Source organism: Chenopodium album, chromosome 15 (genome assembly GCF_948465745.1).
Source record: "Chenopodium album chromosome 15, dcCheAlbu1.1, whole genome shotgun sequence".
Classification (NCBI taxonomy): Eukaryota; Viridiplantae; Streptophyta; class Magnoliopsida; order Caryophyllales; family Amaranthaceae; genus Chenopodium; species Chenopodium album.
In genome coordinates, this window is record NC_137848.1 from 50988479 (window position 1) to 51045455 (window position 56977).

At 33.9% G+C, this 56977-nt stretch overlaps 6 protein-coding genes, 1 non-coding gene and 2 pseudogenes across 8 annotated transcripts; 5 read left to right on the forward strand and 4 right to left on the reverse strand.

Moving 5' to 3' along the window:
• Positions 1-6778: 6778 nt before the first annotated feature.
• Positions 6779-8398, reverse strand: LOC145581379 (3'-5' exonuclease-like). Its single transcript, XM_081638395.1, has 3 exons — positions 8095-8398; positions 7997-8051; positions 6779-6980 (listed from the first exon to the last, which is right to left on the reverse strand). The coding sequence occupies exons 1-3, from the start codon at positions 8396-8398 to the stop codon at positions 6779-6781; spliced, it is 561 nt and encodes a 186-aa protein (XP_081494521.1).
• Positions 8399-9624: 1226 nt separating this feature from the next.
• Positions 9625-14072, reverse strand: LOC145582515 (uncharacterized). Its single transcript, XM_081639500.1, has 6 exons — positions 13874-14072; positions 13702-13794; positions 12382-12475; positions 12211-12296; positions 12022-12079; positions 9625-9972 (listed from the first exon to the last, which is right to left on the reverse strand). Exons 1-6 carry the CDS (start codon positions 14030-14032, stop codon positions 9863-9865), a joined length of 600 nt encoding a protein of 199 aa, XP_081495626.1. The 5' UTR covers positions 14033-14072; the 3' UTR covers positions 9625-9862.
• Positions 14073-15561: 1489 nt separating this feature from the next.
• On the forward strand, positions 15562-19283 carry LOC145583309 (uncharacterized; annotated as a pseudogene). Its single transcript, XR_014100103.1, has 8 exons — positions 15562-15937; positions 16480-16774; positions 16876-16968; positions 17127-17271; positions 17399-17509; positions 17589-17671; positions 17754-17811; positions 19042-19283. The product of XR_014100103.1 is annotated as an uncharacterized LOC145583309 (transcript).
• A 7590-nt stretch (positions 19284-26873) lies between these two features.
• On the forward strand, positions 26874-29930 carry LOC145581380 (uncharacterized). Its single transcript, XM_081638396.1, has 3 exons — positions 26874-27074; positions 27828-28088; positions 29904-29930. The coding sequence occupies exons 1-3, from the start codon at positions 26976-26978 to the stop codon at positions 29928-29930; spliced, it is 387 nt and encodes a 128-aa protein (XP_081494522.1). The 5' UTR covers positions 26874-26975.
• A 279-nt stretch (positions 29931-30209) lies between these two features.
• On the forward strand, positions 30210-31266 carry LOC145583310 (3'-5' exonuclease-like). Its single transcript, XM_081640538.1, has one exon. It carries the CDS (start codon positions 30393-30395, stop codon positions 31110-31112), a length of 720 nt encoding a protein of 239 aa, XP_081496664.1. The 5' UTR covers positions 30210-30392; the 3' UTR covers positions 31113-31266.
• Positions 31267-41611: 10345 nt separating this feature from the next.
• Positions 41612-44835, forward strand: LOC145581381 (acetylajmalan esterase 2-like; annotated as a pseudogene).
• Positions 44836-47619: 2784 nt separating this feature from the next.
• Positions 47620-47699, reverse strand: TRNAL-UAG (transfer RNA leucine (anticodon UAG)). Its single transcript has one exon. It is a non-coding gene; the product is annotated as a tRNA-Leu (tRNA).
• Positions 47700-50383: 2684 nt separating this feature from the next.
• On the forward strand, positions 50384-51007 carry LOC145581382 (3'-5' exonuclease-like). Its single transcript, XM_081638397.1, has one exon. It carries the CDS (start codon positions 50384-50386, stop codon positions 51005-51007), a length of 624 nt encoding a protein of 207 aa, XP_081494523.1.
• Positions 51008-51995: 988 nt separating this feature from the next.
• LOC145582516 (uncharacterized) lies at positions 51996-55513 on the reverse strand. Its single transcript, XM_081639501.1, has 5 exons — positions 55349-55513; positions 53990-54297; positions 53177-53415; positions 52584-52732; positions 51996-52399 (listed from the first exon to the last, which is right to left on the reverse strand). Exons 2-5 carry the CDS (start codon positions 54166-54168, stop codon positions 52163-52165), a joined length of 804 nt encoding a protein of 267 aa, XP_081495627.1. The 5' UTR covers positions 54169-54297; positions 55349-55513; the 3' UTR covers positions 51996-52162.
• Between the last annotated feature and the right edge of the window lie 1464 nt (positions 55514-56977).

Sequence of the window (56977 nt, forward strand, 5' to 3'; positions counted from 1 at the left end):
CGTTTCAGATTTCGGCAAACAGAACTGATGACAATGATTCACATGCGCTCTTATCTTGGCCAAAACTAAGGAATCTGAGTTTTTTAATGCTCGCGCCTTTATGCTTAACCTTTTGGTCTTGAAATCTTCATGAGAATGGTACACCACCTTCTCCAGTTTATCATGACCACATATGTCAAGATTCTCAAAACCCAAACATTCCCTCAAAATGAGCACTTTCATTGATCGAATAGAGAAAATGAGATCCCGAATTGTATCCTCATTTATATAGACATACTGAAGATGCAACTCAATTAACGAGCATAGCTTAACAGCTTTACTATCAGGAGGGCTACTTAACAGGATTGAACCTATTAAATGTAAAACCGTCAATGACCCCATTGTAACTAAAATCTTAGACAAGTCATGAGGTCCTTTTCCTGCAGCAGACATATACATAACTAACTCTTGAATACACATATCAGCAACCAATTCCATCCACATATCAACACGAGTGGCCACAAATTTATCTACAAGGGTAATATCAAGAATAAACTTGTTCACACAAAGATTCTCCTCACGAAATCGAAGCAGTTTCTTATCAATAATAGCTCATGAACTTCAGCCTCTTATCAAAAATCTTGCGTTGCTCATCAACCCATGCTTTTCCGGGTTGGGTAAATATAAATGTTTTCCAAAATACCATTCCCGACAATCAAGGATGGGGAATGTTTCCCAAACATATTGCCACCTCTTGGATATGACACCCATTTGAGCAGCTTGTTTTGTAGAAAGATAAGACAATATATGGTGAAGAATGAAATCAGGTAGTTCTGATATTCGATCAACACAGATTTTTCCCTCATCATCCATATCCCTATTCAAATAGCCAAATAAATCTCTCAATTCTCAAGTTAAGTTACTCAACAACAACAACAACAACAACAAAAACAACAACAACAACAACAAAGCCTTAATCCCAAAATGAGTTGGGAATGGCTAGCTTGAATCGTTATAAGGAATGGTACCATATAAACCAAAATTCAGAACCAATGATTCTGTAATCCAAACCAAAATTTTTGGAGACAACCACATTCCACATAAATTAGTAAATTACTACAACCAGGGGCGAAGCCAGGAATCAAAATATGGGGAGGTCGAGACTTATTAAGTAAATAGTACTCTATTCATACGATTTTCTCATTACACAATATTTTCTTTTGCGGTATTTGCAATATTAATAAATTAGAGTTGACTTTATTTTATTAAGCAACACAATATTATTTCATCAAAATATTCAATATTACAACCATTCAACCAATAAGGACTTGCCTCATTGATTATAGCTAAGAGAAGGTTTGTTTACGATATAAAAATAGTGTGCATGTAGTAACACCCGCGAGAGTCGAACACGTGACCTGTGTATTGCTTAGGCTGAGCGCTCAACCACTAAGCTACCATTGAAAATGCTAAATATATACAAAAAATATTTTTTTTATTCTATAACTTATAGGGGCCAGCCTTCACAATAAATGGATCGCCAGTTGGGCCACGGGGGCCGGGCCTCCACCAGCCCCCCCGGGTGACTACAACAAATTCAGATTAATTAAGAAAAAAAATGCAAATCTACTCCTTAATATTAATACTCTGTACCATTTATCTAATTAACAAAGAATAACACAAATTAGTTTTTCTTGAGCTGAAATTGTAAATTAATAAAGGATTTTTTGACATTTGCTACTACTAAAAGTGGCTGTCTTCAGATTCACTACCAGTTTTAAAAAAAAATTTACTTTACTACCAGACAAAACAGAGTTTGTTAAAAATAACTACCTTATGCCTTACACCGTTATAATTTTCGTCACTAGGGCTGTACCACCGTCTAGCCACCTTGCCACCCACCAGCCTCCCTGCTACCACCAACAACGATCCTTGTCTCACCACCGCACACAACACCTCCCTCCACCGTCACCACCGCAAAATCTTGCAGCAGCACCCACCTTCATCGTCCCACCTTCATCGCCAGGGCAACACCATGCACCGCACCTCCTCCATTAGCACCAGCACCGCAAAACACCACCACGCACAGCGGCATATCCCCCCTTCAGCAGCAGCACCAACACTGTCACCAAATTGCGACCAACCACGAAGCCAACCCCACCCCCTCCCTTTGAAAACCCGATCCCAACCCCTCCCCCCATTGAATTAGGGTTTGAGATTTGCTTAATTGGGGTTTTTGGCTGGGATCGAGGCGGGTTTTCGAGGGGAGGGGTTGTCGGTGGTGGTGGTCTGGGTTTGGGGGTTAGGGTGGTGTCGTGGTGGTGGTGAGGTCTGGGTTCGTGGGTTTTGGGTATAGGGTTGTCGGTGGTGGTGGTGGTCTGGGTTTGGGGGTTTGGGTGGTGTCGTGGTGGCTCGTGGGTGAGGAATAGAGAGGGGGGTGAGGTCGCCGGCGCCGACCGACTCTTTTGGCGTCGGCCGCTGGCGGGGGGGGGGGGGGGGGGACGGGTGGGTGGCAGTTTGGGGAGGGGGTGGCAGTGGGTGGCTGGGTTATTTCTTTTCTTTTTTTAATTTTTTTTTTTAATTTTTTTTTTAAATTAACTTAACGGAAATCCTAACGGATTCCGTTAAGTGGTAGTTATTTTTAACAAACTCTGTTTTGTCTGGTAGTAAAGTAAATTTTTTTTTTAAAACTGATAGTGAATCTGAAGACAGCCACTTTTAGTGGTAGTAAATGTCAAAAAATCCATTAATAAAAAAAATTGAAATAAATTATTACTTTCAATTCTTCGGATTATCAACCGAGAGAGGGGTTAGGGTTTTTTTTATTAAGGGCATGAAATTAAATCAACCAATTAGCAATTAGTTTATAAACAATGTTCATACACAATAATTGAACATGAATAATATTAAATTATTGCTGGAAAGAAAATCAGGGGGAAAAAAAGGAAATATATAAAAATGATTAAACACTTACCAGAATGACTGCAATTAGTGATTGCAATTAGTTGAATGCCAATGAAGGTAGAGATTTAGAGATTAATTATGGAAGTAGACCATTGTAATCAGCTGTAGAAATGGAAATGGAGTTAAATTTTGCTTTTGCTTCTTTGCCAAGCTATGGGTTTTAGTACGTGGGAGTGTGTGACTATGTGAGTATGATTATTTGTCCCTAATATTTTGTCCCATTTAATTTTTCGCGATTTTCATGATGCATTTCAAAATGGTTTTATATTTGTACGTGTTATATTTATAAAAACTAGAATTACTTTGTACTTTCTCCGTCTTCAAAACTTCGATTATTTTAGCCTAATTTTAATTCCAAAATGATCGATCCATTTGCATTAAAATACCCACCAAATAAAATTTTGTTTTTTTCATATATTTTTAATACTTTATCTCTCTACTTTTTTTACAAACCCCATGTACATTTATCTTTCCAATATATTTTTATTTCTTTTTATTTAAGTTTCTTAATAACCGCAAAATCAACCCAAAAGAGTCGAAATTTTGGGGACGGAGGGAGTAATAAAATACCTACTCTGTATAACATTAGACGAATTTAAGACTTCATAGGACTATGCTTAACAGTCACTAGTCTTATATCAATGCCTACTTCCCCCGTTTATTTTAGTTGACTTATTTCATTTATCATGTTTACCAATGCATAATTTAATCATCAACTAGTGAATAGTCCGGACGTTGCTTTGGATTATTACTTTTGTAGTTGTACGTCCAACTGCTAATTTTTTAAAAGGCATTTAATAATTTGTGTGTGTTATTAATACTTATGTAGTATAGTATTAATTTATTAGTGTGTAAGAATAGAGCACAAGTGACAAGTAGTCTAGATGGTTAAACAATGCTCTTTCTTAAAGGTTGAATGTTTGAACTTCCTAATCCATGTTTTTTTTATTTTTTTTTTATTTTAAATTTAGTTGAAACAACATGGAGTATTGTTGATTGCGTGAGTGATGTGGCATATCGAAGAATTGAGTGGGTGACGTGGCATATTAAGGAGTTGAATATGTGACATGGCGTAATGAGGGATCCATGTGACATATAGACATTTTAAGGAACGCTTTTTAATATATTAGTATAGGTAACTTCAAATCCCGATAAGTAAAATTATAGAAATCAGATATTATAATACTCGTAGCATTTTTGTGAGACGATTCTAATAAGGTATTATAACAGTTTTTTTTAGACAATTCTAACAACATATTCATGATAAAATTTGACTAAATTATGTTAGTAAAAACACAATAGAAAAAATTAATTTGTCTTTTATAATGTATTATATGTGTTTTAAAAAGCCGTATGAATTTGGTTCCAAAAAAAAAAAAAAATTAATGAATGATGAAAAAAAGTCAAATGAGTCAATGATTCTAAGACAGATGGAGTATAAAAATATATTATCAGCTAAGATTCATAGCTTTTGCACGTTTTGTTACATTGCTCTTGTAAATAAAATAATTGTTCCATTGCTAATGCGAAGTAAATATATGGATTGATTTTGATATAAAAAAAATTAATTATAAATTAAAGTAATCAATTGGATTCGGGCTATATCCAATGTCAATGAGATAATGTTGAACTACTTACAATCCCACAAATTAACAATTGAAGAGTTCGTTTGGCATCGTTGTGGTTTTCAATTTTTGGTTTTTTGTGTTTAAAATCATATGATTAATGTCACATAATGAATCAAAAATTAGTCAACCTTGTTAAAATCATGGTACTTTTAAAAACTGACAACAGAAAAGTGAAAACACCTTTTTCTTGTTTCCTGTTTTTGGTTTTATGTTTTCAAAAAAACAGAAAACTGAAAACAAAAAACGATGCCAAAAACCTTAGGATTATAAATTGGTTTGATTTTTTCTCCATCTCTAATGTGGGATAATATTTTCACCGACATAATTTCATATAGGTTGTTCATGACATCACAAAACTACACAATATGTTACTCTGCCAAACAAGAACCTTAGTTCATGTTCCTAGATTATTATGGGTAATACACTAATACTCCGTATATGGAGTGTGGCAAAACAAAAAGAGTGTACAAATATGGAGGATGGACCAAGGATTTAAAAATTCAACCTAGTTTAGACACTTGAGAGTAATGAAGAAAGAATAGGAGGCCCTACTCTTAAAGTATCCGTTTTGGAGATCAAACCACCTATCTCAAAATTGAATCTTTTCTTACCACTAGAGCAACACATAATTATTGTATTGTTTCTTACCAAATGTAATACAATTTTGTGCACAATTTACATAACCATAGCCTCCAATAAATCAATCGCGAAACAACATACATATAGTGTCCATAGTCTCCATACTACATATGGTTAATGCAATGAAAACATAAAGTTTCTCAATATAAAAAATAAAGCAAATCAATTAGTACTCTTCATACACGTTTTAAAATTGTTTTATATCCATATCATACATGTCAAATTTATAAAAGCTAGATATATATATATTACTCCGTAATAATATACTTAATCTAAGACTTCATAGGACTATGCATAATAGTCACTAGACTTTATATCAATGCCTACTTTCCCTATTTATTTTACTTGACTTAATTATTTCATTTATCACGTTTGTCAATGCATAATTAAACCATTAATAACTTCAATCCCGATAAGTAAAATTATATAAATTAGATATTATAATACCCGAAGTATTTTTTTGAGACGATTCTAATAAGGTATTATAATAGTATTTTTTGAGGCGATTCCAACAACATATTCATGATAAAATTTGACTTAATTATGTTAGTACAAATAATAGTCAAAACTAATTTATAAATGATGAAAAAAAATCAAGTGTGTCAATGATTCTAAGACAGATATTTTGGTGAAAATAAGTCAAACGTTTAAAAAATATTACCGGGCTACAATTCATAGCTTTTGCAAGTTTTGTTCCATTGCTCTTTTAAATAATATAATTGCTCCATTGCTAATACGTAGTATATGGATTAAATTTGATTTTAAAAATAAAGCAATCAATTGGGTTTGGGCTACACCCAATGTTAATGAGAGAATGTTGAACTACTTACAATCCCACAAATTAAGAATTATAATTGTTAGCTTAGGATTATAAAGTAGTTTGATTTTTTCTCATTCTCCGATATGGGATAATATTTTCACTGACATAATTTCTTGTTGGTTATTCATGATATCTCAAAACTACACATAATGTTACTCTGCCAAACAAAAACCTTAGTTCATGTTCCTAGATTATTATGGGTAATATATGGAGTGTGGCAAAACGAAAAGAGTGTACAAATGTGGAGGATGGACCAAGGATTTAAAAATCCAACCTACGTTAGGCACTTGAGAGTAATAAGGAAAGAATAGGAGACCCTACTCTTAAAGTATCTGTTTTGGAGATTAAACTATTAATCTCAAAATTGAATCTTTTCTTACCACGAGACCAACACATAATTGTATCTTTTCTTACCAAATGTAACATGATTTTGTGCTCAATTTACATAACAATAGCCTCTAATATATCAATTGCGAAACAACATACATATAGTGTCCATAGTCTCCAATTCTCATATACTACATATGGTTAATGCAATGAAAACACAAAGCTTCTCATTATAAAAAAAATAAAGCAAATCAATTAGTACTCTAAATTGGTCTGATTGAGTTACAATTACTCATTTATTTCTTAAATTTGTTCATCAATTAAACACTATGATGCCTAGAAATGTTCTTCATCTACTAATAATCCCAAATCTGTAAAGTGTGATCGACATGATCCAAGCCATAGAAACACACGTACGCACCTAAAAGTGTGCAGCATCGAGTTGTTTGCCAATCTCGAAAGAAAGGAAGGCATCGATAGCAGCATATTGCACCTGTGCAATACTCAAATTTGGCTGACTCCAATCACTCAAAGTAATGTTTCGTTGCTTTACATACACCAAGTCTAGAACATTATATGCCAACGATACCAACCCTGCGTTGCGAAAGCTGGGCTCATCCCACCTACATCAACAAACATATTGGAGTAATTAGTCACATTGATATGGTAAACAAAAGCTTGAATGCAAATTATTTGATGCAATTATGCAAATAATGCCTCTTTAGTCTTTACTATACCGTATGTAAAACAATTTGCAAGCTATACGTCAAATGTGCAATAACATATCTTTAATCGCTTTATATCATACGTGACATAACTAAGTAAATTTAAACCATAATAATTTAATTCAAGTTTTATTTTCAATCATCCAATACAATATAATAATGATTCATGATTTCTCGCTCTCCGCTAATTTGTACTCGTACGGATTATGACAAAGTTGCACTACCATATTAGGAAAAAAAAAAACTCTCAATTTTTCATTTAGTATATGTAATTAATAATCCCTAAGACCCTTTTGAGCAATTATGCTGACTTTTTTCATCTTGGAGGTAAATCAGTAGATAGTTCCATGATTTATTTTTTAAAAGGATAAATGTTGGTCGGAAAAATCACCGTTGACTTTCATTTTCCGGCGTTGATCACGTCACATGTCAATTACATGACTTTTAATTCACCCTTTCCCTCCTTTCTCTTAATTGACACGTGACATGATCAACGCCGGAATATAAATGTCAACGATGACTTTTCGACCAAGGGTAGTGTTTTACAATATTTATCCTTTTATTAGATAGTTTCTTACAACATTTTTTTTATTAGGTAATTTCTCACAAACAAAAGTGTTTTATATGGTAGTTTTTCACAAAATATCCTTTCTTGAATAGCAAGAATATTTTATTAAAGTTATTGTGTAGTAAATATCTTAAGATTCCGAAATCCGACAACGATAAACAATGCTATTACCATATGCTAAAAAAAGACCCACAAAATCACTAATATTCGTTAAAGATTGAAAAAAGATTCATATTTTGAAACAAAAAGAATTTTAATCAAAGAAAAATCATGAAGATAATGTACGTTCCTAGGAAAACTTTAAAGAAAAAGCATAAAAATTTAAAGAAAAGAAGAAAAAATTAACCTGGTAGAAACCAAAGTACGAAGATCAACAGTGTAATTAACGTTCAACTCATAATCTTGATTAAGCTTTAGTACATCATCATCAAATCACATCAATACCAACACCAACAAAAGTGTAATCTTCATTAGTAAGAAAATCGACGAGGGCTCGAGGAATCATAGTAGCGTACTGAAGTTGAAACACAAGGCAGTGATGGCCTACGCATAGTTGGAGTACAGCCACGGGGTTACGAAAGTACCTAGACGTGTTAGGGCGCCACTCGATGTCGAGACCAACTATGAGTTTGTGGAGACGACGTCGATGGATGTATTCGACACGATTGATCCAAGATTCGACAGATTCTGCTGAAGATGTTACTGTTGTTGCGATTGAGTGGTCGCCGAAGTTGACGTTGAAGTACATGTCTTATGTTTATGTTAATTTGAGAGAGAAATTAAAAGAGAGAACAAAGGTTTTTGTAGGAGGGATTTTGTTATTATATAGATAAGAATTATATTGATGATTTGATTTTTTTTTTTGACGGAAAATAGGAATGTTATTGTAATTATATAAAGTATATATATTGATGATTTTGTATTGATGATTTGATCGAATATAGGAATGTTATTGTAATTATGTAAAGTATATATATGTTGTGTTTCTTGAAAAAAAAAAAATTAAAAAATTTATATTGTTTAATACAGTAGGAAGTTGCTTAGTTTAGGAATGTTACTTGTAATAGACTTGTGAAGATAGTCGTAGTCCGTAGGTGCGAAACTGTTTATTACCTAAATCTATATGCTACAAGTGTAGTATGTGTATTTCCTCAAAAAAAAAAAAAAAAAAAAAGGTGTAATACAAGTATTATTTCTCCATCAAAAAAAAAAAAATACAACTCGTAGATCGAGATGTCGACTAGAATTATTGCTTGGGTTAAGGTCGGATTTAGTATGGTCGGGTCATTGTGGATCAGATTGGCTCGGGTCATGTGTATGTGACATTGTGTGACTAAGGGCCTGTTCACATTTACTGAACTGAGCTGAACTGAATTGAACTGAACTGATTGGAGCTGAACTGAACTGAATTGAGCTGAAATGAATATTTTATGAGAGAGGAAAATTAAGAGCTGAACTGAACTGATTGGAGTTGAACTGAACTAAACTGATTGGAGTTGAACTGAACTAAACTGAACTGATTAGAGCTGAACTGAACTGAAATTAAGTAAATGTGAACAGACCCTAAGTCTTTAATTTTCTGTCAAAAAAGTAAAATAATATGAGTAATTTTGATGATTTTATTTTAAATTTTTTAATTTGAAAAAATTAGAAATCTTGCTAATTTAGGTGTGAAATTCGAATCTCTCTAATAAGGATAAAAGAAGACCTCCAACTAGTAAACCAACCTTGATTCTCTTGACAACTCTCACAAGGGTGTACTACTATATATCATTGTTGGCAAAAATCTTCACCAAAACCTTCAAATTTCAAAAACATATTTACTTTCTAGGATACTATTTTTGGTCAATGAAAAAAAAGATATAATTTGTACTAATAATACTCCGTAGCAAAGTTTGATAAGAACAAGGTTTTAACTAGTTACCACACACAAAATTAGATTAAAGATAAATTGATCGGTGATGCAAACAGAGAGAGAAAATCAATAATATTTATAAATTAATTTTAAACCCTATAGTTTCAAGCCATAGTCTCAACAATGCACATATTTGATCACTTCAAATTTCTCAGAAGAGATTCTCAAAATTCAAAGACAAGCCACTACTAAAGATGATTTCAAGCACTCTGCTAGTAGTATTGCAACCAAAGAAAATTCTTGTCAACCGCGATAAGGCCAACACCACCATTTCGAAACCAAGTTAATGCATATATATCAAGCAACCTTATACATGCATTTCAAGCCATGTAAAAGTTTCCATTTATACTCCAATGCCTCACAGACTAACCCAATGCAGTAGCTCGCACTTAGTGGAAACCTAGAAACTGAACAACCAAACAAGCCACCACTCATCATACATAAGTGATTCTAAATAAACAGCTCAATAGCAAGTTAAGTAGTTATGAACTGAAAAATCACAAAGAAATAACAAAATTTTTTGTAGTTTGAAACACTATTTTTTTTCTAAAAGGCCAAAGGGAAAATTATGTTGAGTAATTTCACTCAAAAACAAGCTCGACCTACACAGTAGACATAGTAACTTGAATGCAGGGCCAAGATTTCTGACCCTGCATTCAAGTTACAAATCAGCTGCCAAAGAAACTCTTATGACTGGCAGAAACAACCACAAAAGGGGAAAAAAAAAAAGAAAAAAAGGAAATTTTATCAGAAATCTCCTTTTAAAAGCATTTTTTTGTGAAAAACCTCCATATAAAAATATTTTTGTGAGATCATGCCTTAATCAAATTTTTTTTTTTACAAAATCATACCTTTCGACAGAAAACGGGGTTTGACCCGTTTTCAGGCGTTGACTACCCACGTGCATATCACGTTTTCAACGGAAAACCACCCAAACCCAGCCAGACCCACCACCAGTCCACCACCACCTACCACCACCTCCTGCCAGCGTCTAGGGTTCCCTATTCCCCCCGCAGGCGACGCTACCCCAGCCCCACCGTCACCCATAACCCCAAACCCCGTCGACGACCCTCCCTCTCCTTCCTCTTCCCACCGCAACCACAACCCTCCTAACTCGGTGGCTAGGTGTGTCACGGAAAGGGAAATCGTCGCCGGCTCGTGGATATCGAGGAGGAAGGAGATCTGATCCAATTAAAACTGTTCCCCAATCAACAAATCTAGTTCGCACCATCGCCCAATCTTCGATTCCACGCCACAACTCCAACCGTACAGCAGCCCCTTAAAACCAGCAACCCTTTGCCACCACATCACCGTCCAGCCTTCACTACTTCTCGCCACCTGCTCCACCGCACCACCTATCTCTGCGCAAGCACAACAACATCAATCCGCAGCAGCCTCCATCTCCACCGCTGCAACACCGCACCAATTGCAACCCCAATTCGGCCCCTCAATTAAGCCCCAAAAGCAGAGCAAATATTGTCCTCCTCCAAAAATTATATTCTTGTTGTTATCCGAGGAAGCGTCGCCGGCGGTCGAAGCCTAAGGTATTGTCGCCGGGAAGGGAGTGGCTGGGCAGGTGCGGGGGTGGGTCGGGTGGCTGGTCTTTGATGGTGGGTTAATTTTGGGAAAATTTTGGGAAATATAAGATGGGTGGTTTTCCGTTGAACACGTGATATGCATGTGGGTAGTCAACGCCTGAAAACGGAGTCAAACCCCGTTTTCCGTCGAAAGGTATGATTTTGTAAAAAAAAAAAAATTGATTAAGGTATAATCTCACAAAAATATTTTTATAAGGAGGTTTTTCACAAAAAAAAAAAAAAAATGTTTTTAAAAGAAGGTTTCTGACAAAATTTCCAAAAAAAAGTGCTGAATTCAAGCACCAATATTGAGCTCTTTTATCTACATATAACTCATCAGAACTCTGGTCACTAGATCAGGAAATCAGGAATACAGCTAGTACAAAAAGGGTTTAAATAACAGTGTAAAACTACCAATAATATGAAGTACTAAACTGCTGAATAAAGAACATGGCAAGCCTAAACAGCTCAAGAGAGACTTTACTGGAAATCAAAGCCGAGTTTGCAACATTAAATCCAAAAAAAACCCCTGTTTCATCGTAACTGTTTTACCTTTTACATCGGCCTCTTTCAAGATAAGTCATAGACTCAGTTAATTAATCACAAGTTTGTACATTTCAGACCATGATAGGTCAGAATCAGAAAACACTACTAACTACATATTCAAAAATACTTCAAAAACATTCATAAAATTCAGAGTGGAATTAGATCGTTGCTTGTGCTACCTTTCACTATCCCCTGAACAACTAGACCAGCTTTTCAAAATCTAACAATTTATACACACGAATTTGCGGTCTTAAATGAACAAACTCGAAGCATCTTCAAGAATAGTAGTAGTATGTTAGTACCAATATTAGAACATATAATTACAAAAGTTACCTGAAATATAGTCAGTAGTGGAGTCCTTGCTAACTTTACCATGGTCCATTGTACCCACCTGAAGTCACAGTGAACACATACATCAGCTATATATTGAACTTTTTTTCATGAAGTATATAGAATGCATAATCACAAATGATGCAAAATGTAGATACAAAAGTCAAAATAATACGAAATGGTGAAAAGTACCACAAAAACAAGGTCAGAATCATCTTCATCAGTAGCAGAAAGATAATCCTCTATGTCAACCACCTTTTGTGAACTATAAGATAGCCCTAGAAAGCAAACAACTACTTTGGTAAGTATCATCGTTTTCATGATTATATGCCACAATTAAAATAGAAATAAACGAAAACCCACCAATTATTCGGGCATTTTCAGGTATATGCTGCGCCACAGGTTTTTTAAGGACTTGAAGAAGTACTTCTCCTGTATCTTTTGATCGAATGCAGGACTTCTCGAATAGCTCAAATACATTATAAATTGTAAAAGGTCTACATATTAAAAACGAACAATAAAATCCTTCTGAATAGTAAAGATAAGGAGTGCATAGAAACTTGTAACAAATATGATTATGTACAAGAGACTTCAATCAGATTTTACTTCTAGCAAACACAATTAAGTCATTATGCAAAGATACATTCCAAAGAATTACTCTAATCACAACATGAGCAACCAAAAAAAAAAGGTGACTATTTAGTTGACTAGACTTCTCTCATATAATAGAATTCTGTTAGAAAAGAATTGATTCAAATTGTAGAGAAGTGAAGCGACCAACTAGTGCACAAAAAAGGTTTAAACATCTTCACTTCCACTCTCACTCGAAGATTACTTACCCAAAATTCCACAAAATCGTTTGCAAGTTCTTGGTATACGAGTATGTGGCTTGATTTCGATGTTAATACCAGAATCAGTTTTCACGTACACAGCTCCAACCAAGCCAGCTTTAGTTAGCGGACTATCTAAAATCTAACGAAGGACCTAGAAATCAAACAATACCAATGCCATAAATCTACAACTCGACGTAAAACAAATACAAGGTTTTCAGAGCTAAAACCAAGTAATTACAATCCTGCTGAGGCAGAAATGTTGTTGCAGGACACTAGCCATGTATTTTATCCTCTTGCAAGCACGGAATTTAATTAATACGTTTAATTACAAAGTCCATCGCGCTCCCTTCCTCCTCTAAACACATTTATCCCTTTCCTTCTTCCGGTCTCTTCTAATTCTTCTACGGAGTAATTTTTCTTGTACAAACCAAACGAAGGAAAATGATGCTCGAACGCTAATTCCCAATTCCCATTATTAGTTAAAATTGTTATCCTCCAAACCAAATGAAATCATAGTACTAGTACTAATAAATAATTGATCAATTATAGCTATATATTAGTCTATACAATACACTACACACACTGTCTTTCTTTACTTTCCTTAATCTCTACATTATCTTATTCAATTCTTTGGTCATGAACATACCCCCACATATATACAAACACAATTGCAATATACAAGCCGAGATTGAACAAACGTTTGAGCTCGATTAAAAGCTAATCAACCCAAATCAAGATTCTCAAACTATAAAGTGTAATAGTACTTGTTACAATTGATTATTATGCTTGATTAAAAACTTTGAAAACTCAAACAAGATTAAATATTTAATAAACAGAGAAACAAACCCACCTCATAACAGATTTCAGGGCAATAATCAGTGGGATTCTTCCCTTGTTTCAATAAAAATTTGGAATCTTCATAGGAATTCAAAATCTTCCGCTTCTAAAATAAAAACATCAAAAAATAATCAGTAATTGTAGCAGAAACAAAAATAAAAGGCTCGAATTATGAGAAAGACTACCTTGCGAACAAAACCCTTGTGAAGAGAAGCGTTCTCGAGGATAAAAATTACGCGGGGTTTTTTAGAAGAGGTGGGCAATTGGTTAGCAGCGACGTCATTGTCATTGTCGACGTCGACGCTGCTGTGCGATCGTTTACTTTGACTTCTCTGCTCTTCCATCTCTCTTTTTCAGTTTCCCCTGTTTTGTTAGGGTTTTAGGCCTTTTAGCAGTATAACCGTAATAACGGAGTAATACTCCCCCGTTTTATAATAAGGGAATTTTTTTGTATCACACCCGCCACACCATATGCCCGGTGTTACTCGAATTATTTGGTCAAAGGTTACTCGAGTTAGTCCTGACCGATTAACCCCTCGAGTAACTTCTTATCGAACCCCTCAACTAATCCCTGACCGATTACACCTTCAAATAACCCCTAATTGAGTAACATTTGACTTTTCTTAACACATTTAACTTTTTTTCAGCTTTGATGTTGACACTTGCTATGGTAAATTAGGTTAAGATTCTAACCTAGTAAGGGGGGGGGGGGGGGGGGGGTTTGGTTCACGGAATATAGGTATGAGGTATGTGTTTAGAATGACTAAAACTCATATCATATGTTTTATTGTTAAAAATATGAATTTTAAACTCATACCTCAAATTATGAGATTTAGAAATCTTGAAGGGATATGAGTTTGGCTCATTTCATTCTCTTAGGTATCAAATACAAAAAGAAAATAGTGAGAGACTTCATTCTAGGATTAAACCAAACACATGCTTTAAGTATCAAGTTATTAATTCGATACCACCTTACCCTCAATTCTTATTTCAAACACATACCACTCTGCGAACCAAATGCCCACCCTTCCTACCTATACCTTAAAAAAAAAAAAAAAAAAAAAAAAAAAAAAAAAAAAAAAACCTTCCTCATTATTTTTAGGAATTTTTCACTTTTGCTACCAGCGAAAAGGCCCTAAATCACATTTGCTACCGGTTTAATTTTTTATTTTATATTACTACCACCTAAATCACCGTTTTTTAAAAATCACTACCACTTAACGGAATCCGTTAGGATTTCCGTTAAGTTTATTAAAAAAATAATAAATTTTTTTTTAAAATATAAAAAATTAATTAAAAAATAAAAAATATATATATAAACCACCCTCCCCAATACCCTGCCACCCCTCCCTGCAACTACCACCACCCTGCCCTCCCCCCCTGCCGACGGCTGGTGCCCAGAGCTTCGGCAGGCGCCGGCGCGTATCACCCCCATCCCTTTCCCCCACCCCTACGCAGCCAAACGAACCCCCTTTCCCTTTCCCCGTTCTCGTTGCCCTGACCCCCACCCCTTTCCCCTTCCCCCCACCGGAATCCGTCCCCGCCAGCCCCGTTCCCCCCACCGAATCGACCCCCTCCCCTTCCCCTATTGTTCTCGGCCTTCACAAACCCTAAACCGCTCGTCCACCACCCCAAAACCACCCAAATTGAATTTAGGGTTTTGTTTCGGTCTCGATTCAGGTTAGGGTGGGGGAAATCGGTTGTTTTAGGTTCGATTTAGGTTGGGGAATAGGGGAAATCGGCCGTTTTCGGCTCGATTCCGGTTGGGGTGATGTCGGGGTTGGTGTTTAAGGGTTGGGGGTGGTTGTTTTGGCTGTTTTGGGTGGGGGAAGGGTGGTGTCGGGGCTGGTGTTTATGGGTGGGGGTGGGGGCAGCGAGGAAGGGATAAGGGAGGGTGGTGGGGCTGTTACCGGCGCCGACAGGGGGTAGGGAGGTGGTCGAAGGTGGCTAACGGGGAGGTAGTGAGGGTGTTCGAGGAGGGAGGGGTGGCAGTGAGGGTGGTTGATGTCACTAACGGAAATTGTAATGGAAAATGTTAAGTGGTAGTGATTTTTAAAAAACGGTGATTTAGGTGGTAGTAATATAAAATAAAAGTTTAAACCGGTAGCAAATGTGATTTAGGGCCTTTTCGCCGGTAGCAAAAGTGAAAAATTCCTTATTTTTACGTGGTTTTCCTTTAAACTTGTTCACACTCACACCCTCCTCTCGCCGGAAGCCTACTCCGAATCCTCCATTTAAGCGGCTCCGAGGTAACATGTTATATTTTTAATAATCGAATATCAATTTCACAAATTAGTAGTGTTTGTCTTTTAATTGAAAATCAGGATAGCCAATTCATTAGGGTTTTAAGATGATTATCGAATTACTGGTTACTATTATTGAAGTAACTAAATATTATAGCGAGCCTTTTTTGCTATGTACACTTTACCCGTGGCGTTAATACTCTTAAGCAAGAAAATTGTATGTGAATTTTCTAGCCTAATATGGTTAATTGGTTATTCAGTCAAATTTTTCTAGCCTTATTAGATAATACACTCAAATTTCGAGTCTGATTGACTCCATTAGTCTTTATAATTTATATGCATTGCCGCATTGGGGTTTTGAGGTTCGTCAAGCTGAGTGTTTTTCCATGAAATTATTTTCGTCAAACCAAACAGAGCCTTAATGTTAGAATGGAAATGAATATTATGACTTTTAGTATTTCGTGAATTGAGGTGAAGGTTATTTGAGCTTGAAGGCATTGACTGCAAATTTGCAATCTTGTTCTGAATCAATGTTGTGTTGTTATCAGGATGGGTGAGACAAAGCGAAAGGCGGAATCTTTGCTGCCCTGCTCTGCAAAGAAGAAGAAGAAGTTAAATAGGGATGGGGTAGTAGCTATAGGAGACGAGGAAGAACGTGTCGAAAAAGAGTCAAATTCCATACAACAGCTTAGTTAACCGACGACAATAGATGAATTGAGTGATGAGGATGAGGTAAATTTATGCGGAATTCCTTTGATTATTCCTACTTTTAAGGATGCAGGAGGAGCAAGCGTAACGTTTGTTCTTGAAAGAGCTTCTTTGACCCTTGCTAATGTTGGCAAAGTAAGTGCATTTAATTTTCAAACTCATGTTATGTTTGATGTTGTATTGCGAAATTTCTGTTTTTAACTTAAAAGAACTAATCACTTTATATCTTCTTATAGAGATACCAAATACTGTCTTCAAATGATCATGCTGATTATTTACGAAAGAAGAAAATGAATCCTTACATTTACAGGCCTGATATAGTCCATCAGGTAGGTAGGATAAAAGGATTCTTCATTTGATGATTTGATCCTTGATAATATAGCTTAGTGTAAATGTACTTTCCATTTGTTGTGTATTTTCACTTGAGCAAATTCCGCTTTCATATTTATTCTTAACTTCAATTTTGTTTCATAATTGATATTTTTAGGCACTCTGTAGTATCATGGATAGTCGAATTCGTAAGGTTGGTAGGCTAAAAGCAGTGTACATCCGGACAGAGGATGGAGTTCTGATAAAAGTAGAACCAAATGTTCAGATACCAAGGCAATTAGAAAGTTTCTGTGATATGATGGGTTTGTTCTTTCCCTCTGAGTGATATTGATGATTTCAGGGTTGTGCAAATTGTGTTCTCATATAAAAGTTTTTCATTTGTTTTCATGCTTTCTAACGTCTCTTCTGATGAACACTTAACTGCTACAGCTGAATTATTGCAAACACTCCGCATCAAAGCCAAGGGTAGCCGTAAACAGGTTCTGCGTGTGGTGGCCAATCCTGTAACAAAGTATTTATCTCCCACGTCACATAAGATAGGTAAGTATTGACAAGATAATGCTGGTGAAATTTTATTTACTTTGGCACTTTGTTAATGCAATATGTTCTGCTGCTTTAGGTCTTTCATTTAGCTCAGAGAAGGCTGTTGAGCTACGAGAGTATATCAGTGGAATCAATAGCAATGAAGACGTTGTGTTTGTGGTAGGTTCAATTATTTGATTTGATACTCATTAGTCAGTATATGCTTTTTCTTTGTTTCTGATTACTCCCTTGAAATTTCCAGGTTGGTGTGATGGCACATGGTAAGATTGAATGTGATTTCATTGAGGACCTTGTATCAGGTATTGCTTATTTCGGTTTCTTGATTTGAATGTTTCATACTTTCATATTTCCAATGATAAAGAATGCAAAAACTTCCCCTTCTGTTATAAAATGACTAGTCCATGATTTTCACTTGGTAATTGGTAATGGTTTTCCATTATATGTGAATTTATGTTTATAAGCCATTGAGAAAATAATAGGCCTATTACTGGAAGAAAATTTCTTCCCAATTTTCATATGATGTGCTCATAGAAGCCATATAAGATTAAAAAGCTGTATTCCTCTGAGCATGAAGCAAACTTTTTTTATTTCAGTATTGACAAGCTATCTGCACGACTTAAGTTGGTGTATAGATTTCATTCTAGACTAGATAACAGGTCCTAACTCCTAATCTACACTGAGATAGTATTGAGTACTGTATCTTCGTGGATTTCTTGTAGAGCAGAGAGTATTATAGCCTCAAACTCTCATAGGATGATGCATTCTCCTGCCTATTGAGTATTGACTATTAAGTTTCTGATTCCTAAATGTATGCTTTCGGGTGTCCATTGTTCCCGTGTGATCCTAGCAGTATGTCTGTGTCCATGAGCACTGAGCACTCACATCTTCTCTGTAGTGCTCTTGCTCTGTTGATTATTGAGTGTGCTAGCTGCAGAGTGAATGTATTGATTAGGAGTACAAACCACAAATAATAAGTGGCAGAGTTGGATTAATTTTCCTATTTATCTTCCTTTGCCTTATAGTTTGATCACAAATTCAGAATTGAATCTCATTATCAGCACTAAGCTCATGTGCCATATATAATGATTATCATTGCGCCTGAAGTTCCAGCTTGTTTCTACCGAAGAAACCTACTGCTGAAAACTCTTACTTCGTCTACATTTCGATTTCTTCTGAACTTTAAGGAACCAGGAACTTGGCCTGTTGGATAAAATGATTCTTCCTGATTATTCTTAGTGACACCATCTGTTTATTATATCCATTGTTTCTTTTCTGTGTTATAATATTAGGATCAAATTGATAATCAAATTACTATTGATTCTAGAATTTCACTTGCATTTTAAGGAAACAGGACCCGATTTTTGTTGCCTTGTGTTTAAAATTTCCAGGACCCGGTCTTTGTAACGTAGTTGTCTGTTGATGCATCCTTTTGCTTCATTTCTGTGGTTTAAGGATCCGATATCAAGTGACACTTTAGCTAATGCTATCTAAAGCTTTACATAATACTAATTGTGCTTTGTTGCTGGCAGTTTCGCCTGAACACTTATCTTCTGGGACCTGTTTGCATAAAATATGCAATGCAATGGAGAGGAGATGGAGCATACTTTGAAGTTGAAGGTCCACTTCTAACTGTTTTTTAGACGACCTATTTGAAAATTCAGGTGGTCAGAATAAGTGAATAACTCATCCCTAACATGAATTCAATCTTATTTTGTGCTATACTACCTGTAGGAAGTACTCAATTCATTACATACATAATTGATTTATGAGATTTAAAGATGTCAAAGCAAATTATTAGTATTATTATTAGGAAAATGCTATACATTGCCCTTATGTATACCATTACCTTATTACTCCCTCCGTTTTTAAATACTTGCTCCATTTCTTCATCCTCGGAGTTTTAGGAGAAATTAGAGAAAGGTAATAAAATATGAAGATAGTGGGGTAGAGGAAAGAATAAAAAATTATAAAAAAAAAAACAAAAGTAGTTGAGAGAATTGGAGGAGAGAAAATATGAAATTCATAAAATATAATTTATGTTGGGTCCATCAAGTGAGAAAAATGAATTAAATATTACTCGTATAAAAGATTTCCAAATAAGGAAATGGAGCAAGTATTTAAAAACGGCCGAAAAACGAAAGTGAAGCAAGTATTTAAAAATGGGGGAGTATTAAATAGCCATGATATAATACAATACAGAGTATTTTCTTAAAAAAAATAATGATAAATGTAATATGGATTACTAAAAACAAAGGTCCACATCTCAAAAACAAAAGTGGCTACAAAATTCTAACCTCCTCTAGTACTCATTTGTTAAATACACCCGGGTGTACAGTACACCCGAGTAATTATTTCATTAATTTTTGCTCATTTAATTTATGAGCAAATCCTCGCTCACTTATAAAATGAGCAAAATTTAGTGAGTAAATAACCCGGGTGTACGGTACACTCGCGTGTACAAAAAAGGCTCTCCTCCCTCCCTCCCTTAATACAAAGCCTCGCTTCCTTTTTGGATAAACCAAAATATGATGCCTCTTTCTATTTAAAGGTTATATTTTTTTGACATTATTATCCTTTTTTGATGAGTTGTCATCTTTTTTCCTTTACTTTTTTGTACTTTTAACATCAATTCCCAACATTTTCTCTCTCTATCTCTTCAATTATTCCCAATTACTTTTTCTTTCTCTCTATCTCTCTCTAACCTCACATGCATATATGTAGTTTTACTCATTAATTTTAAAGAATTTACAACTTTCTTAATTCCCACGTAAAAATTGAAAGAGGCTTTGTATTAAGGGATGTTTTAAGGGATGGAGGGAGTATTATATTTGGAGTTTTGGACGTACTAGTGTGATTGTGTTTAAGATTAAGTAAATTCTTGTCCGAATGTACATCAATAACAATTGACAAACGTCGTGCACTCGTGCTTATATTAATACCAAACAAGTTCAGAAACTTATCACTGTTATCGATAATTGACAAACACAGTCTATAGACGTTTAATAAACAATTTTAGTATAGTGAATTATAAATATAGGTGCTATAAAATTAACAATGCATTTTAATTTTCGTCATAACACAAACTTGACACGTACTATTAATCAATAATGTAGCATTTGCACACGTATGTACGTAGCATAAACTAACGTGACACACTGCCGCCTACCACTATTTATTAAGTTATCACTCACAATAGCAAACCTAAACTTGGTAAAGTAAGCAAAAGTTGTGAAGAAAAAAAAAAAAAAAATGGAAGCACAAAAGGAAAGAAAAGAGGAGCTGAAGGTTGAAGAAAGAGTTGGAGGGATGAAGGTTGAAGATGGTGTCAAAGGTAGCCATGGAGTCGTCGATCCAACGATTAAGGTGCTTATTCGCGACACGATTGTTAGTGATAACAAGGTCAAGAATATGGCTCAACATCCCGATAATGTTCTTGCCTTTTCTCGTTCTGTCAACAAGATTGATTCCTCTCTTGAATAACCGTTTTTCTTTTTTCAAATCAATATTTATTTGACTTGATTTAGGGTTGTAATAAATTAATAATGAGCATGTTGAATGTTAATAAATATGTACTCCGGAGTATTCTAGCTACAAAGCCAATTCAATCAAATAAATTTGTTCCTTAGCTTCCCCCTTTTTCCATGTTTTTAACCTCTACTTCTTGAGTTCTTGTAAAGGTGTGAGATTTTACTTGGATAGTCATGTATATATTTTCTCCGTTTTTTTAACAGTGTGTTTGGATTGAAGGAAATGGCAGAAAAAGAAAGGGAGGAAAATTGAGAGATGTGATCTTTTATTTGAATAACAAATGAGGAAGTAAGGGAATTGAAGGGGACAGAAATGGAGGGAAAAAATTGTAAGAAAATGATTTCTCCCCTCCTTTTCCCTCTCTTTCCTCTTCTCCTCCCTCCCCTTCTTTTTCTTCCTCTTTGTTTATCCTAACATTGTAAGTTTGCCTAACTTCTATTTAAATTTGCCTTTAGTCATTAAAGGCAAGTGATGATATTTTTGTTAAACTCATGGTCATGATTAATTGAAAAAATTTCAACATATAGTGAATAAACGAATTAGTGGTGGAGTACATGATAAAACAACCTTTTGTTATACTTGTATTATAGAGGTAACTTAACCTTTATACCACTACATTTAATCCCGCTTTTCTTTTCAATCAATTTTTTTCAACCAAATATTAGAATGATAAAAGGGAACAAAAGGAACGGAGTGTCAAACATATAGGGTGAGTGAGCAAGCTCAGTGAATTTGTTTTATTTTTTTATTTTTTTTAAATGAGTTTTAAGGACAATATAAATTATAAACAAATTGAAGATTTGAGATTAGGAACTGCAAAATTTAGTTTTACTATCTCTCAAGTAATTACGTGCTAGCTTAACCGTAATAGTGTAACACCATGTGAAAAAATAACATTATATTTATTTATATGTATTCTTAAGCCAAAGTCTTAAGAGCAAGTTTCTTGTTTATATGTATTCTTAACCCAAAGTCTTAGAAAGAGAAGTTTTACTTTGTTTCTTGCATTAAAATACAAAGTCTAGCGGAAAGTTGATAAGATCTATCGAATCAAAGACTAATATAGGCTAAACCCATAAGGGTAATAAGTTTATAAATTTTTTAGTCATAAGGTGAAATCGTCACCAAGTACATCAAATACTTCTTGAGTTCTTGATAAGTTAACTTATAAATTATAACCCATCTCTTGCTAATGTTGCATATGGAGTAATTTCCAACACATAAAAAAAGCCATGAGCTATTTACGTAACTTAATTTTCTATACCTAAACTCTTTAGTTTACTTGTCAACTTTACCAAAAATAATATAAAAATAAAATACTGTAATAAAAATGAGCTCACTAGTCTATATCACTGAGTCATTATCAAAGACTCGTAATGTCATAGTACAATGATGGGATCCAAGTGCACGTGCAACCATTGAACGTAGGAAGAATTACACGACTTTAGTTGATAAAATCAATTGAAAAATCCGAATTTTTATTGACAAATACTTTTAGTTTTTTTTTTTTTTTTTTTTTTTTTCATTTACTTATTTATTTATTGTGAGTTGTTTTGGTATTTATTAATTATAGCTACAAACATATTTTTTAAAATATGGAAATTGTCTTAATATGAATTAAAAAATTATACTACTTTTATATTTTTTAAAAAGGCTATTTAATTTACTTACATTTTTAAATACTACAATCAATTATTCAACTATCGATCTAGATGGTTGGGAGCAATAAAGATTTAATTAAATAATTATAACGGTCCCTAATTCCTATGGAATATATAAATTTTCATAATAAATTAAAAAACAAGTGAACATTATTGATTTTCTTATAATATGAAATCACATTATTTCCTCTCCAACAAAATAAAAAAATAATTTACATCTAATAATATCAATAATATATAGGATAATACATCTCAATCGAATTAAAAACTCTTTTTTCTAATTAATTTGTAACGACCTAATGAATAAAGTGTTAAATTGATAAAATAAACTAAGAGAGTATATTTTTTCTTTTACCCGAGTATATTTTTGGATGTAAAGAGAGTCTCATCAAGAATAATAATGTAATTGAGATTCGATGTCATGTCATATACGTCAAAACTTTAACCAATTAAGCTAGTTGGTGTTGCATATTCGCATACATCTGTTTTTTCATTCGGAAATAATTGTTCATACAAGCTAACTACGTAGTTACTTAAAGTATCACAATAATAATAATAATAATAATAATAATAATAATAATAATAATATCGATTCTCATTATCTCATGTAATTAAACAACTTTGCTCCAATTGCTAAATAAATTTTTTTTTTTTTTTTTGAACTAAATAAAACACATCTTAAATTAAAGAAGATAGCAAATAAAATCCAAAAAAACCTCAAGTGTATTACTTTGTGGCTTATGCTTATTCCATTACAAAAGACCTTGATTTCCTAACCAAGATTAGATGACATGACTAAAAAGAAAAAAAAAAGAAAAAAAAAAAAAATTCATTCTAAATAATAACAATAATTTTTTTTTTAAAAAAATGTAAACATCAAATCTTGTCAGTTTCTTCAACCTCTGTAATTCCCTCCTGGTTCTTCACCGGAGCTTGACGAGAATGACCATTTTCCGACAATCCATGACCCGATTCTTTACCCGAATTAAAGGATCCGAATTTGGGAGTTACTTCTGGAGTTGTAGTACTAAGTTCATCAATAGGAAAACTGAAGTTGAAGCTTGAATTTGATTGGTTTTTGTTTAATTGGAGGAGAGAGAAAGTTGGACAGTTTTTTCTTCGTTTTGATTGGCGGATTTCCTCGGTGGTTTCTTCTAATGATCCGCCGTCCACGGTTGCCGGAATTGATGGGGTTTTGCCGGAATTTGATGGGTTTTTAAGCTCTGCCATTTTAAAAAAAAAAAAAAATAATAATTATTGTGTTTTCTTACTGAAATTTATTAAATTTTTTTGACAAGAAGAAGTTGATGAAATTAATTAAGAGTGAGAGTGAGTAAAATGAATGGTGGAAAGAGTTTAGGCAACTCATTTTTAGCTAGACCATTATACTTGTACAAGTAGTCAAGTAGTACTATTTATGTGCCAATAATTCTACTTTTATGAAGTGTCATGTTATTTAATTTTTATATATATGTGGATTATTTAATTATAGATTGTGTAAACACATGTGTTTATACTTTTTAGGGGTTATTGAACACATTGCTTAATTGGTTTATTTGGAAGTCATTTTCATTATTCTTGCTTTGATAGTGTTGATTGAGTTACAAGTCATTAAACTTGTTTTGGATGTGTCTGCATAATTATAGAGAATTAAGATGATATTAAAAATAATAAAATAATCTACTTCATATATTGGTTTGTTAAATTTAAGAAAAGATTGAAACTGATGAAAATGAAGAGTGTGATAGAGGGAGATGAATTCACATGAGCTGTTTCATAATATGTAAATTAAAATAAAACATTACAAAATAAAATTTTCTCATTGATCCCTTAGCTTCGGTCCTTTTATCTCCTTGATGGGAATGTCAATTTCGATTTAGCCACGAAGTACTAATCATGTTAATACTACAGTTTAAAGTGCTTAATTGATTAATTTATGACCCTATAAAAGTAGTTTGGATTATGCTAAAATGAGATCAAGTTCTTTAAGTAACTTGGATAATTAATTGATTAGTATACTAGGAAAACAAAGTAGCTTTATGATTTCTTTTGGAAGTTCCTCAAGGTGGGTCCTTAACTCCTTATTCAATTGTTGATTTTAGGCCTAATTCACATGATGATAGATTGATTATTGATAGGCTAGGCAAGCCATTGGGCCTTAGCTCCTATCAATTGGTCATGTCCAAATGGGTCATTCGAGCTATGGTTCAGGCCAGCTATCCAAATCTGTCAAATTAAGGTCACAACTCCAAACCCATTCTATTATGGGTCATATTTTTGGTGAAATATTATGGTTATATAATTATATCGAGCGAGCCCCAATTAATCTTCAAGATAAGTAAAAATCATTTATTTAGTGACATTTCTGTAAATAAATCAACAAATATCTTAGTGGAATCAATAGTTATGTGACCTGCATTTAATAAAAGTTGTTGACTAATTTACAGAAATGTTACTAGATAAATACTTTTTTTTTTTTTTTTTTTTTTTTTTTTTTTGAGAGCACTAGATAAATACTTTTTAGTTTATCATGAAGACAGTACAAACTTATATTTTCTTGGGTAATATTTAATTATAAATAAATCAATAATTAGAGATTTTCGCTTCGTATACTCAATTGGGTCAAGTTCATTGAAAATTAACTTTACTTTGAGAAGCAAATCAATTTTAGCTATATTTGATTTCACATGAGAGCAAAGATCGTTGCACGGTATACAAGACTGAGTTGATAGAAACAGTGTGTGAATCTAACCTGTTTACCTGGTATCTCATCTCATACAATACGATCTAATTCATAACTTGCTCAATTTTGAATTATTACTCCATAAATTGTATGTTTCGTAAATTAAAAATATTCACTTTTTTTTTTTTATAATTGATGCAAAATTATAAACATTCACTGATAATACCAGTAAGTGTTAAAATCATTATACATGTAACTAACATACAATTGTTACAAGGATCCGATAATACTTAGGCCCCACTCGTTCACGTTAAAAAAAAAATATTCAGTAAAAATAATTTTAGGTCAGTAAAAATAAGTTAAGATTAGTAAAATTAGCAAAAATCAGTTGCTCTAAAGAAGAAATATAATAGGAATCAGTAAAAAAATTAAAAAAAAATAAGTTGAAAAAAATTAATTTCAATTCAGCAATAATAATTTAAGTTTAGCAAAAACAATTTGGTTCAATAAAATTAATTTCAATTCATAAAAAATAAGGTAAAATAAACGGAGTCTTAAATTTTACAATCAAAATTCTACACAGCCTATGTCCATTGAGTCGGCTTATATTCGATTTTTAAAAGTAATGGTAGTACTTCATTCCATGTTCTTGTACGAGTCACGAGTGTACAGCATTAGCATGTATCGAAACCATTATGGCATTATCATCTACGTAGTAATTTTTTAATGTGGATTCTGTAGCACGGGTTAATGGTGCTTATTACTCTTATAATGTTCGTTTAATGGTGGCATGGTGCTTATTATTCTTATAATGTTCGTTCTGTCTCGACTCACCTTCTCATCAATTTCTCCTTAAAATCAAGTTGGCAAAATCATGAGCAATATAATATCGCGTATTTAAAGTATTGTGGAATGTCAACTAAGTACTTGTCTAAATGTCCACTTCCTCCATTATAGATATCGTAGAATTTCTGGCTTTTTATACATAGATATAAACATTAGTTAGTTTTTAGGTTTATGTGATGCTTCGAGTTACTGTATTATTTCTATGACAGAAAGTTAAAAATCCTTATTAGTAATATTTCCTCCGTGTTTTTTTTAAGTGTTACACTTATCAAATCCGATCGTGTTTTAATAAGTGTTACAATTCCTTTTTTGGCAAAAAGCTACATTAAAATATTATATCTCTCTCCTCTCATGATTCCCACTCAAACTCACTACTACTTGTTTTTTTTATTATATCTCTCCTATCACATTCATTACTTTTCAATAAACTATTAACCTCACTATCTTTCTTTTATAATTTTTTAATACTTCAACTATCTCACTTACCTCTTATTTTATTTAAGTCAATTAAATTGCCTAAAATTATGGGTGTTGTTATTTGTCGCTCCCATTTTACCGGGTAACGCTCCCTTTTTTTCTTGAAATTCCAATCTTACCCTTGATATATAAATACGGTTTTTTCATTCCCGACCCACATTTCTGACTTCTTTACTTCTCTCTCTAACTCTCTTACTCTCAAACTCTCTTACTCTCTAACTCTCAAACAATTTTTTTGTAAAAAAAAAAAATTCAAAAATTGTTTTACATGGGTGATTCGAGGCGGATTAGGCTAAGATTCGGAGGGAGGACTTCTGGCGGAGCTGGTGGCAGCGGCGGAGGCGGCGGCGGCGGCGGTGGAGACGAGGTAAAATTTTTTTTTTTTTTTTAATTTCGGATCCTGGAACTTCCGCCCAGAATATCCGGAAGTTCCATGGAGGATCCGCCTGGAATTTCCGGATCCTCCATGGAACATCCGGAAATTCTGGGCGGAAGTGTGACATCCGCCCAGAATTTCCGGATGTTCCATGGAGGATCCGGAAATTCCAGGCGGATCCTCCATGGAACTTCCGGAAATTTAGGGCGGAAGTTCCAATTTTTTTTTTTTTTTTTTTTTTTTTTTTTTTTGGCCGTTTAAAAAAGTTGTTAATTTTATTTTTTTTTCGGATTTTGTTTTGTTTTTTTTTTTATTATGAAGTGTTATTATTATTGTTGTTATGGTTAGTATTATTATTATTATTATTATTATTATTATTATTATTATTATTATTATTATTATTATTGTTATTATTGTTGTTATTATTGTTGTTATTATTGTTGTTGTTGTTATTTTGAAGTGTTATGGTTAGTATTATTATTATTATTATTGTTATTATTATTGTTATTATTGTTGTTATTATTGTTGTTGTTGTTATTTTGAAGTGTTATGGTTAGTATTATTATTATTATTATTATTATTATTATTATTATTATTATTATTATTATTGTTGATATTATTATTACTATTATTATTATTATTGTTATTATTATTGTTATTATTATTGTTGTTGTTGTTATTGTTATTATGGTTATTATTGTTATTGTTATTACTAAAATCGGATTAATTTTTAATTTTATGTAGATCGAGGGTTCTGGTGCTCGACATGCAATATCACGACGTCTGAATGCGTCTGTTAGGAGACAGACATCTCGATCTTCACTGGCTCAGCCCGAGCAGCAGCAATACGGGTCTACTAGTGGTTGGTCGAGAGACCAACAGTCTGGTAGTAGTCGGCCCTTGTACTCTGCAAGTGGAGCACCCATATCTGACGAGGAAGACGAATGTTCGGGTAGTCATGCTGGTGACCGGGATGAAGAACAGGACCCTCAGGATTACCATATGGTATATAGGGGTCAGTTTGGGAGATTTGTTGGTAGTGGGTCGAGTCAGCCTACTTCCAGCTCTGCAGAGGCATGGTTAGTGCAGGAACCGATGCCGGGTGGGCCTAAGGATGGGTCAGTTATCCCTAGTTTTGGCGGTCACGTGGCACGATATATCTGGATGGAGCAGGAGCGTAGTGTTTTGCGCTGTTTGAGTAGGACAAAGTTATGTTCTGACTTGTGTACTTGGCGAGGCCGTCAATCTGTGGAGGCCATTGCGGAGATTGATGCTAGTTGGTTGTCTCACTTGCCCGGCCTGATGTTTAAGAGACTTGATTGGCCGTTGATTTCTGCTTTTGTTGAGAGGTGGCAGCCAGATACGAACACCTTTCACATGCCATTTGGGGAGATTACGATCTTGCTGCACGACGTGTACAACATACTTGGGTTACGGGTTGCAGGCAATATGGTGTCCACTACTCCTAGCACGGACGTGTTACGGGACTTGCATGGCAGTTAGAGCACGATCATACTCCGCCTGTGTTGTTGCATTCACGATTTTGAACCATCTCCCAGCTCTAAAACTGACAACAATAAAATCAACAACAACAACAACAATAAAAATAACAGCAACAACAACAATAATAATATCAACAACAACAACAACAATAATATCAACATATTAATAATAATAATAATAATAATAATATTAATAATAATAATAATTAAACATATTACTAATAATCATATTAATACAACAAAATTACATTAATTATCAAATACTAAATCACAACAATAATCACAAGACATATGTTGATAAACGTACTTTAACAATTTAAAAAAAAAAAAAAAAAAAAAAAAAAAACAAAAATTAATTTTAACTTAATAATTAGTCGGTCAAAGTGTAATACTTAAAAAAAACACGGAGGGAGTACTAGTATTTAATTTTAATAGAATGATAAGTAATATGGTAATAGCTTAGTGGCTAACATGTATAGTATAGATATTTTAAATTATCTATAAGTAAAAATTATTATCTTTAAATAATTAGTATTTTGAAGTTAAGTTAAGTTTGAAACAAGATTTCATAAAATTGTGTTGTTTCTCAGATACAATCATACAAATAACAATATATGCTTACAGAAGTGTGTTTGAATTGAATAATGCTAAAGCTCGATATTGCAATAGTATGGAATGGGTGAAGTATTGATTATTTGGTGAAAACATACACATAGTCTTAACAATATGGATTCTTGTCTCGAGTTTTGATTGAACCATAATCTAATAGAGTTTTAACGAGTTTTTGATTACTCTCTTCCTCTGTAAAAATAAAAGAAATTGCAACCAGTTGTGCTCCTTTTTAGAAATTAGAACTAGTCTTTTTATTATTTCTATACGTATCTCAATAATTGCATAATCTTTGGCATATGATTATTTGCGGGATCATTAAGACGTTATAATATATAGTTGCCTTAGAATATCCCATGTTTTACTTTCATATTTGAGTTGATTTCTACCCTTAATACTTTGCCGTTGTTTATGATCCTTAGTGCTAGCTTATTTATCTTCTTAGTCCTCTATACAGAAAACAACATACAAACACATTCGTTTTTCTCTCAAAATAGTTTTAGACAAGAATTATGATCTCCATTTGTTGACTGTACGTAAGTGCAAGAGTCGTGCTAATGGCCTAATTGTAGAAGGAAATTACGATGATATTACTATATCCGATAGTGTAAAATCATTTTTAGAATAATGTTCCCTTTTCACTAAACGATATTCTTCAATTTCTTATTTGTCACATCATCCTGATACACTTATTATAATTGCTTAACAGAACAGTAGACCACGCAACACCGACTAGAATTTCATGGTAGGGCCACCTTGCCGGAGCTTTATTCCCGATTTGCTTCTATCTTCAATTTGATTCCTTGCTTAAAAGTTAAAACTCAAAATTATGCAAAGGAAGAGTAAAGCTACACGGTAATACCAATATCAATTTCAAGCCCTTACTTTTCACTTTCACTCTTGGCCCGTCTTTTTATTCCGCGTTCACTTTCACTCTCACAAATGAGTAAATGACCCCTTCACCCGTTGAGTATATATAGCCATATTGCCCATATAACCTTCATTCCCAACTTCCCATCCCCTCTTATATTTTACTCGTACTCGTATCAGTACCCGTTCTTTTACAACCTTGCTTATATTTACTCGTAGTCGTCCCCTACCAAAACCCCGTGATTCGCGGCACCCCCCAACTATAAAACTCCCTTCATTCGGTCATTTCCTCACTTTCTCTCTCCTCCAAAACCCCCACAACCTAACCATGGCAGCAACGACAGCAGCACCACCAGCTACAATCACCATCGCTGATGCAAACCCGAACCCAAACTACAACCTCTACGACGTCAACTTCAACGGCAACCACCTCATCAAAACCACCGTCACCTCCGACCCTTCCGTGGTGACCTCCTGGCTCGCCGCCCTCCCCGCCGCCACCTCCGCCGCCGCACCTCTCATCGTCGGACTCGACATCGAATGGCGCCCCAACTTCGGCCGCGGCTATGACAACCCCGTCTCCACCATCCAACTCTGCACCACTACCACAACAACCACCGCACACGGCGGCGCCGGCAACCAATCACACTCCTACACGTGTCTGATCTTCCAAATTCTTCACTGCCCAAAACCAATCCCAAAACCCCTCTACGAATTCCTCGCAAACGAGAACAATCTCTTTACCGGGGTCGGGATTCGATCCGATGTTGAGCAGCTTCTGATAGACTACGATCTGGTAGTGAAGAACACCGTCGATCTGGGTCATCTAGCGGTGGAGAGGGTGCCAGGTGTCAGAAAAGGAATGGGGTTGAAAGAACTTGCAAGGATTTTAATGGAGGTTGATGTTCAGAAACCAAAGAGGGTGACTCTGAGTAGGTGGGATACTGAATGGTTGAGTTATCTTCAGATTCAATATGCTTGTATTGATGCTTTCTTGTCTTTTGAAATTGCTAAGAAATTGTTGGCTATTCAACAACACCAGCACTAATTATTTCTAATTAGTGAAATTTTCTAACTAATTTGTGGTGTTTAATAAGTAATTGTTAGGTTATTAAGATGGGTTTGAGTTGGTTTATTGGAATTCTAATGTAATGTAACATGAGTAATGTTTAATTTATGGTTTAATTTTTTGCGTTTTAGTATGATTGGATTGGATAAATTGGAATTTTTTTTTTTTTTTTTTTTTGGTTATTTTGATGATTTTGTTTATGGAATTGATTGGTTTATGATTATGGTGATAATCTAACTTAATGTTGTTAACTTTCGGAGTTTGGATTAAAGATGTTAATCCAATTGGAATTTGTGGTGTACTGGTGTTCGATTAAGTAATTGTTAGGTTATTATGATGATGATTTGAGTTGTTTTTTTGATATTTTAATGTAACACGAGTAATGTTTAGTTTGATGATGTAATTTATGGTTTGATTGGATATTTTTGTGTGTTTTTTTTAAAAAACATTATGATTGGTTAAATTATTTGGAATTGATTTACAATCATTTTGATAATCTTGTGGAGTTTGGATTAAAATGTTCTTATTTGGAATTTTGTAACCAACTAAAGCAAAATTTGGAGCTTTTTTGTTCTTGTTTATTTGGAGCTTTTTTGTTCTTGTTTAATGGATGGAAGATAAGTAGAAAACACAAACAAGTATTTGTTAGTTTAGAATTTAGATCATATTTTGTTATTCAAATAAAAATAAAATAGGGATATTTCAAATCTAATTCTACTTAATATTTTATGATGGCATACTATGGAAAGAAAAAAGATCATTATTATTTTCAAGCTAATTAAGTCGTGGATGGACTTGCTAATTATAAGGTGATTTTGAGTCAACCTATAAATATCTTCAAGTCAATCTTGGTAGATCTTTAGACCGTATCATTAAGACCTTGGAGGATTTGAGTGGTGTGATTATGCTCCAACCATTATGACCTTGTTTAGCTTCTAGCCTTTTCTTTTTCTTTGTTTTCCTTTACATAGGTTATTTAACGTTAGGTTTTTTTTTTTTTTTTTTGACAAAGAGAACTTCATAATTAAAACAAAAACAAATTACAACATAAGAGCTAAACAAAAAACGAACAAACACCAACCTAAACACTAACAAGAAACGAACACCCTGTAGAGAAAGAATGAAGTGTGTGATAAAACTAGAACGCCTTGGCCATATCATTTACTCTGGAGCCTTGACAACCATACGAACCTTACCAAAACCTTATTGTGGACCAAGAATTGCCAAATGAACTGAAAACCTCGAGATGGACATAGACCGCAGGTTGAAACCCGTGAAGAAAACCGAAACTTGCAATGACCCATAAGCCTATTTGCAGTGGAAGATGCGGAGAGATAAAATGACCGAAAGTTGAATGCACCCTGCTGCTGTAAAAAGGACCTTTGACCAGATTCCACTCCTAGGGAACAAAAAACATAGCGACCTCCTAGGAGTCCAGGAACATAACCATGAGAGTCGTGTTTTTGAACGACTCTGCCATGAGAAACCTTGCACCAAAATGCAGGTTCCTCTCTTGCTACTCTACTAACAGAGAGTGCAAGGAAATGGAGGGCTTTCCTTACCCCAAACATTAAAGATGGGGAGCCTCCTTCAAGATTTAGATTAACAGCGATGACTAACTCTGTCATCACCAACACCAACGATGGGATGATAGTTACTGAATGGATATCCAAATCATCCCACAACCTAGAAGCAACAAGAATAGCAAACCAACCTTTCCCCGCAAAACCACTCGGCTCCTGCAGAACCAAATGCAGGCTAAATCTCCTGCCTGCACCAAACACCTTACCCCCTGGAAAACCAAAAACACAATTCCACCTAAACAATCAAGAGGAAACACACAATTAATCCTACAGCTGCCCCTCAACCCGATGAAATCTAAATCCCAGGGAAACATAATCCCACCCCGAAAAGGCAATCAAATAGACCTCCCATCCAACAAGCCATGCACGGCCTAAACTTACTTCCTTAAATCCAAGGGAAAACCCGACCAGCCTAACTCCAAGAGCAACAATAACACTTCGTAAGCTTCCATAACTAGAATTAGCCTATAAAACTCCAGCTTATGAACAAGCATAACAAGAGTATTATTGAAATACATAAACCCAAAAAACAAAACAAACAAACTATGCAAGCACAACACGACAAGACCAACACTAAACATAAACTTAAACTAAAACAACATACTAAAGCAAAGAAAACCAACAAGTACCCACAAAGCCACTCGTGAGTCCCGGAGAAGCAAAGAATTGAACCAGCAGCTACCACAACGGAAGAAACAAATCCAAACACAACAACTAGTCGTCAAGTCCAACGCAAGAAACCGCCTCCTCTGAATTAAACCTTGGATTAAGGGAGAAAACCCCTAGTCTCAACTTCACTTTTACCATCGGGAAACAATTAACGAAATTCCTTTCAACGGCGGCGTTAAGAATAGCCTTGGCTCTTCGATTCATTAGAATATTAGAGACTTAAACACTTGACGACCTACCACAACTTGATTGAATCCTCGATGAACTCAAAAAACAAAACCAATTTTGCAACTCCTATGTTTTCTTTGCCGGAAAACACCGAAATAGATTGCAAAAAAACACCTAACTATGTAGAACAACACTCGCCGGTGATGGCTAAGATAGGAGTGCTGATCGCCGGCGAGTAGAAGGTGAGAAAAGGGGAAAACGGTGGGCGGTGGTAAAGATAAGAACAGGGGTTTCTAACAACTTGTAAACTTATCTATTGACTTTGTTTAACGTTAGTTGCTTGATTGTACTGCGAATTTTCAATTTATTGCTTGATTGTACTGCGAAGGGTCCCCTAAGTCAAGATAAATTTTCAATTTTAAGGGATTGAGGTAGGTTTTTTTTTTTTTTTTTTTTTTTTTTTTTTTTTTTTTTTTTGAGTGATTGGGTAAAGGGCTGTATATAGAATTACCCTAAATTTATTTTATATTTGACTCTTAATTTTCCCCTCTTTTGATGATGTGTCAAATTTTTAATGATATTATATATATGGACAACAGCTCGTTGGTTTTGAAACAAAAAGTTAGTGCCCATTTTTGGACCAGTAGTTCGAAGAACTTGCATTAAATTAGATCAGTTTTTTTTTGGCCTAAAGTTACATTATAATCATTAAATTTGAAGGCCCAATTCTGGCTCCACAATCAAACCCATAATTCTTGCCCGAACTTGTTACTTTTTATTTATTTTTATTTATTTTTATTTTTATTTTTTTTTGTTAAGAGTTAATTAATTTAGTCAAGGTGTGAATGTCCACACTCCAATTTCTTCATTGCATTTAATGTAGTAGCCAACCCTAATTGCCACCCTCTAATGTTATAGCCCACAATGTAATAGTGGTTCTTACTACTATAAATAGCCATGCAATTTCACTTGTATGAGGCACAAAAATATTACCAAGAGTAATACATAAAAGTAGTAATACTTCTCTTATTACCTTCTTCTCTTAATCCTCCCATTTCTATATATTTCATCACACGTTATCAGCACCATCTTCAATCAGGTATACTTATACCGATTATCCAATTTTTACAAAAATTCAATTTCTTTCACAAAATATATTTTGAGGAGTATGCTCTATAGTTGCCCATATGGGATCCTCTATACCAGAAACTCACAATATATTTCTCCACAAAATTACTCTACATAATTAGCCATGTTGATAAAAATGAGGATATCAATACATACCTTATTTATGATACTTAGTTTGGTAACTCTCATGCATGGTTATAGAAAGTAATATATAATTATTTTTGCATGTGGAAATATTTGTTGTATGCATGTTAATAGAGTAAATTTCATGGTCACACAAATCATGTTCATACTTACTTACTTGTGCATAATTACTAAAATGAAAAAAAAAAATGATGCAGCCTTTATATTTATTTAATTTTTTAGATTACACACTTTTTATGTTTCTTTCAGTTTTCGAACCCTTAACCTCATGAATAGATTAGGGTTCTCGGACCACTACGGCTTGCATCCCAGTGTGATACTTATTTACGTTTGTAAATATTAATAGTTTGATTACGATTATTTTACCAGTCTACTAGAACATTGTATGATATTTTTACAGTTGTGTAAAGCTGAAACGGATAATTTACCCCCTATAAAAGGCGGATTACACCCCCCTTATTTCACCATACAAACCTTATCCCCTCCTTAAACTTTACCCAAATTATCTCCTCTTCTTCTTCCTCCATTTACTCCGGCCACACACCATGTTCCCCGTCAACAACCGACAACCACCACACCCCTTTACCTTTGAAGAAGATTTAAGGAAATTAAAACTATACTTAGTTTTAATTATGGCCTTAGTAGTTTTATTAATGGCAATGATGATTTTCATCATTTTACATAAGTAGTACTCGGTTTTTCAACATAGGGAATTCATGCATGTAATCTCCGTAGTACTTCAAGTTTTTTTTGTCTTCTAGGAAGATTATAAGTGCATTTTGTTATAATAAATGTTCCTTTTGTCTTATCATTAATGTATGTCATTAATATTATTATTATTGTTGTTGTTGTTGTTGTCGGTGATATAGTAATAGTAGTAGCATTTATTGTTATTGTTATTATTATCATTGTTATTGTTATATTTGTTGTTGTCGTTGTTTAACTAAAGTAACATGTTTAATTTTAGCTTAACTTTATGTAAATCATAATAATAACCCAAGGGGGAGAAGCAAATATGTTTTAAATGGATTATTATTATGATTATAATTTGATTACTTTAATTATCACTTGCTTAATTGGCTTAATAATAATTACCTATTTGATTGTAGTTAAAATGGGAGACTTGATGAAAAGACAATTTGACGTATTAGACTTGTCCGGACATAATTATCTTGAATGGACAGTTGATGCCCAAATGAATTTGAAGGCTCAGGGATTGGAACATACAATCAAAGAAATTACCATCCCAGGAAACGAAAAAGATGCCCCTGCTCAAGTTAAAGTTCCAACTGATCAAGAGAAAGCAAAAGCTATAGTTCTCTTAAGGCATCATTTACATAACAGTTTAAAAACTGAGTATTTAATGGTGGAAAATCCCAAAGAACTAATGGATAGCCTGAAAGGAAGATATGACCACCATAAAAGGGTACTCCTTCCTTCAGCACAGTTTGAGTGGACAAACCTGAGATTTCAGGACTTTAAATCTGTCAGTGATTATACTTCATCACTATATAAAATCGTATCAATATTGAGATATTGTGATCAACCAGTCACTGAAGTGCAAATGATAGAGAAAACACTCTCTACATTCCATGCTAACAACATTGTATTGCAACAGCAATACCGTGAAAGAGGCTTTGCAAAATATTCTGAGCTTATTTCTACATTATTGGTTGCTAAAAAGAATAATGATCTTCTGTTGAAGAATCACAACCTAAGACCAACTGGGTCTCAAGCATTCAATGAAATAAATGCTGTAGAAAGCTCAAATCCACCCGAGACAAATGTTGCTCATAGAGGTGGACGTGGAAAATATAATAACCGTGGCAGAGGTCGTGGAAACTTCCGCGGACGTGGCCGTGGACGTGGTTATGGCCGTGGCAAAGGCCAATTTCCCCCTAGAAACAACACTCAAAGGGGGCATCAACAAGGAAACAAAAATCAAGCCACCACAAAAGGAAAAGACATATGTTATAGATGTGGCATGACTGGACATTGGGGACGTACTTGTCGTACGGCCAAAACATCTGGTAGAACTATACCAGGCTTCCATTAAAGGGAAAGAAAAACATGCCGAAGCAAATTATGTTAAGGGAAAGAAAAACATGCCGAAGCAAATTATGTTAATGAAAAAAATGTTCCTGGAATTAGCCTTGATGTGTCTGATTTCCACATAGACAATGGTGAAGCTGGTGGTGAATTTATCTTTGGAGAGAATAATCATGTTTAGATAATTCATCAATCACTATGATATGTATTATGTTTTCATTATGTACTTTTCTTATATGTTTTTTTTTCATGTTCAAGTTATGTACTCTTAATTTTTCATCATTAATAAAGTAAGTCTAGTTTAATTATCTTAAACTAATCTTGTACTTATTATTTTATGAAGATATGGATCTGCCCGAAGTTGGTTCCAAAATTTCAATGCCTTTTGGACAGTGGAACAACACACACTATTCTGAAGGATAGAAAATATTTTTTAAAGTTAAAATTATTTCAAGCAAATGTTAATACCATTTCTGGGTCAGCCAAGCTAATAGAAGGTTCTGGAAAAGCTTGCATAATACTCCCAAATGGAACAAAATTAATCATTAATGACGCTTTATATTCGAGTAAATCTCGAAGAAATCTTATAAGTTTTAAAGATGTGCGTCAAAATGGTTTTCATTTAGAAACAATGATAGTGGATCAAAAGGAATATTTATGTCTCACGGCAGAAAAACATGGCAAGAAACATGTGTATGAGAAATTGCCAGCATATTCTTCAGGGTTATATCATATAGATATACGACCAGTTGAAATAAATTCGATATCTAACCAGAAGTTAGATAATAAGAATCTGCTAAATTTATGGCATGATCGTTTGGGTCATCCTGGTACAGGAATGATGCACAAGATTATAGCAAATTCAATAGGACATTCAATTAGGAATGTTAAAATCCCTCGATCAGATGAATTAACATGCTCTGCATGTTCACTTGGCAAATTAATAATAAGGCCATCTATGAATAAAATTGCTACCGAATCTCCAACATTTTTAGAGAGGATTCAAGGAGACATTTGTGGACCAATTAATCCTGCATGTGGACCATTCCGATATTTTATGGTATTAATTGATGCCTCAACTCGATGGCCACATGTAAGTCTCTTATCCAGTAGAAATGTTGCTTTTGCAAAACTCCTTGCTCAAATTATTAAACTAAGAGCACAATTTCCAGACCATACAATAAAAAGAATAAGGCTTGACAATGCTGGGGAATTTACATCCCAAACATTTAATGATTATTGTATGTCGATTGGAATTGTTGTAGAACATCCAGTAGCTCATGTTCATACACAAAATGGACTCGCTGAGTCATTAATTAAGAGACTACAATTGATTGCAAGGCCATTATTGATGAGATCAAAATTGCCTTCATCTGCTTGGGGTCATGCCATAATACATGCGGCAACTCTAATTAGATTGAGACCAACTGCTTATCATAAGTTCTCACCACTACAATCAGTTTTTGGTCGAGAACCTAATGTCTCACATCTAAAATTTTTTGGTTGTGCGGTGTATGTTCCTATTGCTCCACCCCAACGAACAAAGATGGGTCCACAAAGAAGGCTGGGAATTTATGTTGGGTTTGAATCACCCTCCATAATTAAATATCTTGAACCAATGACCGGTGATTTATTTACGGCCAAATTTGCCGACTGTCATTTCAATGAGACAGTATTCCCAGCCTTAGGGGGAGAGAAAGTGGACCCACGAAAGACAGAAATAGAAATCATTTGGAATGAAACACAATTGTCAATGTTTGATCCACGAACAAATATGTGTGAACAAGAAGTTCAGAAAATTGTTCATTTACAAAGCATTGCAAATCAGCTGCCTGATGCATTTATAGATGCAAAGAAAGTGACAAAATCACATATACCAGCTGAAAATGCCCCTGCACGAATTAAAATTCCATCTGGTGATAAGATCATTGAAAATGAATCTCTAGCACGCCGAAAGCGTGGAAGACCACTTGGTTCAAAAGACTCTAAACCAAGAAAATTAAAAAGACCTGATGAGATCAACAACATTCCCCTTACGGAAGGTCAAGAAAGACAAAGTACAGATGAGAATAGAGAAAAAGATGATAATCCGAAAGGGGATGAACAAGATGACCACGACATCGATAACAATGAAACTTCAATAAACTTTGTTTCTACCAGAAATTATTGGAATAGAAATGATGTTATCGTAAATGAAATATTTGCATGTTCCATTGCAATTGAAATGGCATCTGACGAAAATGATAGTGAACCAAGAACAGTGGAAGAATGTCGTTGTAGGCATGATTGGCCAAAATGGAAAGAGGCAATGCACACAAAGTTAAAGTCACTCGAAAAACGAGAAGTGTTTGGAAAAATAACCCTTACACCAGAAGTTGTAAAGCCAGTTGGATACAAGTGGGTATTTGTGAGAAAACGAAATGAGAAAAATGAAATTGTTAGATACAAGGCAAGACTTGTAGCCCAAGGTTTTTCTCAAATTCCAAGGATTGATTATGAGGAGACATATTCTCCCGTAGTTGATGCAACTACGTTAAGATTTCTGGTAAGCTTGACAGTCTCAGAAGGACTAAAGATGCGATTGATGGATGTAGTGTCCGCATATTTATATGGGTCACTCGATACAGATATTTATATGAAAATCCCAGATGGACTAAAATTACCAGAAAACCACAAGTCTAGACATTTACTTTCCATAAAATTAAAAAGGTCACTTTATGGATTGAAACAGTCTGGGAGGATGTGGTATAATCGTCTTAGTGAATACCTTATGAAAGAAGGGTTCAAGAATAATCAAATCAGTCCTTGTGTTTTCATTAAGAGATCACAATCAGGGTTCGCAATTGTTGCAGTTTATGTTGATGACTTGAATATCATTGGAACCCCAAATGAACTTGAAAGAACTGCAAAATACTTGATGAAAGAATTTGAGATGAAAGACCTTGGACAAACTAAATTTTGTCTTGGATTGCAAATTGAGCACTTAAATAATGGTATTTTTGTCCATCAGTCTAACTACACCGAAAGAGTGTTAAAACGTTTTTTCATGGACAAAGCGACCCCAACAAACACCCCGATGATTGTTCGTTCTTTGACTATGAAATATGATCCATTTAGACCTCGAGAGGAAAACGAGGATGTCCTTGGTCCTGAAGTACCATATCTAAGTGCAATTGGGGCTCTAATGTATCTAGCTAACAATACTAGACCAGATATAGCTTTTTCTGTGAATTTGTTAGCCAGGTTTAGCAACGCACCAACGAAGAGACACTGGAAAGGAGTAAGACACTTACTACGATATCTACGAGGAACGAAATGTCACCCTCATCGGATATGCAGATGCTGGATATCTATCAGACCCATAAAACGCCAAGTCACAAACTGGATATCTGTTCACCTATGGTGGAACTGCAATTTCTTGGAAATCAACAAAGCAAACCTTAACTGCGACATCATCAAATCATGCTGAGTTGATTGCCCTTTATGAAGCAGGACGTGAGTGTGTATGGCTAAGGTCAATGATCGGCAATATCCAAGAAGAATGTGGGATGAAAGAAGTAACTGAAAGTCCAACCATCATTTACGAAGACAATACTGCATGTATCGCACAAGTAACTGAAGGATATATTAAAGGTGATAGGACTAAACATATATCCCCAAAACTGTTCTTTACACACGATTTGCAGAAGGAAGGGAAGATAAATGTCCAACAGATCCAATCATCTGATAATCTTGCAGACTTGTTTACAAAGTCCCTACCTTCGAAGAGTGTTGAGCGGTTGGTCCACAAGATTGGGATGCGTCGTCTTCATAAACTATGTTAAAATCAGGGGGAGTATTATATGCACTGCACTCTTTTTCCCTTCGATCAGGTTTTTATCCCAATGGGTTTTTCCTGACAAGGTTTTTAATGAGGTAGTACACTAAAGCATATAGTAATATATTGTTGTACTCTTTTCCCTTAGCTATGGCTTTTATCCTAAAGGGTTTTACTTAGCAAGGTTTTAACGAGACAACATATACCCTGTTTTGTATGGACATTCAAGGGGGAGTGTTAAGAGTTAATTAATTTAGTCAAGGTGTGAATGTCCACACTCCAATTTCTTCATTGCATTTAATGTAGTAGCCAACCCTAATTGCCACCCTCTAATGTTATAGCCCACAATGTAATAGTGGTTCTTACTACTATAAATAGCCATGCAATTTCACTTGTATGAGGCACAAAAATATTACCAAGAGTAATACATAAAAGTAGTAATACTTCTCTTATTACCTTCTTCTCTTAATCCTCCCATTTCTATATATTTCATCACATTTTTTTACTTTTTGTATTTTTTTTAATTATTTTTTTTATTTTTATCAGCTCTACTCTTGAATGTTACTATGGGAATATAGTTCAGTTACACTTTCAAACTTGCATAATTTGTAAACACAATCAGATTTCTTGTCCTGTTTTTGTGAGTATTGTTGTCTTTGTTACGTCTGTTTTCGTTCTTTATGATTTATCAACTTCTTGTTGGATGATGTTGTAATACACGACTAAGCCTAATTATGATTTTTAGAATATTTGATTACCTGTACTAATAAATTGGTTATACTAAGAATAGCATTGTTATCCCATTAAATAAAAAACCCCATTCTAATTTTTTTGTTAAGTGGGAAAGAATAATTGAAATCACCATTTGAAAACTCTTAGATTAATTAGTTTATTTCGACTAATTAATTATATCTATAGCAATGGCTAATAATGCAAAAACTTTTGTTAATTTTGCATTTCTTTTAGCTATTGCCTTATCGCTCCATGCTATCCAAGGTCAAATTCAACCCCCAATCGATGCTATCTATCAATTTGGGGATTCGGTCTCAGATACTGGTAATTTAATTCGCGATAACTTCATTGGTGAACATTCAACCTTTGCCTCACTTCCATATGGACAAGACTTCTTCCATAAAGCTACTGGACGTTGCTCCAATGGACGTCTTATGATTGATTTCTTTGGTATGTGCTTTTGTTTCCTAAGCTTTCTTAGGCAAATTCTCATGCATCACATCATATTTTAATAATACTTTCGTGTACTCGATATTATCCAAGATTAACTATATGATTGTAATACTTATCTATCAAATAACTTGTATTTTTTTTTTTAAATCTAAATTTAGCTCAAAATTAACATTTCTAACTTTAAATGGCTAAAAACAACCTAAGGATTCGTTTGATATTGCTGTGGTTTTCTGTTTTTTAAAAGTATATAATATATGTCCCATAATGAATAAAAAACAATTTAAACTTATTAAAATCATAACAATTTTAAAAACTGACAACAGAAAAGTGGAAACAACTTTTTTTTTTTTTTTTTTTTTTTTAAGGTACATAATCATTAAGGTCCTCATTTAAACTTTAAAGTTTTAAACAATGCACACTTCATCACCTTTTTGTAACGATAGACTTTGAAGCCCAAAAATAGTTTGCTTTATTTGTTTCTTAATAAGTTTTTTGAGGGAAGTTTCTTAATAATTTTTTGCACCATTTTCATGCTTACCATGCATTTGATGTTGTATATGTAGTACATATATAGAGTGGGTTTATACTGTTGTATATGCTTCCTCCGCTCTCTATTACTTACTAAAATTTTCTAATTAATTAAGAACTTTCATATTAATTGTCACATATGACAATGTGTTCTTCTTTTATCACTTTTAGCTTTCTTAACATACGTCTCTTCTAAATAATTAGTAGAACAGAGGAAGTATCTATGAAGTGGGCAAAGTCTTATAAAAAAAGTTTCTAATTCAATGTTTATTATTTTGCAATGCAGCTGAATACTTCAAGTTGCCATACCTTGATGCATACCTAAACAAGGCTGGTAACTTTAGTCATGGAGTCAACTTCGCGGTTGCTGGGTCAACGGCTCTTACCAGTGGTACCTTAGCACTTAAAGGAATTCTTTCACCTATCACCTGCAGTTCTTTATCAGTACAGCTTAACTGGTTCCAGTCTTATCTTACTTCTATTTGTCCCGATCTAAGTGGTAATACACTTTCTCTCTCTTTTTTTTTTTTTTTTTTTTTTTTTTTTTTTTTTTTTTTTTTAACTAAAAGAATTCATTAATAAAAAGGCGTATGACATCTACAAATAAAATTTAAAATTAATAACGATTAATTGTATTTTTATGTATGTAGATTGCAAAAATAAGCTTGCCAACGCGCTTTTTATTATTGAATCCGGTGGCAATGACATCAACTATGCTTTAATAGAAAGGAAAAATATGCAAGACATATATGGTATGGTAGGGCTGAGCAAAAGTACCCGAAAAACCGAAAACCCGAAAAACCGATCCGTAACCGTTCCGAAAATTAGGGTACCCGATCCGATAACCATAACGGTTCGGGTACCCGTTCCGATAATTTGTTATCGGGTATGGTTATGGGTATCATTATAAAATTAACGGTTACCCGATCCGATCCGATAAGCATTTTTTTTGCTTTTTTTCCCTACTTAAATCTATTAATATAAATCTAAACTTTTACTTTACTTCATAATCACTTTATAATATCAATGATTAGTAATATTATTAATAATTTGGTCAAGATCATATGGTATTGTTGTTAATTAGTTGTAAATTATATCATAATAACTACATAATTAAGTTTAATCATAATTATTGGATATCTTATTGGGTACCCGATAACCGATCCGAAATTCCGGGTACCCGAAGTCCGGGTACCCGAACTTATCGGTTCCGGTTATGGGTATCACTTTTAGTGATTTTGGTTATCGGGTACCCGAACCGTTAGTACTAACGGTACGGGTACCCGTCCCATGCTCACCCCTATGGTATGGTACCCGAGGTTGTTGGGGCCGTTAAAGCCGCCATTGAGGTAAGTTAGTTGTACTAGTATTTGTTGTTTATGCTAATATCATAGAGTATATAAATACCATTAGCTTAAGATGTTAATCTGATGGTTAAGTTGGTCTGGTATTAAGAGACACAAATGTCACAAGTTCGAATCTCATCCACCCCTCCCTAAATTGAAATATTAAACGGTGAGTATGGTATGGCTCATGCTATATCCACACTTCAAGCCCAATAATAGGCTCTCATGTGAGGGGCGTGAATATAGAATATATAAACCTATTATCAACTTTAACAGCAGCTTAAGCTTTTGATTGTGTTGGTCTTTTAACAATACTTATTCCATTTTTTTAAATTGTAACGATTTCCTTTACATGAACTTCTTAACAAAATATCGGATGAAGTATATTCTAATTAAACTAGTGTATATCGCTCATGTAGGAAGTAATTAACTTTGGTGCAACTCGTGTTGTCGTTCCTGGAAATTTTGGATTCGGTTGTATGCCAATTTATCTGTATATGTTTCCACCTAACGACGCAACAATGTATGATGAACTGCACTTGTGTTGAACAATTGAATGAGTTAAGCACGTTCCAAAACAATTTCCTACAAAAAACTCTTAAAGAACTTCAAGCGGAACACCCGTCGGTTAAAATTGTCTATGCTGACTACTTTAATGCCATGAAAGGACTCCTTCAAAACGCCACTGCTCTTGGTAAGTTTAATTTTTCATAGTAACAATACACCTTTTTACTTTTGTGCATGTCAATGCAAAATTTTAAATTAATCATTAATATTTTCACTTTTGATACGTTAAAGCAAATAACATGTTACTTAATTCGAAAAAGTCAAGGGTTACAACTTTTAAGTAATCATTAATATATGCACGATTCGACGAAACACAAAGGACATGTTGCGGAATGGGTGATAATAGTGCCAATTTTGGTATAACAAAAATTTGTGGATTTAAAGGGGTTCCGGTGTGTCCAAATCCTGACAAGAGTGTAAGTTGGGATGGGGTTCATTTGACTGAACGTGCTTACAAAATCATGGCAGACTGGTTATTGCAACATAATATTCTTCCCGCCATCTCCAATGCAGCTTGATTTGTTTCATAGAGGAATTGTTTTCAACAAAACAAAAATACGGAGTTATGAATATACAGTATAGAATACTTCGTATTTTCCTTGATTTTATTACTCCATATTTGTGTTACTCATCGTATAATTTTTGTTTTGCTAGAATTATTATGATTTCTCATTACATTATTATTGATGTTATTTTGATTTAATCAGAATATCAACTTATATCAATTGAAATTAAAAGTCATTCATAAAGCTAGCAAGCGATGACAATATAGTTTAAATTGGTACCATGCCGTATGTACGCACTATTAAAAAAAAAAAAAAAAAAAAAAAAAAAAAAAAAAAAAGTCTCAAACCATGGTGTAATACAAATTTATTTGACATAATAAAATGTCACACACAATAATTTTATTTGATGACATATTAAATAAAAAATGGCATATACTACATGTAAGCAAGCATATATAGGCATGCATCACACTTACGCACGCAAATGATACTACACAAACAAGAATTAAGCTAAGCAAAGTTATTAATTAATGATTGAAAATACTACAGAAAATTGACAACCACAATTTTGAAAATTGAACGGCTATTATTTAATAATTTTTAAATTATTTTGTAATGTTAAAATTAATTAAAAATCATCTTACTAACAGGAAAGCATGCCTTGCGTTCTTCTTCCAACCCTATAAACCTCGTAGCTGCAGCAATTTTGACAATTTCTGGTGAATTCTCGGATAAGTCCTTATTGAGTGATAGGCGTGTCGCGTACCTAACAAAAATAACCTAACAAGACCACTACTATGTAGACGGGCAAGTAAGGGTTGGATCCCAAGAGACTATGGTTCAACTAATTAATTAGACTCAAGTAACTACTAAGCAAGTAACCAATCAATAGTGATATTCAACTAATCTAATTCTAAACAAAATAAACAAGAAGAATCAAGATGAAATAATTCAATTAATAAAACATCCAGAGTTAAGTATCACCACTAGTATGAATAATGCAAAGATAAATCCCTACCCCAATTAATCAAAATAATAATACTCAAAGGAAGGATGTGCCCTTAAAAATACCAATAAACCCCTTCCGAGTATTTATGGCTTCTCTAAAATCCAATCAAACCTATTTCCATGGTATCATACAATTTAGAGACATTAAACTCAACATCCATACAATCCTAGCAATTCATCCTACCTATTTCCATGGAGAATTTCATGCCCTTATTGAATTTAATCAAACCATCTAATCTCAACTTCCATTGATAAATAAGATACTTGGTTCAATCAATATCAAATTACGTCTAACCTAACATTGATAAATTAGCACAATTCAATAAGCAAAGCAATTAATCTAATTAAATAAGGAATTGGGGAAAATCATGCATTACTCATAACTAGGGTTTAACCTAACCCTAGAATATAAATCTACTCACTCATAATTAAATTAACAAATAATCAAAAGACATAATAATATAGGAAAGAAGAAATACTTGAATTAATGGAATTAAGATGAAATCTTGAACAAAGTAAATCTGAAATTGAAGGGAATTGTAGAATTCTTCAACTCAACTTAACGAGTCCAAAAAAGTGATCTAATATGCCTAACCAAAGCCTATTTATATCCCTAGGAATAAGTTAAGAAGTTTCCTAAAATAGGTCTTCCAAACCGCCTCAAACTTGGCTTTCGATGCTTCGTCAGGTGATAGCCATGGGTTACCCAAAGCTGCTGGGACTTTGCCACGGCCAACCCGTGGTGTCTACTGATCTTGGTAGGTTTCTCTTGGGCATAAAAGGAGGAGCCACGACCATGCCAAAGCTTAATGCAACAAGCCACGACCAGGCCAAGGCTAGGCAACTTCTATACAAAACTCCTTCGAAAACAACTTCAAGCTTGGAATATGACCATATGATGTTGGGCTCGTAATCTCCTACACGCTCCTAGCTCACTTAGCTTGCAAAGGTGCTCTTTTACGCGTAAATCCTACAAAATAAAGAAAGAGAGCACGAGGAGAGCAACATCGAAATATAAAGAAATATAGCTCTAAAAGATTAAATATATAGAGAAAATATGATAGAAACACTCAAATATAACATATAACAATGAGTATATAAATGTGTTATCATTGAGCTTCTCCTCCACAGCGTCGATGCGACGAAGGCATTCCTGCACCTCTGCTTCGATCTCCAAAGAAAAATCTGCAATCGTTTGATGTCGTTCCACGGCGTGTGCTACGTGCACAAGAACCACCACCATAAACATCACCAATGCCTGTTTATTATAACTATTGCTCATCATTTTATTCAAATGGTAACGTGATAATTTACTTAATAAAAATGTAATGTTACTAGAAGAAAATTTAGTGATGTGTATGTAGTGCATTAAGGGAACTAGAACTCTTAACATATTTATGGTTGAAGATTGATCATAATAGCTGTCCATAATTAATTATAATTGTTCATATTGTTATGTAACGTGCTTCCCAAATTATATAGATAAGTGGGAGAGAACTACTTCATTAAAGTATTGGTACTCCTACCAATATATATTATTATCTGAGAGTGAGTGAGGGATAGGTCAAGTAGTTAGAGCTTCCCTCCCGATTTTAGGAGGTTATAGGATCGGTTCTCACTCCCGCCCTTATGGCTCTCTAAACACAAAAAAAAAAAGTGGTTCTCTAAACACCAAAAAAAAAATATATTATTATCTGATAAGAATAATAAGATCATATATTAAAATTTTAATTTTAAAAATTAGACAAGATTAAATTAATGTAATTAAACATATTGATATTAAAAATGTGACGGCTGTGGGATTTGAACCCACGCCCTTTCGGACCAGAGCCTAAATCTGGCGCCTTAGACCACTCGGCCAAACCGTCAACATGTTGATAGTTTAGAGACAATAATTATGGTTTCTTATTTAAATAATGCAAAAGTGACCTAATTTCCTTAAAATTAAAGCAAATAAAAATTTACGTGCATGATCGAATACGTGATGATTGTAACGATTTAAAGAATTAAATCTTTTTATTGGACCACCTTTTTGAACATTTTTTATTATCTGTTCTGTTTTTCTTGCATTTATGAACTCAATTTTTATTATCTGTTCTGTTTTATATATCTACTCAATTTTTAATCAACATTTAGTATTTTTAAAAATAAATTTCACTGAATTTGATTTTCATAACCCCCACTTGTAGTTTAAAGAGTAAATCACTCGATAATCTCAATATTATTTTATTATTTAATATATACAAATTTTTGTATGCGGCTGGCCACATGGTGTGACAAGGATTACTTGTACGCTGTTACTGGTTTTGTTAGGGGTTACTTGTAGGTGTTGCTTGTATTTTGGGTTACTTGTATGGGTGTTACTGGTTTTGGTCAGGGGTTACTTGTAGTGTGTTACCGGTTTTGTCAGGGGTGACTTGTAGGTGTTACTTGTATGCTGGGGTTACTTGTATGGGTGTTACTGGTTTTGGTCAGGGGTTAATTGTAGGGTGTTACTGGTTTTGTCAGGGGTTACTTGTATTCTGAGGTTACTTGTAGGGTGTTATTGGTTTGGTATGGGGTTTTGGTTTAGAGTTACTTGTAGGAGTTACTCAGAATACAAGTAACACCTACAAGTAACTCATACAAGTAACCCCACGATACAAGTAACCCATACAAGTAACCTTATAATACAAATAACACCCTACAAGTAACTCATACAAGTAACCCCAGAATACAAGTAACTCATACAAGTAACCCTAGAATACAAGTAACCCCTGCTGCACCACGTGTCTTGCCGCACTAAAAAACCTCTGATTAATATAAACTCCTACTTTACTTTTTTTTTTTTTTTTGAAAGCAACTTCTACATTTTATAATATGTACTCGTAATACTTAGCAATCTCCTTGTACTATACTCCGTATTAAGGTATGTATGTATATTTCCTAAAGAAAAAAAAAGTATGTATGTAAATTCTTATTTTAACTTATTTCCTAAATTTAGAGTATATTCTATTCACATAAATTTTTTTTTTCCTCTTTTGAAGAGAAAATTTACCTTATTATAGGTAATTTTTTTTATGCAAACCTTATTATAGGTAGTTGATTAAATGATTAATAATCATGGAAGGCCTAACTCTAACCTTTATTATTTTTGGGTATTAATGTATTATTATCTTGCAATCATGGACTCAGGACTCATGGTAACATATACAAATATTAAGATAATACAAAGTCAAATTTAAAAATCTGTAAATTACTTTAGTTAGTTTTCAATTTCAAACTTTTTAACAACATAAAATTTAATGTAATCTCTTTATCACATCTATTTATACTGCTAAACAAAAATTAGAGAACATTACAATAAGACTAACAACTCCATTGATTCACTATTTATACTAAACTTAAGATAAAGAATATATCAACTGTCAAACCAGTGATGTTTATTTGTGAATTGTTTTAATTCAGTGCACCGAAAGAATGAGATATTTAAACACATAAGAAAAGACAAAGATTAATGCAAACTTTTAGCTACACCTAGTCATGCTCCATTTTTTACATTTTAAGAACCTTGTTTTTTATAATGAGTGGGTTAGCATTGTTATTGCTCATTCGTGGGTTTGATGTACCTAAAGCAAGATAAACGGGTAGATACACTCGAATGTATAATAATATTCTATGTAGAAAATCAGTTGTGTGATTAAGTTATCAAATCAACTATAATCAATATAATGAAGAAAGATAATATCCGATATTTATTAAGATAATATTGTAATTGATATGATATAATTTTTTATTCTATATTTCAAGTGATTGTATTTTACAAAGTCATTGTATTTGATTAGAAAACTATTCCACGTGCCCAAATACGCTGAGAATTAATGAAAAACTAGATGAAACCCGTGCGATGCATGGTTTGTTTGAATTTTTAATTTTTATTTTTATTTATGTGCTAAAATTTGTTACATATTTAGATAAAATTCCTGATATCAAAAGATAATATTTTATATTTAATTAATTTAAACTGAGAAATCTCATTCGCCAATTTTGCTTACGTGTCATTTAAATTAATTAATTCTAAAATAAATTAATAATCTCGTATTTAATTGGCTACTACTAAAATTTATAATCCTAGTGCGCTAAAAAAATTAAATTTTACGTGACTCTCTAAAAACTCGGGAAAAAACCCCCTTTATATATATATATTTATTTATAAGACTTAACATAATAATTTCCGTGTTATTCAAAGTTTTTCCTATTTAAACGGTATTTATTATCATCGAAATCGATAGACCCCAAACTTTAGTCATGCTATGCTGAGTCCTCCACAAAATAAAATGCCATTATTCTATCATTCTCTGGCTCGGCAGGATACATGCCATCAAACACCTAGCAAAACATGCATTGATCTCTTAATATAAACATACTATATATATTCTCTTTTTACTCCCCTTGAAAAAAAAAAAAAAAACAATCTCTTAATATTCTCTTGTTATAGTCAATTTTGCCTTAAAATTCTGTCACAAAAGAAGAAGAAAAAAAAAAAAAAAAAAAACCTTAACTAGCAAAATCTATGGCAGCCTCACCAACAATAGTTAGCCACCATCAAACAAACACCTACACAGCCTACGACGTCACGTGTTTTAACCATCGGGTTCGAACCATCGTGACACGTTGCCCTGACGTAGTAACGTCATGGATCACCCACATCCGATCCAACCATCATCCAACCATAATCGGCCTAGACACCGAGTGGCTAAACCCAATAGCAACCCTACAACTATGTGTAGGTCCCAACTGCCTCATCTACCAGCTCCTCCACTCGCCTTCGATCCCTTCGTCCCTCGAGGATTTCCTAGGAGATCCACAATGCAGGTTCTCAGGTGTCGGAATCTCAGGTGACTCTCAAAGGCTGTTAAAGGATTATGATCTGCGGTTGTCGAGTATGGTTGATGTGAGCAAGGTTGCGGCCGAGGCGGGGAAGGTGAGAGTGAATGCGGGGCTTAAAGAGGTGGCGAACGCGGTGTTGGGGTGGGAGATGGTCAAGGTTAAGGAGATTACAATGAGTAAGTGGAATAAACAAGTGCTTGATCAAAGTCAAGTTATGTATGCTTGTATTGATGCGTTTGTTAGTTATCATATTGGTAAAGAACTTGTTGGCAAAAGTATAAATAATTGTGTTGATGATTTGTCTTGATTAGAGGCAAGAGTTTAGGGATTGTTTTTGTTGATTTTTGTATACTCGAGCTCCAAAATAGGTTAAAGATTCAATGTCAAAAATTTAATTTTTGATATGTTTGACGTATACACAAGTTTCAATTTGAAGGGTTATTAAACTGATTAAGGTTTTATTTTTCGAAAGTTCGCATGATTCCTGAAATTGAAGAGTTAATTTTGTTAATACTACCTCCATCATGAATAATACACAAAAGTCGTACATAATATGTAACGGAGGTAGTATAAAAATTATATATATAATGTGATTCGATATCATATCATATCTTTTGTGTGTTTGATTAGTCATGTTTGATTAGTCTTTATATTATATCGTGTTTGATTAGTCTTGATATCATATCGTGTTTGATTAGTCTATTTAATGTGTTTGATTTTGTATTTGATATCTCTTTTATTATATTGGAAATTGATGGTCAGAGAATGAAAATAAAAATTTACAGTTGAATAGAGCCATGGACGGCGGCTTTTTTTCAATGAGTTAACTTATTTTGAGCATGAGCTTCCAAATAAAGCATGTGCTTCCATATATTATGTTAATATTCGTGATTTGGACATCAATAATTTGTTGCCAAATTATGTTATGATTAAGAAGAATATGGAGCAAAGATATGCAAATGAAACATACAACTACCATATCATACTACTGTAATTGTTTTTATTTTTAAGTATATTTTAGTTTATGAAAGGATATCCTACTAATTATTTTGTGGAATGTGTCCAATTCGTGGAAATAATGTAAACTTTATTAGAACATTAAAAATTGAATTAAGATACTACTAGGTGTAGTTATTGTTTGACCTCGTAGTGCTTCGACAATAGAACGTCAAATATACTTCGTCGGCCATGAAACAAATAAAATTCAAAATTAACTCATTCTTCAGAAGTCATGTTCAACTAATATAGAGAATAATAGAGATTATAACGTCAATTATTACCAAAATTTATTAATTCAACAATAACCACTTTTTAGCTGTGCTTTTTCGTGGTGAATCAAAAATTGGTTAGTTTAAAGTATAAAAGTTTCTATACAATTAAATTGATGAATTATGATGTAATGAACATAATAATTCCATAAAGAAAAAAGTATTCTTGGCTTGCTCATCAAACGAACAAATCCTCACAATGACCGGGACAATAAACTGTCATCTTCCTTTTGGATTGTAGCCTCCAGTTCCTCTGTTGTTACAATCTTGGAAGACGGATTAAACTTTGTATTATCAAGAGATTCAATTTGATCCAGTGGAATGGATGTCAATGAAAAATGGGTTTCAGCTGCCTTTATTGTACGATGTATAAATTCTGATCTCAGTAAAATATCCTTCATGCGACATATAAATTCTGAATGGTCCCTTGCCTGAACATGAGAGAGATGTTATTACAGAGCGCAAGCAGCTGCCTAATACTTTATACTTGTATAGTATCTATAACTCTATGGTAGTTCTATTCTTTAGGTACTAAACAATGTGAAGGTTCATCAAGCTCCAAGGCCCTTATTGCATAAAAATTTAATTAAAAAATAAGCAACACAAGTTACACACCTGCCTATACTTTGGTGCTCGCTGAGGTATTTTCAAGTACGTCATATTTGCATCTTCATAGTCCCACAAAAATGATGTGTGATGGATCCACCTATTTTTAGTGATGGATTGAGCATTGCCTCCAAATTTTCGGCTTCCAAACACGTAATCTGTGGAAGAAGCAAAACTAATTGATGTCATAAAATCAGCTCAGCATGCAGCAAAAGACCAACCTTCTCTAGTCCTAGAATCCATTCATCACGGAACAGAAGCCAAGGTGAAGAAAAGACTAATGTAAGAGTCATGCACAAAACAAACCTCGTTGTGTTTCTAAATACACATCATCAGACTTAAATATTATCCTTGTGCTGCAAATTTTGCTAAATGTAATAATGTCTAAAAGAACTTTCATAGTAAAAACAATTTACAAATTTTACAAAATTTGAGGGGAAAAAAACTACAAAAAAGTGGGTGTCTTACATCAGAAACCAGAGGGAGAACTCCATAATTGAATCATTTGAAGGATTCAGAAATGTTAGTCACCCAGAAAACATTTAGGGGGGCATCTTATGCAAAACAACAATAGAAGATCTAAAAAATTTCTAATCAATTACCATTTTCACGTAGCTTATAGTCCTCAGCTCCCTGAAAAACTTCATCATACAATAGACTACTCCAAGCCATTATTGGCTGAGGATATGCTTGCAAACCAGGAACAGCCTCTTTATTGCATATGAATGACACAAAGATTGTCCCATGATCAACAATAACAGTACCTCCCCCAGTGAATCGTTTGATGACAGAAATCTTATCTCGCAGCACGGATTTAACATCAAGAAGTTCCTCAGGCTTGCTGATAGCATGACAAAAACAAAGACCTCATCAAATTACGATGTAAGGTAGGATAACTCCAGAAATCATGCTAATTTTTGAAGCAGATGCAGATCACATCTTTCAGGAACCTTGCAAATTATTTGCCAAAGTTTATTAGGTATTACAGTATATATGAAGTTCCCTGTCTGCCTGTCATCAAACTCAACTACGGTGCTACAGATATTGCAGCAGAGTATATATAACACCTAGATGATTATTTTGTAAATTTAGGAAGCAATAACTAGAGCTCAGAACTACACCAATGCCAAGCTGGTCAATATTTTCTTAGTCAATATTGGAATGGTATTAAAATCAAATAGGCTCCTTCCTCTTGCGTCTCATGGCCAAACAGAGTAGAGAGGTAAAAGTATGTAGATTCACATAATTTAAGAACTAAAATGCATGCCACTTATTAAAACAAGAGAATGCAATAATCTTCAGCTTACCATGCCTTGGGTAATCCTAATGCACTCACATGAACTGTAATAAAGCTAAAATTCAAAGCTACATCTTATGCTTAGAAAATTCCGGCACCAGGGAAAAGAACTACTTACCCCGATATTCCCATGACAACTGTAGGATCAGGTGTTCCATCATTAATGATACACCAATTGTCTGATGAAGTACGAAGCAGCTTTTCTTCAAGATGTAGCTGCTGTAGTATAGGTACTCTATTCATTCTTACTAGATTCATCAATGGAAGCCTAGAGTTTCTCAGTTGGGATATAGCCATCACAGATGTAGCCTACAACTACCTTGGTTCCAACTTTTTGGAAGACTAGCTAATAAAATGCTTTCATAAATTATGATGCCGTGCTGCTACTCTGATTTTGAGATTCGCCGACAAAAAAAAAGAATGACCCTACAAAGGACAGAAGAGATTCAAGACAAGCTAAATACAGATAGTCAGATATCCTAATCTGCATGGAGCCAGAATTTACATCTATCCCTGAACTAATCTATGATATTCTAACTGACCAACCTCATTACTACAGCTTATTAGTTATCAGTCAAGGCATACAAAGTAATTACAGCTAAGAGGAAGCAAAATGCAATCATTCCCTAATGAGCACAAATAAAACATTGGCAGAAACACAACAATATTAACTAAACTAGAAAGTAATAGAAAAGACCCTTCTCAATATTTGGTTGATCGCAAATCACCCTATCATCTCAACATTGTTCAAATTTTAGAATTCAAATCCCTCAATCAAACTCTCCTTCACAATTACCAAACTCTCTTGAAATCAAGAACTACTGCTTTATCCATCGAATCACCCCATCAATTCATAAATCACAACCTCTCTCCATACAGCTTGCCTCATATCTTTGTAATGGCAACCTGCTTCTTCCCAGTAACATTTTAAAATAATAATTTTTTTTGGACCAAGAACAACATTCAGTGAAGTTGATTTTTAAGAACACAAAAATTTGAATAAAAGCCTATGATAATCAAACAAAGTTATTTTCAAAAGACTGGAACTTCCAACAAAAATAAATAATTCCCAGATTACAATCTTCAATTTGTAATGCACTACTCAAATTTCAGGGTTTTTTTTTTTTTTTTTTTTTTTTCTAATTACATCTTTCTAATAAGTAATTAAATTATTCTGCACCAGAATTTCAAAACCCTTAATCACGCTCTCCACATTAATTACTGTTCTAGTGATAGTATATTAGTATATAGAAGCTTTTCTGTTAGGCATTTCATCGAACACCTTACGTGCACCAACAATTCCTCTCTCCCCATACATTTAAGTATCCTTCAAACCCTATTTTCAACATCAACCCATGAATCTATTTCCCCAATCTCAAATCCCCAATTACAGCACAGGCCTGAAGAACAACAGGGTATGAAGAAACCAGCTTGAACCACATATTTGACATAAAATTGTAAAATTAAATTAATTTACCTTCAAAGCTCTGCCGCCGAAAGCTAGAACCCAAAGAAATTCGACGGCCACCTCGCCGGAAGATCGTCGGATGCGGTGGTTTCCGACAAGTCGCAGCGCACAACAGTAAGAAATATTGCTAGAAAAAGGAGGAGAAAGAAAAGAAAAAATAGAGTTTGATTTTCAATAAACGATCACATATGATTGAATATAACATTTTTCGAACATTTCACGCAATTTTAAATTACATGTCATTATGAATTATAATGATCTTAAAAAATGAATTAAAATAAGATTCTTTAAAAGTGATTAGAGCTTTCCTCCCGATTTCAAAAGATCTTGAATCGATTCTCACCCTCATGGCCCCGTCCTTGTGGCTCTCTAAAACAAATGCATTAATATATTGATGAGTTATATTTTTTAAGGAAATTTTGACTTTTAGTGCCTTGAAAATAGCCTCTGCTGATTTTTAGTACCCATCTAAAATTTTATTTTATTTTGGAACCTATTAAATTCTAAAAGTATAGTTTTGGTACCTCCGTCTAACTTTTATTGCGGTTTCCGTTAGTGGGGCCCAACCATCGTCCTTCAGTCACCCTTTCCTCCTCCGCCCCCCTACACTACCAGCCACCCCTTCCTCCTCAACCACCTACACGGTCACTGCTGGTCTTCCGTTGCAACAACCAAGCGCGCAACCCAGTCACTATATCAGCCTGGCACAGCGGTCAGGCCGAAGCCCAGCCGCTGCGGCCAAGCACGTAACCCAGTCACCACAGCTAGCGAAACTTCCCTAATTCACCTCCCCCACTCCCGAAAAACTCAGCCGACATTTCTTGCACACTCCAACCACCACCACCACCACTCAAAACTCCCTTAATTCACCTCCCCCACTCTCGAAAAACCCCAAACATTCATCCTCCACCATCGAAAACCCTAGTCGCTAGGGTTTCGGGGTGGGAGTGTAATACCCCGTATTTTTATGTATTTTATAAAGTATTTAAGTATTAATAAAATGTATTATTAAGGGCTCAAGTATTTTAATTAAATATTTTAAAGGGTTAAAGTATTTTAAGCATAAGGTTTTATAAAAGTAAAATATATTTTGGACCAAACATTTATTAATTATTGGGCAATGTAAATTATTCCAACATACTCTTATTGGAATAACCCATTCCAAAACCCATAACTTAAGCCCTATCCCATAACTTAAGCCCACATTTTTATAAGCCCAAATTTAACCCTACACTCCCTACTCTATAAATACACCATGAATCCCCAAAAATTTCCCACACAAAAAGGTTAGTCTTATTTTCTTTCTCCTTTATTTTATTAATTTGTGGTTTTGATTTTATTGTTTGAAATTAACTTAATTAGTATCAAATTGTATTCTGATGATTAAACTTTATAATTTCAGATTTTATAAATGTCATAATTTTCAGATTTTGTAAATTTTATAACCTAGGGTTTTTAATTATTGAAAATCACGATTTCAGGGTTTTTATGAACAATTGATTTAGGGCTTTTATAGTAATGATGTTTTGAAATTTTGGTGATTATAACTAATGATTACTTTAACTTAATTCCAGATTATTTTGAACACGTAAATTCGTGTTTTAATTTTTAGATTTCCGTTCGTTAATATTAATCCCG

Bases quoted from the DNA above. Each gene is read 5' to 3' on its own strand.
- LOC145583310 (XM_081640538.1), top strand. From the start codon at position 30,393: ATGGCAGCAACGACAGCAGCACCACCAGCTACAATCACCATCGCTGAT.
- LOC145582516 (XM_081639501.1), bottom strand. From the start codon at position 54,168: ATGGCTATATCCCAACTGAGAAACTCTAGGCTTCCATTGATGAATCTA. The intron at 53,416-53,989 runs GTAAGTAGTTCT...TCATGCTATCAG, and splicing joins GTTGTCATGGGAATATCGGG to CAAGCCTGAGGAACTTCTTG. The intron at 52,400-52,583 runs GTGTGTAACTTG...TCTCATGTTCAG, and splicing joins GAGCACCAAAGTATAGGCAG to GCAAGGGACCATTCAGAATT.
- LOC145581382 (XM_081638397.1), top strand. From the start codon at position 50,384: ATGGCAGCCTCACCAACAATAGTTAGCCACCATCAAACAAACACCTAC.
- LOC145581380 (XM_081638396.1), top strand. From the start codon at position 26,976: ATGGGTGATTCGAGGCGGATTAGGCTAAGATTCGGAGGGAGGACTTCT. The intron at 27,075-27,827 runs GTAAAATTTTTT...AATTTTATGTAG, and splicing joins GCGGCGGCGGTGGAGACGAG to ATCGAGGGTTCTGGTGCTCG. The intron at 28,089-29,903 runs GTATATAGGGGT...ATTGCTTAACAG, and splicing joins ACCCTCAGGATTACCATATG to AACAGTAGACCACGCAACAC.
- LOC145581379 (XM_081638395.1), bottom strand. From the start codon at position 8,398: ATGTACTTCAACGTCAACTTCGGCGACCACTCAATCGCAACAACAGTA. The intron at 8,052-8,094 runs GTATTGATGTGA...AGCTTAATCAAG, and splicing joins TTACACTTTTGTTGGTGTTG to ATTATGAGTTGAACGTTAAT. The intron at 6,981-7,996 runs GTTAATTTTTTC...TTGTTGATGTAG, and splicing joins CGTACTTTGGTTTCTACCAG to GTGGGATGAGCCCAGCTTTC.
- LOC145582515 (XM_081639500.1), bottom strand. From the start codon at position 14,032: ATGGAAGAGCAGAGAAGTCAAAGTAAACGATCGCACAGCAGCGTCGAC. The intron at 12,297-12,381 runs GTGGGTTTTCGT...TTTGCTTTCTAG, and splicing joins TGAAAATGCCCGAATAATTG to GGCTATCTTATAGTTCACAA. The intron at 12,080-12,210 runs GTACTTTTCACC...CTGTGACTTCAG, and splicing joins ATTCTGACCTTGTTTTTGTG to GTGGGTACAATGGACCATGG.